This window comes from Mesocricetus auratus, unplaced genomic scaffold, assembly GCF_017639785.1.
Source record: "Mesocricetus auratus isolate SY011 unplaced genomic scaffold, BCM_Maur_2.0 Super-Scaffold_100676, whole genome shotgun sequence".
Lineage (NCBI taxonomy): Eukaryota > Metazoa > Chordata > Mammalia > Rodentia > Cricetidae > Mesocricetus > Mesocricetus auratus.
Genome location: NW_024429266.1, coordinates 101,806,761 through 101,878,849, shown reverse-complemented (window position 1 = coordinate 101,878,849; position 72,089 = coordinate 101,806,761). Strand labels below are relative to the sequence as shown.

The window sequence follows — 72,089 nt, the reverse complement described above, 5'->3', positions numbered from 1 at the left end:
TGTCAAATTCAATGGAGAGCTTTATGGAGGCAAGAAGCAAAAGCCATAGAGATTCAGGAATTAAAGAACGGTCATGAAGTACCCCAAGACAAGATTCTTGGGGAGGGTCCTTACGCTGACACGCAGGTTCAATCTGCATATGATGAGCACATGTTGTCTTTGTGCCGTACAGCTGCTTTAAATGCCTTGGGTAAGGTTTGTGAAACAGGAGAGATAATGCAACCCTATATCAAGGTATTACAGGGCCCAAGGGAAAGGTTCACTGAATTTTTAGAGAGATTATCCAGAGCAGTAGAAGTACAGGTAGCGAATCCAGAATCCAGGCGACTCCTTATAGAATCTTTGGCATATGAGAACACGAATCCTCAATGCAGGCAGGTAATTTGGCCATTAAAAATAAGGTCAGCACCATTGGAGGAATGGGTCCTACATACAGCGAACCTGGAATGTAAAAGTCAGGATACGGGAGCTTGGGTAGGTGAAGCTATTTCTACAGGCTTGAGGAGGCACCAGGATGCCAAATACCCTACCTGTGATGACATAGAGGCCTGGGTAGGGAAGGCAATCTCCAAGAATTTAAACAGACATAAAGGTGCAACATGCTTTAACTGTGGTAGAATAGGACACATTAGTAGGAACTGTAGACAATGCATTCCTAGAAATAATGCTTTTACCAGGAATGCATCAAACAGAAGGCCTCAGCCTCCTGGTCTCTGCAGGAGGTGTGGGAAGGGGCAACATTGGACTGATGAATGCTGGTCCACAATATATAGACAAGGTAGATCTCGAAAGCCGGGAAACAGGGATCAGGGGCTCAATCAAGCCCCCAAAAGAAAGATTATCCGGTCATTCCCAGTGACAGTGGAGGACAGCCTCTCCCAGGACAATTAGAAGATCCACTGCCCATTGTAAATTATACGGCACTGGATAATACATTAGCTCCAGAGGATGAATCAATTACATCAGGAGGAGATACAAAACATATATTTTGGCAAACTTCTATACAATATCATAGACCCAAGTTATCAGTTAAGGTAAATAATATGGTGATTAATGGCATTTTGGACATCGGAAGTGACGTCACTATCATTAATCAGAAGTCATGGCCCCCCATTGGGCTTTAAAAGAGGTTAATGTTCTGGCGTCTGCTCCTCCTGGGGGAGTTTGCTTCTTTTTGTTCTAGAACATTCAGCTGTGCTATTAATTCTCTAGTATGACTGTTCTCCAGTTTTTTCATGTGGGCACTTAGTGCTATAAACTTTCCTCTCAGCACTGCTTTCAAAGTGTCCCATAAGTTTGTGTATGTTGTGTCTTCATTCTCATTGAAATCGAGGAAGTCTTTAATTTCTTTTTTTATTTGTTCCTTTACCCAGGGATGGTGCAGTTGTGCATTGTTCAATCTCCATGAGTTTGTAGGGTTTCTGCGATTTGTGTTATTGTTGAATTCTAATGTTAATGCATGGTGGTCTGATAAGATGCAGGGGGTTATTCCAATTTTTTTGTATCTGTGGAGATTTGCTATGTTTCCTATTATGTGGTCAATTTTAGAGAAGGTTCCATGTGGTGCCGAGAAGAAGGTATATCCCTTTGTATTTGGGTGGAATGTTCTATAGATGTCTGTTAAACCCAGTTGGGTCATAACTTCTATTAGTTCTTTTGTTTCTTTGTCCTGGCCACACAACTGGGCTTTAAAAGAGGCTAATGTTCAATTCTTAGGGATTGGAACCCTATCTGAAGTTAAACAGAGTGTCAGATGGATTGACTTTATTGGGCCAGAAGGACAGAGAGGAAGGTTAAAGCCATATGTTGTAGATATTGCTATAAACCTCTGGGATCGTGATCTACTCCAGTAATGGAATACGCAGATTAACATTCCTCCTGTATCAGCTAGGAATTATAGACAAGCTCTTAGTGGTAGAAAGAATATAGTAAGGCAGTACAGAAAACAGATGCAAAATGTACAGGCTGTACAGAAGCAAGATGCTAGTGCCAAACCTACAGAGCAACCAAAAGCTCTACCCTTAAAATGGCTGACAGATGAACCTGTCTGGGTGGGTCAATGGCCTATGACATCTGAGAAGTTAGAGGCTTTGGAGAAGTTAGTTCAGGAACAGCTAGATGCTGGACATATTGAGGAATCAACTAGTGCATGGAATTCACCTGTTTTTGTTGTCAAGAAGAAGTCTGGTAAGTGGAGAATGGTTACTGATCTTAGAGCCATCAACAAGGTAATTCAGCCTATGGGGTGTCTACAACCTGGGATGCCGTTACCTTCTCTAATTCCTAAGGATTGGCCAATTATAGTTATAGACTTAAAAGATTGCTTCTTCACCATACCATTACAAGAAAACGACAGAGAAAAGTTTGCCTTCATGGTACCTACTTATAATAATTCCTGTCCAGTACAGAGATTCCAGTGGAAAGTACTACCTCAAGGTATGTTAAACAGTCCAACTTTGTTTCAATATTTTGTGAATAAACCTCTAGAAATAATTTGTAAAAAATTTCCACATTCGTTAATATATCATTATATGGATGACATATTATTGTCTGATTCAAATAAGGATACTTTGGAAAAGATGTTTGAAGCAGTAAAGGAAATTTTGCCTCGCTGGGGATTCCAAATTGCCCCAGAAAAAATACAAAGAGGAGATTCTATTAACTATTTAGGTTATAAAATAGATGCTCAGAAAATTAGACCGCAGAAAGTACAGATCAGAAGAGATCATTACCGGACTCTTAATGATCTTCAAAAACTATTAGGAGAAATCTCTCAATTACAGACAATTATCGGTGTAGAAGGGCATGATTTAAAACACCTGAAAATGGCTTTAAAAGGAGATAAAGACCTAAACAGCCCATGAGTACTATCAACTGAGGCTGAAAAAGAATTAGAATGGGTAGAAAAGAGAATATTAGAAGCACATGTGGACTGTGTGGATCCAAATCTGGACTGTATTCTGGTTATTTTACCATCTAGAGAATACCCCTCAGGAATATTAATGCAGAGGGAAGACATCATTCTAGAATGGGTATTTCTGCCACATAAACAGAATAAAAAATTGAAAACATATATAGAAAAGATCTCTTATTTGATATTAAAAGGTAAATTAAGGCTTCGTCAACTGACTGGGAAAGACCCAGCTGAAATTATTGTACCTTTAACGAATGAGGAAATTTCCTCCTTATGGAAGGATAATGAGCATTGGCAAATAGCTTGCAGTGACTTTTTGGGAAGTATTAGTAATAACTATCCCAAAACAGAGAGAATCAAATTCATAAAGAAAACAATTTGGATTCTTCCACGTATCGTGAGGCAAACACCTATTTCTGGAGTTCTTACCTTCTACACAGATGCAAACAAATCAGGTAAGGCAGGGTATAAATCAGGAAATATAAGTAAAGTAGTTCAAAGCCCTTACAACTCCGTACAAAAGGCAGAGTTATATGCCATTCTCATGGTACTTAAAGACTTTACAGAGCCTCTCAATATAGTCACGGATTCTCAGTATGCAGAAAGAGTTGTCTTGCACATTGAGACTGCAGAATTTGTTCCTGATAATACAGAATTAACCTCATTGTTTTTACAATTGCAGGAAATCATCAGAAACAGGACTCATCCTATATATATAACACACATCAGATCCCATACAGGTCTGCCAGGTCCTCTGGCACAAGGCAATGATGAAATTGATCGTTTATTAGTAGGTAATGTGTTGGAAGCTTCAGAATTTCATAAGAAACACCATGTTAACAGCAAAGGTTTAAAGAAGGATTTTTCTATCACCTGGCAACAAGCCAAAGAAATAGTAAGAAATTGTCCCAGTTGCTCATTCTACAATCAAACTCCATTACCAGCAGGTTGTAATCCTAAAGGTATTCACAGAAATGAACTTTTGCAAATGGATGTATTTCACTTCCCAGAATTTGGCAGTTTGAAATATGTACACCATACCATAGACACGTTCTCAGGCTTCCAATGGGCTACTGCCCTCAGCTCTGAAAAAGCTGATTCTGTTATTACACACCTCTTAGAGGTGATGGCTGTTATGGGTATACCTAAAACAATAAAAACTGACAATGCTCCAGCATATGTCTCCAGTAAATTGGAACAATTCTTCAAATATTATAATATAAAACATGTAACTGGTATACCTTACAATCCCACAGGACAAGCAGTAATTGAATGATTGAACGATCTAACCGAACCTTAAAAGAGATGCTTCATAAACAGCCAGGGAAAACAAAGACACCTAAACACAGGTTACACAATGCTTTACTAACGTTGAATTTTCTTAATGCTGATGAAAAAGGACAAACTGCAGCAGAAAGACACTGGACTACAGAGAAGACTTCTGAACTGAACCAACCGGTGTATTTTAAGGATGTTATGACCTCAGTCTGGAAACCAGGATATGTGTTATGTTGGGGAAGGGGTTATGCTTTTGTTTCCACAGGAGAAGAAAAGGTTTGGGTTCCATCAAAATTAATTAAAATTCGATCAGAACAGAAGACATTTCGGGAGGAGGAAGATAACAGCTCATCTACAAATTCATATTCCACCATAGGTAAAGTGACCTCCTAAAAGGAAAGAGAAGTGTTTTGTTTTTTGTCTTCACAGGTAAACTCAGCAAAGAATATTGGACATATGGATTCCTGAAGAAGAATGAATAGCTACCCTGAGGACCATCAAACAAACAGTAACTCACTGTGTGGTATCAACGTCTAAATCTCTCTATATTGTTTTTCATTGTACCCTTTTATCTTTATTTCTTCACATACCTCAGTCCCCATTCATTTAACTGAAGCTGGCTTTGGAGTTGGATTGGCTCTCCTACTCTAAACTTAAGCATATTATTTAAATACAATTCAGAATTTCTGTATTATATCAAAGAGCCATGATATAAGACAGAAGAAAATAAAAATAGGGACTGTTATCTGTGGATTTCTTTTTATGAAAAGTCTAATTTCCTTCAGGTTTACCATCTTCCCTATTGTCACCTCTTCCAGGATGCATACATATAAAAGTTAAAATATTTCTTTGTTAACATTAATGTTTGAGTTTTCCAGAGAACAAGAGATTTCCTGACAGCAATCTTCAACTGCTTCAGAAAGAGAATGAGGATCCACTTCCTTGACTTCACCTGATTCGATTGGAGGCATCTGAACTGCCCCACATCATTGACTCCACCTGACGAGCACTATCCTGAAACTGGTTTGAAACTACATCACTCTACACAACTCGGGACCAAGAAACTGAAACAGCACATCTTCTACAATCTGGCCAGAGCTTCAGATGAGAGCTTCAATCAACACTAGAACCCCAGTCAGGAACTTCAATCAAGCATCTCCTGCCATACAGAGACTGTCTGATCTACAGAGATTTTGTTATACTAACATTTTTCTTCTCACAGGTCCCCATGAGATTATCATTGTCCCATCTCAGCAGGATGTAGTTTTGAGAATTCCATGTCCCCTCTCCCTACTATTGATATTATAAGATAGTTTACACCTGTTAGTGTTAGTTTTCAATTATTTTAGAGTGGGGATTTGAAGGAGGTGTTCAGATTTGGGTGTTTCTTTCAGATAAGTTTAGGTTTAGATAGAATAGATGTTTGATACATTTTGTTCGTGGACACAAGTTAGTTGTCCTTTTTAGACTAAAAGGGGAATTGTAGGAGGAAGTCTGTATGCCACCATTAACCATGTGACTTACTAGAGGTGCATACAGATGAGGTAATAAAAGGGCGGTTTACCACACCGCTCACCACACCCACTTTAGGCATGACTAAAGACGTATACGGCCGGAGGTAAAGACGTATACGTATGTAGGCGGTGAACTACGTCACTAGCCAGGCCCACTTTTGGGCATGGCTAGGGGGTGTTACGGGGGAAGGCATAAAAGACAGCACACAGGAAGTCTCAGTCTCTTTTCCCGGAGTTCGGCTTCCGGTTCGGCAGTGGAAAACTACTTGGCTCATCTGGGTTACTTGTTTGGTATCTTGTGAGTAATTTCTACAATAAATACTTAGTTTTACTTTCAGTAATTGTGTCGATTATCATTACAGCGTCCTTTGGAGCAACAATACTGCATCTTAAATGTTGTAAATGGTCCCTTATCATAAGAATGAAGGTCATAAATTTTGACCATTTCTGAGTTGACATCTGCAGCAAAAATTAACCCTTCTGGATCAAAGGAACAGACTAGTTTGCCCTGTAGATGCATGAGGCCCTGGCAGTTAAGAGACTGGAGATCCCACAGTTGAATGGTCTTATCAAGAGACCCAGAAATTAAAGTGTCATCCACAGTTGAGAAGGACAAGGCCACCAACCTTTTGCCACATCCAGGAAAATATCTGATATATTTGTTGTCATGAAATGACAAGTAATGGTTAGTATCGTCTGTTTTGTTTGAGCTGTAAATGACTGTGTTTGTTACATGAATGTATCTGATGAGGTCCACACCATATTTCTTACTGTATAGAGTTCTCTTTGGTTTGCCATCCTGGCAGCAATAGAGCACGATGGAGTCATTCTCACTGGAGATGACCATCTCTCCATTGGGGCTGAAGTCAAAGCAGTTGATTTTGTTTGAGTTCTTGCATAACACCTTGGTGACTGGAAGCTCCTCAGCATGCTATCGGTCAGCTTCCTGAATTCTAACTTTAAACCATGGTGATTTGATTGGATAAGGGGCTTATTCTTTTTTTTGGTGTCTGTTGAGGTTTGTTAAGTTGCTGAGTATGTACTCGATTTTAGTGAAGATTCCATGTAGCACTGAGAAGAATGTATATTCTTTTGTATTTGGATGGATTGTCCTACAGATGTCTGTTAATTCCAATTGGGTCATAACTTCTGTTGGTTTCTTTTTTTTTAAGTTTCTGTCTTGTGTCCTGTCTAGTGGTGAGAGTGTGGTGCTGAAGTCTCTCCCACTATAACTACGTGAGGTTTTATATGTTATTTGAGCTTTAGTAATGTTTATATAACAAATGTGGGTGCCTTTTTGTTTTGGCGAATAGATGTTCAGAATTGAGACTTTACTCTGATGGACTTTTCTTATGATGAATACAAAATGATCTTCTTCATCTCTTTTGATTAATTTTACTTTGAAGTATAATTTGTTAGATAATTAGGATTGCTACACCAGCTTGTTTGTTTGGTACATTTGATTGGAAAATATTTTCCTAGCCCTTTACTCTGAGGTAATTATGTCTGTCTTTGATGTTGAGATGTGTATTTTTTGTATGCAACAGAAGGATGGATTCTGACTTTGTATCCATTCTGTTAGCCTGTGTCTTTTCATAGGCAAGTTGACATTGAGGGATATTAATGACCATTGATTACTCATTTTTCTTTGTATTGGATTTATTGTTGTTGTTGGTAGTGTGTGTGTATTCCCCCACTTTTTTCCTTTTGGTGTTTGGTAATGTGGGATTACCTATTGCACTGTTTTTGTGCAATAGATAGGTAATCCCATCTTTGGTATAAGTGTTTCTAGAACATCTATCCAGCACCTTGTGGCTTTCAGAGGTCCCATTGAGAAGTAAGGTATAATTCTGAGAGGTCTGTCTTTATATGTTACTTGAACTTTTTCCTTTTCTGCTATTAATATTTTTCTTTGTTCTGTAAGTTTGGTGTTTTGATTATTATGTGAAGAGGGGACTTCTTTTTTTGGTTCAGTCCATTTGCTGTTCTGTAGGCTTCTTGTATTTTCATAGGCATATCCTTCTTTAGGTTGGGGAATTTTTCTTCTATGCTTTTGTTGAATATGTTTTCTTTACCCTTGAGCTGTATTTCTTCACCTTCTTCTATGCCTATTGTTCTTATGTTTGGCCTTTTCATGGTGTTCCATATTTCCTGGATATTTTGTGTTAGGAATTTGTTGCACTTGAGTTTTTCCTTGGTCATTTCCTCTAGTTAATATTTAACAACTGAGATTCTCTCTTCCATCTCTTGTATTCTATTGGTTATACCTACATCTTAGTTCCTAATCATTTACCCAGCTTTTCTATTCCATCATGCCCCATTCTGTGTTTTCTTTATTGTTTCTATTTCAGCTTTCAAGCCTTGAACTGTTTGAATTTTTTCCTTCACATGTTTGGTTGTTTTTTCTTGGCTTTCTTTGCATTCTGTATGGGATTTGTTTATTTCTTGAATTTTTTTGATCAGTCTTTTCCTCCATTTACTTCATTTTTATTTGTTTTTTTCTTCCATTTCTTTAAAGGATTTTCTCATTTCCTCTTTAAGGGTCTCTAACATCTTCCTAAAATAGCTTTTAACATCCTTCTCTTCTGCTTCATCTGCATTGGAATTTTCAGGTCTTGCTGATGTATTGATTGTATTTTGATACTCTCATCTTCCCTTCCCCTCTTTGAGTGGGTGCAGATCGGGTCTCATTCTTTCCTCTAGCCTCCCAGGGGGTGTATGTGGGTTGGTACTTCAGTGTGGGTAGCTCTGGATGGTCTGGCTTCTCCTGGTGTTCTCTTCACTCAGGTGGAGGGCATGGGGGGCCAAAAGTCAATGGGAAGGTGGAGGGAAAAATGTGGAGAGGGGCCAAGACTGAGGTTTGGGCTGACTCTGAATTGTCTGTTCTGCTGCAGCAGGTCCACTACAGCAGATCTGACCCAGGAAGTTCCAAGGGGGAATAATAAATCATTTTTCACTACTCTATTTATTACTAGTATTTTACACTCATTGTGGAACACTTGTAGCAACACTCTAGCATCACACTAGGAAATCATTGCTCAATAATTTTAATAGCATTATCCCTTTCATGGGAGCACATGTATATTTCTAGCACTTCTCAAAATACTCAGTCACATTTTTATTATATAATACTACTTTTGTAGGGAGCTATCATTGAAAACATTTGGAAAGTAAAATGAAGATCTCCCATTTGATAAAAGCAGAATATTCAATAAGAAGACAATACTATAAATGAGATCTAGGAATATAAGAGAGGGAAATTCCTAATTGCATAAAAAGGGAGGAATGATGTTTAGCACATAATTCCTCAGGATATATGAATATTAATTACAAGTGGAAGACAAATGTGAATTTTATAGTTATATTTATACTGGACCACAAAACTTCTGTCATAATGTGGCATTCTCCAATCATTATATTTTTTGTGAGTAGACAGTATAAGCAGGGAAAAACCCAGCAACAAACATACGTCCTTCATGGTACATGTGTAATTGATTCTGATTAGGTCCTTAATGCTTTCCTGGGATCACAAAATAAATGGAATCTGGAGAATGCAAGAGGTAAAATTGAAGGGGAAATCATATTAATAGAAAGTCTGTGGACCTATGACTTTGGTGAAATTGGATCTCACATTGTCTGGATTGCATACCCACAGCTTATGAGTGTGAATATGTGTTTTTAGTTCCACTGCAGTAGTCACTGTAGTCACCCCTATTTTTTGACTAAAATTTTCCTGCCACTTAAGATTGTTTTTAATGTTTTGCTTCTATAGGCTCTTTCTGATACCCTTAATTTAAAATAAAATAGAAGCTGAAAATTATGATTATTACATCTTCACTGATTTCATCCATGATCAAATAGAATAAGTACCAAGGCATAAAGTCTTCTTAGTGAATTTGGTCACAAATTTAAACCAAGACACTGCTCATGTTAGAGACATTTAGGTTTATGCAAACAGATTTTGCCAGAGGATGCCATGATATATAAAGTTGGAAAGGGCCAGAAAAGATCCATGTGAGGCATGGCCAATTCACATTAGCAGGACACCATGCTCTATAGAGGACTATTAATGATGTCAGTTTTACTTTCGTGATTCTGTAGGAGTCAAAAAATATTCCTTTTTTTTAAATTCATGCCTGTCTGTGTAACCAATATTATGTTCTTGCTTTAGTCTACGCACAGTGCAATTTATGGCAAGATCTGTGATCTTATTAAATTAATCAATTCCAAGAGAAAAAGTTTATTTTAATACATAAATCAGACTCATTTTGCATCTGAATTTTGATCTTTAATATTCTTCATTTACATATGCTTCATCATTCCATCAATATACAGCAATACCAAAAACTATATCCATTGCATTGGGTCTATCCACTACCTATGTGTTAGAGAACATTTCAGAAATGTCACCTCTTAGAAGAATCTCTGCATTCACATCTCCAATCAATGAGTTAATCAAAAGAAAGGTTGTGCTTCCAAAAGCATAGAGATAAGCTATGGCAGTAATTCTACTGTGTGTGTGTGTGACACTGTATCTATTACAGTATAAATATGTCAATAATGAAAGTTCTGCATAACATAGAATGTTAATCATTGTGTAAATATGGCTTTCACTTATTTGGGATAGATCAGTGCTGGTTCATCAGTTTTGACTTGCTCTTTTTAGGGTAATGTGCTATTATAGGATGGAAATTAAAGAACATAGGAAACTGTACCTGCCCCTGGCCTTGGAACTACAGCAGAGATGCCTGGTGGTCAGACATGGGTGTGACCCAGCATGAAGTTATAAGCAAGGGAGAACTCCCCCAATTACTCTTATCTGACATGTAGAAACAAGGCAGAAAAATGACCTCCTCCCACATCCTTCTCATCAACACCTGAGATAGGTGGAGTTGCTGATCCTGGGGTCATAAGAGTGGGAGGATTGTCCCAGCCCCTCACCAGCTGCAGCACTCAATAGGGTGACCCTTGTACTTCTCCTGGGCAACACAATAGACTTGGCACTAATGGTGTAGGTGTGGAAGAGACAACCCTGAGCACATAAAATTAGGAGAACATCTCCACCTCTTCCTCATAGCTGCAAGAGGTGAATTAGCTGGTCCACTGCTTGAGAGCTCACCCAGGGAGAACCATCAGGCAGACCAATTCTGCAGCTGCCTAGGCCCAGAACCAGGGTTATGACTTGTCCCACCCCAGCATCCACCCGATTTATGATCTGCTGGAGCACATGAAGGGACTTGACCCACAGACCTTACCTGCAGGATATCCCCAACACAGGAAAACAGCAGGATATTCAAGAAGAGTCCTAGTGAGGGCCAAGCATCAACAGGGTATTAGAAATCAGATGCCTCAAACCAGACCACTGACTCTTGGCAATGAATACTTACAAGTAAAGAACTGCAGGCAACGAATTACTGCTCAACTCACTGTGTAACAATGTAGCTTCCATGATGAGATTTCCCCCCTGTAGAGTGTTGCCTTCCCTGCCATCCACCTGGGCCCTGCCACAGTTGCAGTTCCCAAATAACACACAAGACACTATATTAATTATGAAGCTGTTGGCTGTTTGCTTGTTTCTTACTGGCTAGCTCTGACTTAAGTATTTAACCCATAATTGTTAATCTAAGTATTTCTCTTACTGGAGAAAAGGGTCCAGACCTCTTATTCTGGCAGCCTACATGGTGTCTGCCTTTGTCTCTCTTTTCCAGAATCCACCTTGACTCCTAGTCCTACCTATCTTGCTTCCTTATTGGCCAACAGCACTTTATTGACATATTTGCGGACTTCCCCATCACCCCCCTTTTTTTCTCTTAAATTTTATTTTATTTTGAGGAGTGTAGGGGCAGAGGGAGATGAAAAAGGATGAGTAAATGAATGGGAACAAGATACATGATGTAAATGACGCATAGAATACATGAAAAGAAAGTAAAAAAGTAAACCATTTCTTTTCTCACTAGATATCCACTAGTCTCATATTAGTAGTGAATATTTGAAATGCACACATTCTAAATAAAAAATTGCTGTGAGTGGAAATTAGAGAAAGTATGTTATATGAAAATTTAGAATTATTTTAGGTTTTATCTGAAAATAAATACTTACATATCAACATAATTTTATATTTATTCCATGTTAACTGACTTCTTATGTTGTTTTAAATAATACAAGCAATAAAATGAGTATGTTATACCATTCCTTGAAAATACAACATGTTCTAATATCAATCATTTAATATAGATGGTTAGAGTATACATTCTTCTGAAAAACTTATTTATTAACTATTACCCTGCATGTAGCTTCCTGCACCTAATTGAATATTATTTTAGCTATTAAATTGTTTCTTTATGCAAAACTAATCAACAATCTAAGCCATGTTAGCTGGTAATTCCTACTTGGAAACTCATTGTTTCACAAGTAATTAAGTGATAATAAGATCATGTTTTTGGGCCTCTCATTAGTTGGATTATGTATGATAAATAATAGCTCAGGCCATTACTAAGAGAAATAAAGATGTGCTGGAGTGGCAATGTAAAACTTCCTAAAGTAGTAAGTAGCAGTCGATTACAACAGGGAATTCATTCTTCATCTGTTTCAGCATATAAACTATCTAGTGAATCCTAGAGGTTTTTTTTGATTTTTTAATTTATTTTTAAGTTTAAATTTAGATTAGAAACAAGGTTGCTTCACAAGTCAGTTCCAGGTCCCTCTCCCTTTCCCTCCCCTCCTCCGGTGCCCTCCTCCCAATCTCCCATTATCCCCTCATTTCCCCAGGGAGGGTGAGGCCCTCCATGGGGGTGTCCATAGTCTGTCATTTCATACAGGGCAGGGCCTAGACCCTCCCCCAAGAGTTCAGGGTGAGAGTGCATCTCACATTGTTGGATGGGAGTCCAAAGTCCGTGTGCACACTTGGGATGAGTACTGATCTACTGCCCAAGGCTCAATAGATTAAGTAGGCCTCCTCAAATCCTAGAGTTTTAAAACTCCATGTTCAAGAACTATGGTAGATGATATGTTTCATGTAAGAGGACACCATCTTTTGATTCTTTCATGCAGTCATACTGGAAAAATGTCTAAGTATATAAATATGTGGGTACATTTTTTTAACATTTAAAAAAAATTTAAATAGCTTGTTTTACATGTCAATCCCAGTTCCCTCTCCCTTCCCTCCTCCCGCACCCCCCATCCCCCCATCCTCCCACCCTATTTCCAGTTCCTTCCGCATAGGGGATATCTAGAGCCTATCATTTCATTCAGGGTAGGGTCCAGGCACTTCCCTAAGAGTCCAGGCAGAGAGAGCAACCCTCTTTGTGTTGTGGACACACGATGTCTGTTAGTATTCGAGGGATAAACACTGATCCACTGCTCAGGACCCCATAGGTAGCCCAGGCCTTCTCACTGACTCTCACATTCAGGGGATCTGGATCGGTCCCATGCTGGCCTCCCAGCTGTCGGTCTGGGGTCCAAGAGCTCTCCCCTGTTTGGATCAGCTGTTTCTGCTGGTTTTGCCAGCCCATTCTTTGCCAATTTGCTCTTCACTCCTCTCTCTGTGTCTCTGGGTTCCTTGGGTTCTGTTCAGTATTTAACTGTGGGTGTTTGCCTCTGCTTCCATCAGTCACTGGATGAAGGCTCCAGGATGGTTATAGACATCAAGTTCAGTATCAGGAATGGGCATTCGAGGTGGTCTCTACACTATTGCTTAGCTTGCCAATTGGTGTCATCCGTTTAGATCAGTAGAGGTCACAATGGTGCCTCATCTGTCTTCTAACCTATGATTCCCTCTTCCCCTTATCCTACCCCACCAGTCAACCTTCCTGTTCCTCCACGTCCTACTTTCTCTTCCACTTCTCCCCCTCTATTTCCCAGGTCCCCCTCCCCCCACCCCTCGCCGTGTTCTATGTGGGTACATTTTAAGAACAATATGCCCTCCTTTCATAATTCATAAGGAGGCATCTAATTCCTTAAATACATTTGTTTGCCTATTTATTGTTCTTGCATACCAGTTTGAAGTCTGAAATTGGTTCTTTAATATCATCTCTAAAAGCACTATGTATGCCCAAATCGGACTTCGTTTATCAGTCCATGTAAGATGACAAATTGAATAGGCCTTGGATATCACATGGTTGTTGTACATATGAACTCATATGTAGAAGATTTCAAAGAGATCAAGAGTGTAAACATTTTTACCAGTGACTGTGTCCTTAGTAGATGGATTGAGGCAGGTTTATTGTAATTTTATTTTTATTTTAATTTAATTGAAAGACTTAAATGTATGTAATGGCAAATGAATTATGAAAGTCATCAAGATCAAAATAAAAATAAGATATAATAAGCTAGCTATTATCATAACTGACAAGACAGGATATGGCTGAAGATGCATAAGCGGCACAACATTTTATGCTGGTAAACAACCATTTCTAATCTGATTTAAGACTTTTTCTACATGCAACAACACATGCCTGCTAATGATATCTGGGAAGGAGTATAAAACATAAACCTATTCTTACTAACCAGATAAGATAGAGAGCTCTATAAATTCATTTCTGTATATCCATAGACTAGGGCTGTTCTCAGACTTCATCATATAAATTTGTGTACTGATAGTGGCTAACATAGAAGTTAAAAGCTCAACACAGTGCAGAGAATAACTGTCAGGGCAATTTTTAACCATAAATGAGACATCTGTATCACCCTACAGGAAATTCACAGAGAGGACCAGGACAGAGCAGAAGAAGAAATGATGAGTCATGTTTCAGGGAGTACCTGACCAAAATAGGGTCTTCTGGGCATAACATGACTGCTGTACTCATAATCTCATACCAGATATGTTTACCTATGTAAACCCAGGTAAGATCAATCAAATCTCCAGTACACAATGGAGTTGAGAAAGACTCCTGAGCTCCCAACCTTTGCCGAGAAGATGTGGGATGTGTGTAGATGAATTATCATGTAAGAAGAATCATATTTCTTCAAGAATTGTGTCCATGCAGTGTTTTGCCCCACATTCATCAAAATTGGCCAGTAAGAATCTGGCACTTTTTGTTATTTAGAAAATAAAGCATAAAATACTGGGGCCCTGGGGAGGTTGAGGCTGAATCTGTTAAGATAAATATGTTAAAAATATCTTGGAGTGAATTCTACAGAAATTAATTATCATATATGTTAATAGTGAAACTCAGTAGAAACATGTAGAAATGTCCAAAAATTTCCTCAAAAAATGTACTATAACATTAAAAACTTGAAGAAAGCATTCATCTGGAAGAAATTTAAGGATAAATATAAACCATGAAGTTATCTGTATGTGTAATAAGATGTATAATATAAGAAATTATGAAAAATAAAAAATAAATTATGAATCTTCAGGAAAACAGAAATATTAGATTCTATCCTGAGGTTCATGACTTCACTAGCCCAGAGAAATTGCCTAGGATTCCAATAACAAGCATGCTTTTCCTTCTTGAGTGAATTTTATGTCCATCATGAAATGCAGGCAATTGTCCAAGTTCATGTGCATTGCAAGTGGTTACTTCTGTTTGGGGCTTCCTTATCATAGCAGCACAATATTTTCTGGAACCATGGAAGCTGGAATTCAGGAGAGAGGCTTTTAGATCCTGTCAAGTTCAAAAGAACTTAGTCTTTAATCCTAGGTTATACATGTATGATGTCTTCTGTGGTAGGGTCTCGCCCTCAAACTCCAAGAGTCAAGTAATGCTACAACTATAATTTGTATTGTTTTCCGAGTTCAGAGTTACTTGGGCTACACTGACAAACCATTTTCAAGGAAGATTCTCATGTTCAGTACTAAGTCATTTGTTAGGCCATGGTTGTTGTTGCATGCACTGTCATCCCAAATGGAATGCTTGTTTTAGTGTGTGTGTGTGTATGTGTGTGTGTGTGTGTGTGTATGTGTGTGTGTGTACATACTTTTAAATGTACTGTAAAATGCTAGGTAATTATAAAATATGACGAGTCTTGCTTAGTTTACTAAACTGATTACTGACATAGCTCACTTGACTCTTGGGGTTTCAGGGTACAACTGTACCATTAAGACACCATCCACTTAGGAACTAGGAATCAGGACTCAGATCCTTTAATCTTACCGGACCTGAAAGACTCTTTCCTGAATTCTGACTTGTATAGTTCCAGCTCATTGTCTCTCATCCCTCCTCCTTCTTTATTGACCTACATCCTTTCTCACCAGTTTAAGTCCACTGCTTGTTATTCTTTTTCCCACTTCATGTCACATGATTTCTGCTATTCAACCCCACAACTAGGATCTCTTTCCCACTCTTGGATTCTGTGCTTAGTCCATGTTGTATAAGCATATCTGTAGATTAACACCAATGTTAGGGAAATGACACTCAAATAAACCAATGGGTCCATTCTAAATGGATCTTCAACTTTATTTTTGCTTCATATATTTAAAGGACACTGTTGTAGAACATAGGATAAATAAATATAAGATGTTTAAGAGGGAATCTCATATTATAACTCATTTAGAAACATGTTCAAATTTTACTTTAGGTATTGATAGAAAACCCCTTTTTTCTTTTTTATTAATTTATTATTTTACATTCCAATTCCAGTTCCCCCTCCCTCCTCTCTCCCACTCCCTTTACTTCCCCCACCTCCCATCTATTCCTCAGAGAAGGTAAGGCCTCCTCTAGGAAAGTCTGCTAAGTCTGTTCCATCATCTTGTTAAGGCAGGACCAAGGCACCTCTCCACCCCACACAACCTATGTCTAGGCTGGGCAAGGTATCTGCATATAGAATGGCTTCCACTATGTCAGCTTGTGCATAGTGTTAGATCTTGGACTCACTGCCAGTGGCCTCATATATTGTCCCAGTCACAGCACTGCCACCTATATTAAGGGAGTCTAGCCCAGCCTTATGCAGGTTTCCCATTTGTCAGTGATCTATCATTAGATCTGGTCAGTTGATTCTGTGGGTTTCTCCATCATGGTCTTGACCTTTGTTCATATTATTGCTCCTCCTTCACCTTGATTGTACTCCAGGGGCTTGGCCCATTGGTTAATTGTGGATTTCTGCATCTGCTTCCATCTGTTTCTGGAAGAGGTTTGTAGCTTCTCTGTGGCTTTATGTCTGGTATCCACTTATGAGTGAGTACATACTGTATTTGTCTTTCTGGTTTTTTGGTTACCTTACTCAGGATGTTTCTTTTTCTAGTTCTGTCTATTTGCCTGAAAATTTTAGGATTTTATTGTATCTTAATGCTGAGTAATACTCCATTATGTACATACACATTTTCTTTATCCATTTTTTTCAGTTGAAGGGTGTCTAGGTTGCTTCCAAGATCTGTCTATTACAAATAATGCTGCTATGAACAATGTTGAGCAAATGTCCTTGTGATATGACTATTCTTCCTTTGGGCATATGCCCAACAGTGTTATTACAGGGTCTTAAGGTAGGTTGATCCCAAATTTTCTGAGAAATCAACATACTGATTTCCACAGTGACTGTACAAGTTTGCACTCCCCTGGGCAATGGAGGAGTGTTCCTCTTTCACTACATCCTCTCCAGTATAAGCCATTCTGATCGGTATAAGATGGAATATTGGAGTGGTTTTGATTTGCATTTCACTGATGATTAAGGATGTTGAGCATTTCCTCAGGTGCCTCTCTGCCATTTGAGATTGTTCTGTTGAGAAATCTCTGTTTAGACCTGTACCCCGTTTTTCAATTGGATTAATTTGTAGTCACTTTCTAGTTTTTTGAATTCTTCATGTATTTTGGAGATAAGCCCTCCATCAGATGTGGAGTTGATAAAGATCTTTTTCCATTCTGTAGGGAGCCATTTTGTCCTATTGACCATGTTCTTTGCTTTACAGAAGTTTCTCAGTTTCAGGAGATCCCATTTATTAATAGTTGCTCTCATTGTCTGTACTACTGGTGTTTTATTTAGGAAGTGGTCTCCTGTGCCTATGTGTTCAAATATATTTCCCACTTTCTCATCTAAGAGGCTCAGTGTGTATGGATTTATATTGAGGTCTTTGATCTATTTGAATTTGAGTTTCGTGCATGGTGACAGATATGGATCTATCTGCATTTTTCTATACATTGACAGCCAGTTATACCAGCATCATTTGTTGAATATATTTTATTTTTCTACTTTATATGTTTATCTTATTTTTCAAAAATTAGGTGTTACAAGGTTTGTGGATTAATGTCAGGGTCTTCAATTTGATTCCATTGGTCTACCTGTCTGTTTTTGTGCCAACACCAAACTGTTTTCATTACTATAGCTGAATAGTAGATCATGATTCTCCCAGATGATCCTTTATTGTACAGGATTGTTTTGGCTATCCTGGGTTTTTTGTTTTTCTATATGAAGTTGAATATTCTTTCAAGGTCTGTGAAGAATTGTGCTGGGATTTAGATGAGGATCACATTGAAATTGTAGATTACTTTCGGCAGGATTGCCATTTTTACTACGTTGATCCTACCAATCCAAGGGCATGGGAGATATTTCCAATTTCTGATATCTTCTTTAGTTTCTTTCTTTAAACACTTGAGTTTTGAGACCCTTCCTGCCACTGAATGCCCCAGAGGGAACTGGAGGCAGAACAAAACATTCAGCATCAGCCACCATTCCTGTCTTGCCCCTCCACCTTCAGGTAGAGAGGGAGAGAGAGAGATAGAGACAGGGGGGACCTGGGAGTAGAACAAAGCATCCAGAACTGGCCACCATTCCTGTATTGCTCTTGCACCCTCAGAGAAAAAGGAGAGGGTAGAGACTTGAACCCATACCCACCAGAAGAGGGAGAGACCCCACCTGTACCCACTGGAAGAAGAGATGGGAAGATGACAGTATAAGAACACATACATCAACAGAAAGACTTATACAACACCATGAATGTCTAGGATTCTACACCAGCAAGATCTGAACACCCCAGTGCAGATGAAACAGAAGAGAATGACCTTAAAAACAACTTCATGAAAATGATAGAGATGCTCAAAGAGGATATGAGAAAATTCCTTAAAGAAATGTAAGAAAAAAACCCCAAAATACAAGAAATCAACAAATCTCTTAAAGAAAGCCAGGAAAGCCAAGAAAAAACAATCAAATAGATGGAGGAAACTATTCAAACAGTTCAAGATCTGAAAACTGAAATTGAGGTAATAAAGAAAACACAAATTGTAGGAATTCTGGAAATAGAAAAGCTGGGTAAATGATTAGGAACTGCAGATGCAAGCATAACCAACAGAAACAAGGAGATGGAAGAAAGAATCTCAGGCACTGAAATAAACTAGAGGAAATAGATTCATTGACCAAAGAAAAATCTTAAATCCAACAAATCCTTAACACAAAATATTCAGGAAGTATGGGACACCATGAAAAGACCAAATCTAAGAATAATAGGTGTAGGGGAAGGTGAAGAAGCCCAACTCAAAGGTGTAGAACACATATTCAACAGAATCATAGAAGAAAACTTTCCCAACCTGAAGAAGGACATGCCCATGCAAATACAAGAAGATTACCAAACACCCAGTAGACTGGACCAAAAAATACCCTCATCACATAATAATCAAAACACCAAACATACAGAATAAAGAAAGAATATTGAGAGCAGTGAAGGAAAAAGACCAAGTGACATACAAAGTCAAACCTATCAGAATTGCACCTGACTTCTCCATGGAAATTCCCCATCAAAATACTGGCACAATTCTTCACAGACATGAAAGAACAATAATCAAATTAATACGGAAAAACCAAAGACCCAGGATAGCCAAAACACCCCTGTACAATAAAGGAACTTCTGGAGGCATCATCATCTCTGACTTCAGGATCTATTATATAGCTATAATCTTGAAAACAGCTTGGTTTGGCATAAAAATAGATGGGTAGACTAATAGAATTGAATTGAAATCCCTTATATTAACTCACACACCTACGAACATCTGATTTTTTCCCTTTTATTTAAATTAGAAATATGCATGCTTCAAATGTCGATCCTAGCTCCCTCTTCTCCCTCCAAGCCCCACCCTCACCCTTCACCCCCAGCCCAATCCCCACATATTTCCCCAGGGAGGATGAGGCCCTCCTCATGGGGACCTCCAGAGTCTGTCATTTCATCCAGGGCAGGACCTAGGCCCTTCCCCGTGTGTTAAGGCTGAGAGAACATCCCTCCATATGGAAAGGTCTCCCATAGTTCATTTGTATGCCATGGTGAACACTAATCTACTACCCAAGGCCCCAGAGATTTCTGAGGCCTCCTCACTGACACTACATTCATGGAGTTTGGATCAGTTCCCTGTTGGCCTCTTAGCCATTAGTTTGGGGTTCAAGAGCTCCCCCTTGTCCTGTCAGCTGTCTTTGTGGGTTTCACCAGCACGGTCTTGTCTCCTTTGCTCATCACTCCTTCATCTCTGTCACTGGGTTTCTGTGGGTCAGTTCAGTGTTTAGCTGTATCTGTCTCTGCTTCCATCAGTCACTGGATGAAGGTTCTAGGATTTCATATAAGGAAGTCGTCAAGCTTATAATTAGGTAGGGGCTATCAATGTAGTCTCTCCACTATTACTTAGTTTTCCAGTTGGTGTTATCCTTGTAGATCTCTGGAAATCTCATTGGTGTCAGCTCTCTTCTCAAAGCTATAATGACTCCAACTATTATGGTATCTCTCATCCTGGTCTCCTCTATTCTTATCCCGACTCAACCTTCCTGCTTCCCTATGTCTTCTTCTATCTTCCTCTTATCCCCCTCTTTTTCCTGATTCCCTATCCTCTCCACCGATGTTCCAAATCTGCTCAGGAGATCTTGCCTCTTTCCAATTCTCTGGGGTATAATGCATATCTCTTGGGAACCTCCCTGTTTCCCAGACCCACTGGCCCTGGGATTGTAGGCTGATACTCCTCTGATACGTGTCTAAAATCCATATATGAGTGAGTACATACCATGTTTATCTTTTTTGTGACTGGGTTACCTCACTCAGGATGGTTTCTTCTAGTGCTATCCTTTTGCCTTCAAATTTCAAGATTCCATTCGTTTTTCCACTGAGTAGTAAGTACTCCATTGTGTAAATGTACCACATTTTCTCTATCCACTTTTCAGTTGTGGGGCATCCAGGCTAATTCCAGGTTCTAGCTATTACAAATAATGCTGCTATAAACATAGTGGAACAGACATCCTTGTTGTATGAATGGGCATCTTTTGGGTATATGCCTAAGAGTGGAATTGCTTGGTTGTGTGGTAGACTGATTCCCATTTTCCTGAGGAATCTCCATACTGATTTCCAAAGTGGCTGCACAAGTTTGCACTCCCACCAGCAATGGATGAGTGTTCCCCTTTTTCCACATCCTCTCCAACATAAGCTGTTTTTGATTTTAGACATTCTGACAGGAGTAAGATGATATCTCAGGGTTGTTTTGATTTGTATTTCCCTAATGGCTAAGGATGTTGAGCACTTTCTCAAGTGTCTCTCAGACATTTGAGTCTCCTATATTGAGAATTCTCTATTTAGTTCAGTCCCCCACTTTTTAATTGGGTCCTTAGTTGTTTTGGAGACTTGCTTCTTGAGTTCTTTGTAAATTTTGGAGATTAGCCCTCTGTCAGATGTGGGGTTAGTGAATATCTTTTCCCATTCTGTGGGTTGCCTTTTTGTCTTGCTGACTGTGTCCTTTGCCTTCCACAGGAGGTCCCATTTATTAATTGTCGATCTCAGTGTTTGTGTTACTGGTATTATGTTCAGGAAGTGGTCTCCTGTACCAATTTGTTCAAGGGTACCTCCCACTTTCTCATCTAACTGGTTCAGTGTGGCTGGATTTATGTTGAGGTCTTTGATCCATTTGGACTTAAGTTTTGTTCATGGTGCCAGGCATGGATCTATCTGCAGTCTTCTACATGCCAATATCCAGTTATGCCAGCACCATTTGTTGAAGATGCTATCTTTTTTCCATTGTATAATTTTAGCTTCTTTGTTGAAAATCAGTTGTTCATAAATTTGTGGATTAGTCTCAGAGTGTTCAATTCGATTCCATTGGTCTACCTGCCTATTTTTGTGCCAATACCAAGCTGTTTTCAGGACTACAGCTCTATAATAGAGCTTGAAGTTAGGGATGGTGATGCCTCCAGATGTTGCTTTATTGAGTAAGGTTATTTTGGCTATCCTGGGTCTCTCGTTTTTTCATATAAAGTTGAGAATTGTTCTTTCAAGGTCTGTGAAGAATTGTGCTGGAATTTTGATGGGGATTGTATTGAGTCTGTAGATTGCTTTTGGCAGGATTGCCATTTTACTACATTGATCCTACCAATCCCAGAGCATGAGAAATCTTTTCATTTTCTGGTGTCTTCTTTACTTTCTTTCTTTAAAGACTCAAAGTTCTTATGATACAGGTCTTTCACTTTTTTGGTTAGCATTACCCCAAGGTATTGATTCTTTGTATTGTTTTCCTGGTTTCTGCTTTATTGATTTCTGCCCTCAATTTGATTATATCCTGGGGTCTATTCCTCCTGGGATAGTTTGCTTCTTTGTGTTCTAGAGATTTCAGCTGTGCTGTTAATTTTCCAGTGTAACTACTCTCCAGGTTCCTCATGTGGGCACTTAGTGCTATGAATTTTCCTCTTACCATTGCTTTCAGAGTGTCCCATAAGTTTGGATATGTTGTGTCTTCATTCTCACTGAATTCTAGGAAGTCTTTAATTTCTTTTTTTATTTCCTCTTTGAGCCAGAAGTGGTGCAATAGTGCATTATTCAATTTCCATGAGTTTGTAGGGTTCCTGTAGTTTGTGTTGTTGTTGAACTCTAACTTTAAAGCATGGTGGTCTGATAAGATACTTGGAGTTATTCCAATTTTTTTGTACCTGTTGAGGTTTGCTATGTTGCCAAGTATGTGGTCAATTTTTGAGAAGGTTCCATGTGGTGTTGAGAAGAAAGTATAGTCTTTTGTGTTTGAATGGAATGTTCTATAGATGTCTGGTAAACCCAGTTGGGTCATAACTTCTATTAGTTCCTTTGTTTCTTTGTTAAGTTTCTGTCTTGTAGTCCTATCTAGGTGTTGAAGTCTCCCACTATAAGTGTGTGAATTTTTTTGTGTGGTTTGAATTTCAGTAATGTTTCTTTTACGAATGTGGATGCCTTTGTATTTGTGGCATAGATGTTCAGAATAGAGGCTTCATCTTGATGAATTTTTCCTGTGATGAATATGAAATGACCTCCTCCATCTCTTGATTGATTTAAGTTTAAAGTCTAGTTAGTTAGATATTAGGATTGCTACCCCTGTTTGTTTCTTGGGACCATTTGATTGGAAGATCTTTTCCCAACCCTTAACTCTGAGATAATGTCTGTCTTTGAGGCTGAGGTGTATTTCTTGTATGCAGCAGAAGGCTGGCTTCTGTCTTCAAATTCATTCTGTCAGTCTGTGCCTTTTTATGGTCTAGTTAAGACCATTAGTATTGAGGGATATGAATGATCTTTTGTTGTTTGTTCTCTTTTGATTTGGAATGGTTGTTCTTGGTTGATTTGTATGTGAATTTCCACCCCCTTTCTCTTTTGGGTGTTGTTAAAGTGGGATTATCTAATTCCTATGTTTTTCTGGTTGTAGTAACTTCCTTGGACTGGAGTTTTCCTTCCAGAACTTTCTGTAGGGCTGGGATAGTGGATATGTATTGCTTAAATCTGGGTTTGTCAAGGAATATTTTGTTTATCTTCATCTATGGTGATTGAAAGCTTTGCTGGGTATAGTAGTCTGGGTTGGCATACTTGGTCTCTTAGTGCTGGTAGAATATCTATCCAGGATCTTCTGGCTTTCCATGGAGAAGTCATGTGTGATTCTGATAGGTTTGCCTTTATATATCATTTGACCTTAGATGTTCTAAGTATTCTTTCTTTATTCTGTATGTTTGGGGTCTTGATTATTATGTGGCAAGGGGACTTTTTTGTGATCCTCTCTATTTGGTGTTCTGTAAGCTTCTTGTCCTTCATTGGCATGTCTTTCTTAAGGTTGGGAAAGGTTTCTTCTATGATTTTGTTGAATATGTTTTCTGTCCCTTTGAGTTGGGTTTCTTCACCTTCTTCTATACCTATTATTCTTAGGTTTGGTCTTTTCATGGTGTTCCATATTTCTAGGATGCTTTGTGTTAGGGATTTGTTGGCCTTAAGATTTTCTTTGATTGATGAATCTATTTCTCCTAGTGTGTCTTCAACACCTGAGATACTCTCTTCCATCTCTTGTATTCAGTTGGTTATGCTTGCAACTGTAGTACCTGACCGTTTCCCCAGTTTTTCTATTTCCAGCATTCCTTCAGACTGTTTTTTAAATTGTCTCCATGTCAGCTTTCATCCAACCCTTGCACTGTTTGAATTGTTTCTTGTAATTTTTGCTTTGCGTTTTCCTCCTTTTCTTGCATTTGTTGTTTTTTTTTAGTTTGTTTTTTCTTCTATTTCTTGCATTTTTTTGGTTAGTTTATTCTTCCATTTCTTTAAGGGATTTTCTCACATCCTCTTTGAGGGGTTCTATCACTTTTATGAAGGTGTTTTTAAGGTCATTCCCTTCTGCTTCATCCGCATTGGGGTGATCAGGTCTTACTGGTGTAGAATCTCTAGACTCTGGTGGTGTTGTATTTGTTTTTCTGTTGATGACTATGTTCTTATATTGCCTTTTCCCCATCACTTCTTCCAGTGGGTGTTGAAAGAGTCTCTTCCTCTCCTGATGTGTAGGCGACCAGGATTCCCTTTTGGTGGGTGTAAACAAATCCAGTATTCTCTGGCCTCTGCTGTCTGTTCTCTGCCCTCTGCCCTGAGTGTGGGCAGAAGTGGACCAGTTCTCTTTCAGGCTCCTGGTCGCTTTGCCATCCATCAGGGGAGAGGGAGTCAACCTGGCTGCAATCCTCAAGTCAGGGGATCATCTGCCCTCTGCCTTGGGTTTGGGCAGAAGTGGACCAGCTCTCTCTGCAGGCTTCTGGTCACTTGGTCATCTGTCCAGAGGGGGGAGGAGTCAACCTGGCTGCTGTCCCTAAGCCAGGGGATCTGAGAGGGGGCAAGTGGGAGGAAATTAGGTTTAAGATGGAGACCCGGTGCTCACCTCAGCCCTCTGCCCTGAGTGTGGGTGTGTGACGCCCATGCAGCTTGGGATTGAGAATTTGTAGAGGGTGTCATGATTGATGACAGAGACCAGTTGGTGGTGAAAGAAGGCTTCTTTATTCTTAGCCTGGCTGGTTATATACCCTGACACCAGAGGCGGGGGTGGGGGATCAGGAAGAGGTGGTTAGTCATCAGAAAGGTCAGGGTCAGTGTGTTCCCGTGGGGAGCCCTTCCATAAACATCAGGAACTTATTGCTCTGGTAAACATGTTTTTCTTTGTGATTAAGGACACCAGATTGTTTTTAGTAAACATGTTTTCTATCAGTTACAGCTGTGTGCTCCCAGGCTGATGGGAATGTGGGCCTCTGGCCAAGGTCTCTTGTTCCCACATGGACGGAAGTGGACCAGCTCTCTCTCAGACTCATGGTCACTTGGCCATCCATGGGGGGAGGGTGTCCATCTGGCTCTAGTCCCTAAGCCAGAGGATCTGAGAGAGGGCAAGGGGAAGGAAATCGTGTCTAAGATGGGGACCCAGTGCTCACCTCAGCCTTCTGCCCTGAGTGTGGGCGGAAATGCACCAGCTCTCTCTCAGGCTCCTGGACACTTGGTCTTCCATTGGGGGTGGGGGGTCGACCTGGTTGCAGCACCCAAGCCAGGGGATCTGAGAGAGGGCAAGTGGGAGGAAATCGGGTCTAAGATGGGAACCTGGTGCTCACCTCAGCTCTCTGCCCTGAGTGTGGGTGGAAGTCCAAACATCTGATTTTTGAAAAAGAAGAAAGCATCTTTCTGAAATGGCGCTGGGATAACCCAATGCTGACATGTAGAAGATTGCAGATAGATCCATATGTATCACCACGCACAAAAGTTAAGTCCAAATGGATCAAAGACCTCAACATAAATCCCGCCACACTGAAATTCTTAGAAGAGAAAGTGGGAGGTACCCTTGAATGAATTGGTACAGGAGACTGCTTTCAGAACATAATACCAGTAGCACACTGAGATTGACAATTAGTAAATGTGACCTCCTGAAACTGAGAAGCTTCTGTAAGGAAAAGGACACAGTCAATAAGACAAAACAGCAGCCCACAGAATGGGGGAAAGGTATTCACCAACACCACATCTGACAGAGGGCTGATCTCCAAAATTATAAGGAACTCAAGAAGCTGGTCTCTAAAACACCAAATAATCCAATAAAAAGTGGGATACAGAACTAATCAGTGAATTCTCAATAGAGGAGTCTAAAATGGCTGATAGACACCTAAGAAAGTGCTCCACATCCCTAGCCATCAGGGAAATGCAACTCAAAACAACTCTGAGATACCATCTTATTCCTGTCAGAATGGCTAAAATAAAAAAAACACCAAGGACAGTTTATGCTGGAGAGGATGTGGAGAAAGGGGAACACTCCTCCACTGCTGGTGGGAGTGCCAACTTATACAGCCACTTTGGAAATCAGTATGGAGATTACTCAGCTAAATGGGAATCAATCTACCTCAAGATCCAGCAATTCCACTCTTGGGCATACACCCAAAGAACGTGCATTCATACAATAAGGACATATGTTCAGCTATGTTCATAGCAGCATTGTTTGTAATAGCCAGAACCTGGAAGCAACCTAGATGCTCCTCAACTGAAGAATGAATGGAGAAAACGTGGTACACTCACACAATGGAGTACTACTCAGCAGAAAAAACAATGGAATCTTGAAATTTTCAGGCAAAAGAATGGCACTAGAAGAAACCATCCTAAGTGAGGTAGTCCAGTTACAAAAGACAAACATGGTAGGCATTCACTCATATATGTATTTTAGACATGAAACAGGGTATTGACAACCTACAATTCCACATCCAGAGAGGCTGGGAAACAGCGAGGTCCCTAAGAGAGACATGCATTGTACCCTGGAGAAGGGGAATTATCCAGGATGTCTTGAAAAGATTGAGAGCATGGGGTAAGGGAAGAGGGACCTGGGAGAAAGAGAGGTTGAGAAGAGGATTGGAGATGAGGAAATGGGGGAGCAGGAATGTTGAGTTAGGTGGATGAATAGAGTAGAGCAGGATGAGAGATACTATGATAGAAGGAGCCATAATATGTTTGAGGAGAGATCTGACTCTAGGGAGATTTCCTGAGATCTACAAGGATGGCACCAACTGGCAATCTAAGCAATAGTGGAGAGGCTATCTTAAATGCCCTTCCCTGATAATGAGATTGATAACTACTTTATATGCCATCCTAGAGCCTTCATCCAGTGGCTAATGGAAGCAGAGACAGATACCCATAGCTAAACACTGAACCGCATTCCTGGAACCCAGTTGCAGAGATGGAGGAGTGATGAGCAAAGGCGTCAAGACCAGGCTGGTCAAACCCACAGAAACAGCTTGCCTGTACATGGGGGATCTCATGGACCCCAAACTGATGGATAGGAGGTCAGCATGGAACTCATCCAGACCCCCTGAATGTGGGTTTCAGTAAGGACACCTTCACAATTTATTGGGCCTCTGGTAGTATCTCAATATTTATTCCTGGTGTATGACCTTTGGGAGCAGATTCCACATGGAGGGATGCTCTTTTAGCCTGGACACATGGGAGAGGGCCTAGGCCCTGCCCTGGACAATATGACAGACTTTGGGGATCCCCTATGGAGGGCCTCAGCCTCCCTGTGGAGTGGAGGGGGCATGGGGTGGGGAGACGGTTGGGGGTGGGGGAAGAGTAGAGGGAGAGGGAGCTGGGATTGATATGTGAAACAGGCTTGTTTCTAATTTAATCAAAAAAGAAATATTTGAGACTTAGTCCAGTTGAATTTAAGTTGCATAGAGTCAGCTTACACACACACACACACACAAAGTTAAATTTAAATCACATGTGCAGAGACAAGCAGATATATCAAACAGGACTGGATAAAAGTAAAAAGGGAGAACCAGAGTGTAATCTCTTAATGCATGTTGTAGCAAACAGACAGGAGATTTAAAGAGACAGAATAGTCTTAACAACTGCCAGTGACAAGAAAGCAGATCTGCCATAGAAGAAATTAGAGACAAAAAATGGAAGGCAAAAAGTAATTATGTCTGGCAGGCCTGGCTAAATTGTCCCTCTGCCTTGGCATAGAGAAGGCAGACCCATGCCTGGATCACATGGTCAAGATGGCTGCTTCCACAAGGACATTTCCAAGCTAGACCACATGGCCAAGATGGTGGCTGCCATAAGCATGTTCCTATCTTCTGGCAGAAGTGTTTATTTTTCTCCATGAGTGAGGCAGAAAGATGTGTGAAACCAACAGGACACTAGAGTCCAAGTGGCACAACATCCAAAAAGGACCACCATAGGTCTTAGAAACAGATACACCAGTCTATGGACAGTGCTAGGGTACAAAACCTGAGAGACAGGATCTGAGAAACAAATGCACCAGTCAATACAAAACCTGAAAACCTCATTTGTGGGGAAAAATGAAAAATAAAAATCTCTTGGAACATCCAAAGAAAACATTGCTCTAGGCAAGGTCGCTGTGAGCCGCTGGCCTCTGTACAAAGAAGAAACATGGTAAAAGGGCAGCAGAGATGCAGAAGAAAACGTAGAAATACAGTAACTCCTTTCATTTGCTTGTACACTGGCAGTGACCGGAAAGGTCCTGTGAGATGTAAGCTCCCAATTTGATGAGTATTTTCCATGGGTGAGGCCAAAGATGGCTCAGTGCGATCTCAGAACTCACCAGCCTGAGAGTTTGGCCAAGGCCAAGGCCTGCAAAAGGACTCAGCATTCTGAAAAATGGTAAACAGTGACTGCTGTTGGCTTAAAGATGAAACACATGGCTCATTGAGTGTGTTGCTGGGCCTCATCGTTGGGAAACGTCACAGCGAACTGGTAGATGAAAAGTGAGTTGTCAGTTCAAGAGCAGGATCCCTGTGTCTCCAGCATCTGCCAGCAGGTGAGGGGAGAAACTATGGGGAGAGCTTCCCTGGTTTTCACAGCACCAAATGTTGTTCTTTTGCTTAAATTAAAGTTAGTGTGCTAGATGGAGCATGAACACAAGAGATACATTATCTATGAAGTTTATTAAAGGGTGGGAAGAGGAGACCGACAGGGGGAGAAGAGAGAGAGAGAAAGGGGAGAGAGCAAGATAGAGAGATGAAGAGGGTAAGAGGAAGGGGGTCAGAGAAGAGCAGAGAGAAAAGAGAGCATAAGTGGGCAGGGGTCTGTCTTTTAAAGGGGTCCTTTACAAACCATGGACTGGCCAGAGTACTGCCTGAGTTCATTCTGCCAGGTGACAGGGTCAGGCCAACATAATTCCTGAATCCTTTCACATGCAAGGACACCTGTTCAACTGTGTACATAGCAGCCTTATTTATAATAGCCAGAAACTGGAAGCAACCTAGATGGCCCTCAATTGAAGAATGGATAAGGAAAATGTTGTACATTACACAATAGAGTACTACTCAGTGGAGAAAAAAAACCAATGGAATCTTGAAAATTGCAGGCAAATGAATGGAACTAGAAGAAACCATCCTTATTGAAGTAATCCTGTCACAGAAAGACAAACATGGTATGTTCTCACTCATATAAGGATATTAGACATAGAGCAAAGAATTACCAGCCTACCATCCAAACAAGAAGAGAAGCTAGGAAACAAGGAGGACCTTCAGAGAGACAGACAGGGTTCCCTGGAGAAGGGGAAAGGGATGAAATCTCCTGAGCAAATTGGGAGTATGGGGGTAGGGACGAGGGAGTTAGGAGATAGAGAAGGGAAGAAGAGGCGGGGGAAGAGGACATGAAGGAGCAGGAAGGTTGAGTGGGGGAAAATAGAGGAGAGAAAGAAAAGAGATAACTTAATAGAGGGAGCCATCATAGGTTTAAAGAGAAATCTAGCACTAGTGATATTTCCAGAGATCTACAAGGATGACCCCAACTAACAATCTAAGCAATAGTGGGGAGGCTACCTCAAATACCCTTTCCTCTAATGAGATTGATGACTACCTTATATACCATCCTAGAGCCTTCATCCAGTTGCTGATGGAAGGGGAAGCAGATATCCACAGATAAACACTGAACTGAACTCCTGGAATCCAGTAGCAGAGAGGGAGGATTGATGAGCAAAGGGTTAAGACCAGGCTGGTGAAACCCACAGAAACAGCTGACCTGAGCAAGTGGGAATTCATGAACCCCAGACTGATGGCTGGGAAGCCAGCATAGGACCAAACCAGGCCCCCCTGAATGTGGGTGTCAGATAGGAGCACTGGGCAGTCTAAGGGGCCTCTAGCAGTGGAACCAGGATGTATCCCTAGTGCACGAATGGACTTCACGTGCCATTTCCCATGGAGGAATATTCTCTTAGTCTACATACACAGGGGTTGGCCTAGGCCCCGCCCCAAATGACTTGACATATTTTGATGATCCCTCATGGAAGGCTTCATCCTCCCTGGGGAGTGGATAGGGAATGGGATGGTGGAGTTTGTGGGGGGCATGGGAGGATGGGAGGGAGAGAGAACTGACATTGATATGTAAAATAAGATTGTTTCTAATTTAAATACTATTCATAAGAAAGTCTTTAAGTTTTTGTCAAACATGTCTTTTCCTTTGTTTGGGTAGAATTACCCCAAGACATTTTATGTTATTTGTTGCTTTTGTAAAGGGTGATGTTTCTCTGATTTCCTTCTCAGCCTGCTGATAATCTGTACATACTGCTACATTACTGAAGATGCTTATTAGTTGTAAGTAATTCTCTGGTAGAATTTTTGCAGTCATTTATATAAACTATCATATTATCATCAGTGAATAGGGCAGGTTTGACTTCTTTTCCAATTTGTATCCCTTTGATCTTTTATTGTCTTATTGCTATAGCTAGAACTTAAATGCTATGTTGAATAGATATGGAGAGACTGGACAGCCTTGTCTTGTTCCTGATTTCAGTTGGATTTCTTTGAGTTTCTCTCCATTTAGTTTGATGGTGGTGGTGGTTTAGCTAATATTGCCTTTATTATGTTTAGATATGTTCCTTGTATCCCTATGCTCTCCAATACCTTTATCATGAAGGGGTGTTGAATTTTGTTCAAGGTTTTTCCAGCATCTAGTAAGATGTTTTTTCTTTCAGTTTGTATATATTGTGGATTGCATTGACGAATTTTCATATGTTGAAACATCCCTGCATCTCAGATGAATCCTCTGTGGTCATGGTGGATGATTTTTTTGATGTGGTCTTGAATTGGATTTACCAGTATTTTTATTGAGCATTTTTGAATATATGTTCATGAAGGAAGTTGTTCTGTAAGTATCTTTCTTAGTTGTCTCTTTGTGTGGTTTGGGTATCAGGTACCTGTAGCCTTATAAGAAGAGTTTGGCAATGTCCCTTTAGTTTCTATTGCGTGTAAGAATTTGAGGAGTATTGGTATTAGCTCTTCTTTGAATTTCTGGTAGAATTCCGCACTGAAATCATCTGGGCCTTGACTTTTCTGGTTGGGAGACTATTGAAAACTTTCTTTTTTCTTAGGGGTTATTGGTATATTTAAGTTTTTAAAATCTGTTCTTGATTTAATTTTGGTATGTAGTATTTAATCTAGAAAATTGTTCATCTCTTTGAAGTTTTACAATTTTGTAGAGTACAGGTTTTTGAAGTATGGCCTGACCATTCTCTGGATTTCCTCAGTGTCTGTTGTTTTGTCCCCCTTTTTGTTTCTGACTTTTGCTAACTTGGAAGTTCTCTGTCTTTTGGTTAGTTTGGATCAAGGTTTGTCTGTTTTGTTGAATTTCTCAAAGAACCTACTCTTTTTTCTCATTGTTTCTTTGCATTGTTTTGTTTATGTCTATTTTATTGATTTCAGCCCTCAATTTGACTATTTCTTGCCATCTATTCTTTCTGAATGAGTTTTCTTCTTTTGGTTCTTGTGCTTTCAGTTGGTCTATTAACTCATTAGTGTGGCATTTAGTGCTTTGATCTTTCCTATCAGCTCTGCTTTCAATATGTCCCATAAGTTCGGGTATGTTGTACAGTAATTTTCATTAAATTTTAGGAAGCCTTTCATTTCTTTTTTTTATTTTCTGATGCATTTTTTACTCTTTTTTTATATTACTTTTTTATTTTAATTTTAAATAGCTTGTTTTACATGTCAATCCCAGTTCCCTCTCCCTCCCCTCCTCCCGCACTCCCCTTCCACCCTCCCTCCCACCCTATTGCCAAATCCTTCCACATAGGGGATGTCTAGAGTCTATCATTTTACTCTTGGTAGGGTCAAGGCACTCCCCTAAGAGTCCAGGCTGAGAGAGCATCTCTCTTTGTGCTATAGGCACATGAAGACAGCTTGTATACCAGGAATAGACACTGATCCACAGCTCAGAGCCCCATAGGTTGTCCAGGCCTTCTCACTGACACTCACATTTGGGGGGTCCAGATCAGTCCCATTCTGGCCTCCCCACTGTCGGTCTGGGGTCCAAGAGCACTCCCCTGTCCAGATCCGCTGTCTCTGCTGGTTTTGCCAGCCCATTCTTTGCCAATTTGCTCATCATTCCTCTCTCTCTGTCACTGGGTTCCTTGGGTTCAGTTCAGTGCTTAGTTGTATGTTTGCCTCTGCTTCCATCAGTCCCAGGATGAAGGCTCCCGGATAGTTATAGACATCAAGTTCATTATCAGGAATGGGCATTCGAGGTGGTCCTTCCACTATTGCTTAGCTTGCCAATTGATGTTATACCTTTAGATCACTCGAGGTCACTCTGGTGCCTGATCTGTCTTCGATCCTATGATTCCCTCTTCCCCCTATTCTACCCCCACCCCCTCAACTTCCTGTTCCCCCATGACCAACTCCCTTCCTCTTTACCCCCTCTATTCTTCCCAAGTCCCACTACCCCCCCTTGCCCTGTTCCCCATCCATTCAGAGGATCTTGTCTCCATCCTCTTCTCTTGGGTACTATGCATATATGCATATCTTTTAGGTTCTTTCCTGTTTCCCAGACTCTCTATCTGTGGAAGCGCAGACTGGCACTATCCTGATCCATATCTAAAATCCATATATGAGTGAGTACATACCATGTTTGTCTTTTTGCGACTGGGTTACCTCACTCAGGATGGTTTCTTCCAGTGCTATCCATTTCCCTGCGAATTTCAAGATTCCATTGTTTTTTTCTGCTGAGTAATACTCCATTGTGTAAATGTACCACATTTTCTCTATCCACTCTTCAGTTGAGGGGCATCTAGGTTGCTTCCAGGTTCTGGCTATTACAAACAATGCTGCTATGAACATAGTGGAGCAGATGCCCTTGTTGTATGAACCTGCCTCATTTGGATAAATGCCTAAGAGTGGAATTGCTGGGTCTAGTGGTAGATTAATTCCCATTTTCCTGAGGAATCTCCATACTGATTTCCAAAGAGGCTGTATGAGTCGGCATTCCCACCAGCAGTGGAGGAGTGTTCCTCTCTCTCCACATCCCCTCCAGCATAAATTGTCTTCGGTGTTTTTGATTCTAGCCATTCTGACAGGAGTAAGATGGTATCTCAGAGTTGTTTTGATTTGCATTTCCCTGATGGCTAAGGATGTTGAGCACTTTCTTAAGTGTCTCTTGGCCATTTTAGCCTCCTCTACTGAGAATTCTCTATTTAGCTCTGTACCCCACCTTTCAAGTGGATCCTTTGGTGTTTTGGAGACTTGTTTCTTGAGTTCTTTGTAAATTTTGGAGATTAGCCCTCTGTCAGATGTAGGGTTAGTGAATATCTTTTCCCATTCTGTGGCCTGCCTTTTTGTCTTTTTGATTGTGTCCTTTGCCTTACAGAAGCTTTTTAGTTTCAGAAGGTCCCATTTGTTAATTGTCGATCTGAGTGTTTGCGCCACTGGTGTTATGTTTAGGAAGTGGTCTCCTGTACCAACTCGTTGAAGAGTATCTCCCACTTTCTCTTCTAAAAGTTTCAGTGTGGCTGGATGTATGTTGAGATCTTTGATCCATTTGGACTTAAGTTTTGTACAAGGCGATAAACATGGATCTATCTGCAGTCTTCTGCATACCAGTACCCAGTTATGCCAGCACCATTTGTTGAAGATGCTTTCTTTTTTCCACTGTACAGTTTTAGCTTCTTTGTCAAAAATCAGGTGTTCATAGGTGTGTGGGTTAAAATTAGGGCTTTCGATTCGGTTCCATTGGTCTACCTGCCTATTTTTGTGCCAATACCAAGCTGTTTTCAGGACTATAGCTCTATAATAGAGCTTGAAGTCAGGTATGGTGATGCCTCCTGAAGTTCCTTTATTGTATAGGGATGTTTTGGCTATCCTGGGCCTTTTGTTTTTCCATATAAAGTTGCTTAATGTTCTTTCCAGGTCCTTGAAGAATTGTGATGGAATTTTGATAGGGATTGCATTGAATCTATAGACTGCTTTTGGCAAGATTGCCATTTTTATTATGTTGATCCTACCAATCCAAGAGCATGGGAGATCTTTCCATTTTCTGGTATCTTCTTTGATTTCTTTCTTCAAAGACACAAAGTTCTTGATATACAGGTCTTTCACTTCCTTGGTTAACATTATCCCCAGATATTTGATGCTGTTTTTGGCTATTGTAAAAGGTGATGTTTCTCTGATTTCTTTCTCAGTCACTTCATCATCTGTATATAATAGGGCCACTGATTTTTTTGAGTTTACCTTGTATCCTGCCACATTGCTGAAGGTGTTTATCAGCTCTAGGAGTAACCTTGCGGAGTTTTTTGGGTCACTTATGTAAACTATCATATCATCTGCAAATAATGAAAGTTTGACTTCTTCTTTTCCTATTTGTATCCCCTTTATCTCCTTTTGTTGTCTTATTGCTGTAGCTAGAACTTCAAGTACAATATTGAAGAGATATGGAGAGAGTGGACAGCCTTGTCTTGTTCCTGATTTTAGAGGAATTGCTTTGAGTTTCTCTCCATTTAGTTTGATGTTAGCTGTTGGTTTACTGTATATTGCTTTTATTATGTTCAGGTACGTTCCTGTTATCCCTGATCTCTCTAGGACCTTTATCATGAAGGTGTGCTGGATTTTGTCAAAAGCTTTTTCAGCATCTAGTGAGATGATCATGTGGTTTTTCTTTCGCAGATTGCTAATATGGTGGATTACATTGATAGATTTTCTAATGTTGAACCATCCCTGCATTCCTGGAATGAAGCCTACTTGATCATGGTGGATGATTTTTCTGATGTGTTCTTGAATCCGGTTTGCAAGTATTTTATTGAGTATTTTTGCATCGATGTTCATGAGGGAAATTGGTCTATAGTTCTCTTTCTTAGTTGTGTCTTTGTGTGGCTTGGGTATCAAGGTAATTGTAGCCTCGTAGAAAGAGTTTGGCAGTGAGCCTCCTGCTTCTATAGTGTGGAATACTTTGAGGAGTATTGGAATGAGCTCTTCTTTGAATTTCTGGTAGAATTCTGCACTGAAGCCATCTGGGCCTGGGCTTTTTTTGTTTGGGAGACTTTTGATGACTGCTTCTATTTCATTAGGGGTTATAGATCTGTTTAGATTATTTATCTGTTCTTGATTTAGTTTTGGCAAGTGATATCTATCCAGGAAATTGTCCATTTCCTTTAAATTTTCAAATTTTGTGGAGTACAGATTTTCAAAGTATGCCCTGATGATTCTCTTGATTTCCTCAGAGTCCGTTGTTATGTCCCCTTTCTCATCCCTGATTTTGTTAATTAGCATGTTCTCTCTCTGTCTTTTGGTTAGTTTGGACAGAGGTTTGTCTATTTTGTTGATTTTCTCAAAGAACCAACTCTTTGTTTCATTGATTCTTCTCAATGTTTTCCTGGTTTCTACTTGATTGATTTCAGCCCTCAATTTGATTATTTCCTGGTGTCTGCTCCTCCTGGGGAGTTTGCTTCTTTTGTTCTAGAACATTCAGCTGTGCTATTAATTCTCTAGTATGACTGTTCTCCAGTTTTTTCATGTGGGCACTTAGTGCTATAAACTTTCCTCTCAGCACTGCTTTCAAAGTGTCCCATAAGTTTGTGTATGTTGTGTCTTCATTCTCATTGAAATCGAGGAAGTCTTTAATTTCTTTTTTTATTTGTTCCTTTACCCAGGGATGGTGCCATTGTGCATTGTTCAATCTCCATGAGTTTGTAGGGTTTCTGCGATTTGTGTTATTGTTGAATTCTAATGTTAATGCATGGTGGTCTGATAAGATGCAGGGGGTTATTCCAATTTTTTTGTATCTGTGGAGATTTGCTATGTTTCCTATTATGTGGTCAATTTTAGAGAAGGTTCCATGTGTTGCTGAGAAGAAGGTATATCCCTTTGTATTTGGGTGGAATGTTCTATAGATGTCTGTTAAACCCAGTTGGGTCATAACTTCTATTAGTTCTTTTGTTTCTTTGTTAAGTTTCTGTCTGGAGGTCCTATCTAGCGGTGAGAGCGGAGTGTTGAAGTCTCCTACTATTAGTGTGTGAGATTTTATGTGCATTTTGAGCTTTAGTAATGTTTCTTTCACGAATGTAGGTGCCTTTGTATTTGGGGCGTAGATATTTAAAATCGAGACTTCGTCTTGAGGTATTTTTCCTTTGATGAATATGAAGTGCCCTTCTTCATCTCTTTTGATTGATTTTAATTTGAAGCCTAATTTGTTAGATATTAGGATTGCTACGCCCGCTTGTTTCTTGGGGCCGTTTGATTGGAAGATCTTTTCCCAGCCCTTTACTCTGAGATAACGTCTGTCTTTGGTGTTGAGATGTGTTTCTTGTATGCAGCAGAAGGAAGGGTTCTGTCTTCGTATCCATTCTGCTAGTCTGTGTCTTTTTATAGGTAAGTTGAGACCATTGACATTGAGGGATATTAATGACCATTGATTGGTGATCCTTGTTTGCTCTTGATTTATTGTTAGTGAAGTTATTTTGTGTAGTTTCTCCTCCCTTTTTCTTTTAGTGTTTTGTAAAGTATGATTCTATATTGCCTGTGTCTTTGTGAATGCAGTTATCTTCCTTGGCTCTAGGTTTTCCTTCTAGCATTTTCTGTAGAGCTGGATTCATGGATACGTATTGTTTAAATCTGGCTTTGTCATGGAATATTTTGTTTTCTCCATCTATGGTAATTGAGAGCTTTGCTGGATATAGTAGTCTGGGCTGGCATCCTTGTTCCCTTAGCGTTTGTAGGACATCTGACCAGGATCTTCTGGCTTTCATCGTTTCCATTGAGAAGTCAGGTGTAATTCGGATAGGTCTGCCTTTATTTGTTACTTGGCCTTTTTCTTTAGCTGCTCTTAATATTTTCTCTTTGCTCTGTAGGTTTGATGTTTTGATTATTATATGGCGAGGTGACTTCTTTTTCTGGTCAAGCCTATTTGGTGTTCTGTAAGATTCTTGTACTTTCATAGGCATATCTTTCTTTAGGTTAGGGAAGTTTTCTTCTATGATTTTGTTGAATATGTTTTCTGTACCTTTAAGTTGAAGTTCTTCACCTTCTTCTATACCTATTATTCTGAGGTTTGGCTTCTTCACGGTGTCCCATATTTCCTGAATATTTTGTGTTAAGGATTTGTTGGTTTTGAGATTTTCTTTGGTTGACGACTCTATATCCTCTAATGAGTCTTCAACACCTGAGATTCTCCCTTCTATCTCTTGTATTCTATTGGTGATGCTTGCATCTGTAATTCCAGACCGTTTACCGAGCTTTTCTATTTCCAGCATCCCTTCATTCTGTGTTCTTTATCGTTTCTATTTCAGCTTTCAATCCTTCAACTGTTTGAGCTGTTTCCTTAATTTTCTTGGTTGTTTTTTCTTGGTGCTCTTTAGATTCTTTGAGAGATTTGTTTATTTCTTGAATTTTTTCCCCCATTTCATGGATTTTTTGTTTGTTTTTTCTTCTATTTCTTTAAGGGATTTCCTAGTTTCTTCTTTGAGGCTCTCCATCATCTTCAGGAAATAATTTTTAAGGTCTGTCTCCTCTTCTTCATCTATGTAGTGCTTTTCAGGTCTTGCTGGTGTTGGATCCCTGGATTCTGGTGGGGTCATGTTGGTGTTTCTATTGCTGAGTGATCTCTTATTCTGTCTTCTTCCCATCTCTTCTTCCAGTGGGTGCTGGTGGGGGCTTTCTGTTTCCACTGGTCTCCTTCCTTACTGCAGCTGAAGCTGAAGCTGGCCTCGCTGGGGTTGTGGTCTTGGAGGGGCTGATCTCTTTCCTGAAGCTGGGCTCGCTGGGTTGGGGTCTTGGAGGGGCTGATCTCTTTCCTGTGTGGGCGGCTCTTCTGAAGCTGGGCTCGCTGGGTTGGAGTCTTGGAGGGGCTGATCTCTTTCCTGTGTGGGCGGCTCTTCTGAAGCTGGGCTCGCTGGGTTGGGGTCTTGGAGTGGCTGATCTCTTTCCTGTGTGGGCGGCTCTTCTGGAAGCCGGGAGCGGCCCCGAAGATGGAGGGGATGGGTGATGGGCGGGTGGTCCCAGCCGGGGACCCAATCTCACCTGAAGCTGTGCTCGCTGGGTTGGGGTCTTGGAGGGGCTCAGCCTTTCATTTCTTAATTTCTTCCTTGACCCAGTGGTGGTTCAGTTGATCATTGTTCAATTTCCAAGGGCTTCTGCGCTTTCTGAAATTAATGCTGCTTTTGAATTCTAACTTTAAGCTGTGGTGGTCTGATAGGATATAGGGGTTTATTCCAATTTTTTTCTATATCTCTTGAAGTTTGCTTTGTTATTGAATATGTGGTCTATTTTTGAGAAGTTTCCATGAGGTGCTCAAAAGAAAGTATATTCTTTTGTATTTGGGTGGAATGTTTTATAGATATTTGTTAAGCCCATTTAAATCATAGCGTCTGTCAGATCCCTTATTTCTCTGTTAAACTTCTGTCTCACAGAACTCTCTACTGGTGAGAGTAGGGCTCTGAAGTCTTCCATTATTAGTGTATGTGGTTTGATGTGTGATTTAAGCTTTATTAACTTTTCTTTTACAAAAGTAGGAGCCCTTGTGTTTGTGGCATAGGAATTCAGGATTGAGACTTACTCTTAATGGATTTTTTCCTTTCATGAATATGAAATTCTTTCTTTATCCTTTTTGATTGATTTTAGTTTGAAGTCTAATTTGTTTGATATTAGGATAGCTACACCAACTTTTTTCTTAGGTCTGTTTGATAGGAATTTTTTTCCAACCCTTTACTCTGAGGTAACATGTATCTGTGGCTTTGAGGTGTGTTTCTTGTATGCAGCAGAAGGATGGATTTTGTTTTTGTATCCCACAGTCTCCTGTGTCTTTTTATAGGTGAATTGAGACCATTTATATTAATGGATATTATTGACCAGTGATTGCTATTTCCTGTTATTTTTGTCTTCTTTTTTGGTGATAACATTGTGTGTTCAGTTCCATTCTTTGGGTTTTGCTTCTGTTAACTCATCTATCTTCCGAGTTCTTGTGGACACAGGTGATTTCATTGGTTTGGTGTTTTCCTTCTAGTAGTTTCTGTAGGGCTAAGTTTGTGGACGGGTATTGTTTAAATTTGGTTTTACCATGGAATATCTTGTTTTTCATCTATGGTAATCAAAAGCTTTGCATATACACTCATGCATGAACACACAGAGATGCACAAGTAAAAAATATAAATCCTAAAAAGAAGCCTTAGATTCTTATCATGGGATGAATGAAAAGTTATAGTTTATGTAGAAAGCACTAGTTTTCACAGGATAGGTGCAAAATGCCTATTTGACTACTTATGACTTTTTTCTTCAGAATAGATACATTTAAATATTCACTACTAACATGGGATTGGAGCATTCATGATGACAATGGAAGTGATTTTGATCTACAACAGTGATGTTCTTATGGCCCTGTAAGAAGTAGATTAATATGAAGAGAAACCACTGTTGTTAATAATTTTTCCATTTAAAGAGACTCTCCACTCATATATTCCTTTTTATTGACTCCTTCCATTTTGGGTAGGCAATACCCATGTGCTGTAACTCCTTTATGATTTGGAGAAGAAAGCCGTTGTCTATGTATTGATTCACATTTTGGTTGTAAAGCTTTCATGGTAAGCAAATTAACATGAAAATGCAGCCATACCTACACTCCAGCACAATGAATTATCCATGCCCTAAAATTGTCTTCAGTGCTAGGAAATAATCCCTGCTTTTGGCACATATTTTTCAGTAATTTTATGATAGGAATGCAGATATTCTCAGCAATTATTATATTCTTTTGAGAAATGGGGTGATGTCTCTGATACTCTCATGCCATCAAAAGAAAAAGAGTGGTGACAAAGCCTGTAAGGAGGATACTTAGAGTACACTGATTTTGTGTTCCAGCATGGATAAAATAGAGAACAATCGCATCGAAGATCAAAGCTAAGATATAATCAGGAACCTGATTTCTGAAATAAGGTTGTTAGTGATCTGATGTGACAAGTTCCACTGCAGTATGAGACACAAACACTCTGGAGTGGAGGATGTACATGATATTGATAAGTAGGCATGCATGTATTATAGACAGAATTCTATTTGTATTCTCAGACCAATAGGAAAATAAAAAGTAATCATTAGATCAATAGTATTATTTGGGGACTATGGTACCTCTTTAATCTAACTTAACAATTGCAGGGATGGGACTTTCCTTGCCTTTTCATTTTTCCCCAAACATGACTTGCTCTGATGTAATATGTTTGCATCTTCCTCAAGGGCTCTCACATGAACTCTTTCTTGGTAAACCCTTGTGGCCAAATACACAGAAGGAGAACCCAATCTGAGGATACTGAACTCTTGGAGGAAATGCTTGTGATTATGACTAGAGAAGAAAATATGCCACTTAATGCAGTAACTTGTTTTTCACAGAATATAGAGCCTCAGATGCATGGCCTGAAGGAGAAAGAACCCCAGAACTCTCAAATGGCAGTGGAAATCATCTTTGGAAATGTCTCATGCTGATTAGAGTGACAGATTCAGTCATCAACAACATTGTCTTCAGACATACACACAAACACTGAAGTGTGTATATACAGACCGCACACTGGGTGTCCCACAGCCCTAAGATTTACATTCTGCAGATACATCTAGTAATATGCTGATATCTTGGATCTTTATCTCCTGGTTTCTGAATATGCCAACTCTCATATGTACAACAATAATGTCTTCTTGCCTAACAGAAAAAAAATACCGATTTCAAAATAATGGGTCTATGGTAACTGGTGCATTTCCCCCTATTTATACTGTATTTCCAGAAAAAACAAAAAGAGATCGGAAAAACCCTATATTAGATGACAAATATTCGGCAACGTAAGTGCATTGTATTGACTCATTCTTTTTAAGCCTATGTGTCCTAGGATATGTGTGACTTTGAACATCATCATTTCATGTATTTCCCTTAAAGTTGTGCCCTGTTTATCCTTTCCAGATCCTGTCTTTAACTTTGTTTCTCATTGACTAATTTTGTCCTGTGTGGTGGGAAGAGATAGACTTGGTTTCTGTGGTTTATATGACAATTGCAACCTGTGGATGAATCTTCTGCTTCTGTTAATTCCTCAGACTCTGAGCACACACAGTACTTGTTCTGCAGTGAAAGGGTTGTTGACAGCAGTTTGGCACAGCACTTCAGGGTACTGTGGAATGTGAAATGTGCCTCTGTTAGAGGAGGTAATGCCTTTGAGAGCAGTGGTTTTGGATTCCTTCCTCAGGTTCTGTAAGGATCGGCTCTGCCCATGTCAGCTCCCTCTGACCTACTATTTTCTCTCTTTAACGTTTCTCAGAGTATTGAAAATAAATGTGCCCCATGTTTTTTGATTCTCAGATTTTTTAAACCATTCACCTTTTTGATCCATATGTTTACTGTATGCCTTTGCTTGATTTATGTATGCATTCACATAGACATATTGTATTTGATAATGAGCACTGAGGGCTTTTCCTTAGACATTCTCAAATCTTCATGCATAGATCTGGACAGTGCTTAGTAAGTTTAGTTAACTTGGTATATTCATAGAGAAGGAAATAAGTTATACTTGCCATCATACATCTAGGTCTATCACTGTAGGAATTACATGAAATAAACATCTGAAATGGAAAAAGGAAGCATGTACTCAACTCTGAGGGAATAGAAGTATGATATCAAGGTCCATTTCATTATCAGTTGATGGAAAATTACTGAAACAGTGGGGTGCATTCTGGTGGATGTGTCATGGCAACATTTTGGTGGCTCCTTGGTATGGTGATGAACCATCAGGTCAAGACTGGAAAAGGGAAATAGTTCAGATGTAAAACATCATTAGACAATGAGCATATCTTTTCACATTTTGTCTGACATTGAAATAGAAAACATGACCAAAGGAATCTAAAATTTCACAACTGGGTGAAACATTTCCAATGCATTTGTAAATTGCACTGACCAGTATGGGTTGGTAACATTTTAAAAGATGCTTTTGGATTCTCTTTGTCTTGTACTTATTAGTAAAAATTTAAAGACCCTGGTATCATTTTTATTTTCTATGTAGTTACTGTAGTTATTGTTATGTTAACTCCTTTTATATAGGAATTTTCTCCATTTACTTGATAGTATGAATGGATGAGAATGTATATTACATAGTAGAGTACATTCCAAGCAAACTCAAGCATGAGTTTTATTCTCTAGCACCTTGTAAAGTGTGTTCTGATTTATATGCTTATAATCATAACCCATGTGTGGTAAATTTATGCACACCATCTCTTGGAGTCCTCTTCAGACAGATGGTCATTTTGAGGTCATCATAAATCAAATGAATCTTTGCACAAAGGAAAAACAGAGATTGAAACTCAGAAGTGATTTCCCTTGTTTGCTTCAGTGGCAATGGGCTTTTTCTTGTAACTTCTAGGAGTTTCCTTTCTGTTTTTAATGAGAGCAATAGTTGTGCAACAAAATGTGTGTTGTCTTTTAATTTTCATCTTTCCTTTCCCCTGCAATAACATATGCAACAGAATTGGAAGTTAAAGTGTGTAACAATTCTGGTGTTAGAACGAATTGTTATACTCAATCTTGTTTTAATGTGACTACTCCTGAGCCACATTCTTTAGGCATCTTCATCCTAAAACATGCACATGCTGTCAGAAATAGCAAGAAGAGGAATGGCAGTGCCAGGGCTGAGAAGTTCATTGTTAGCATGGACACAAAACGTGTGCTTCACCTATTTTTACAACAGTGACACATCTGTGAGTTTATGTCTGTGCGATTTTTTATATGAGGATGAACTGTTGCACCTAAATCAGGTTACTTGTCATTGAAAATATATGCATTGAGGAAAGTGATGTTTAGATAGAGACCAACAACACACCATCTACTAAGCTCATTCTTTGTGTATGTGTGCTTCCCAGTGATCAGGGAGAGGGTAATTATGTTATGTAAGACATAGTATGATTCTGGAGTAATTTTCTACATAATTTAAAATTTTGTTATATGTATTTATTGTAGTATTTTTATTATAGTCATCATGTAATTATATGATTTGACTCCTTGCTTTCATCACCCAAAATCATTATTGTTGCACCCTTTGTGTGTATTATTTACTTTTTAAAATATTTTAAAGATTTAAAATATTTGTTTTATTTTAGAAACAATCTGATTTTACATATCAATTCTCCCATTCCCTCACCCTCCCATCCTCCCATGCTTCCCATGGATACCCCAAGCCCACCCCACCCACTCCCCAAGGATAGTGAAGCCCTCCATTGGGGGCATCTTTTGTGTATTTGGGCTACAATATTGTCTCTCCATAGGGAGTTGACAACCTTATCTTATTCCTGATTTTAGAGGAATTACCTTGAGTTTCTCTCCATTTAGTTTAATGTTGGCTGTCAGTTTCCTGTATATTGCCTTTATTATGTTTAGGTATGCTCCTGTTGCCCCTGATCTTTTCAAGACCTTTGTCAATAAAGGGTGTTGAGTTTTGTCAAATTCTTTTAAAGCATCTAATGAGATGACCATGTGGTTTTTCTTTTTCATATTGTTTATATGGTAGATTACATTGGTGGATTTTTGTATGTTGAACCATCCTGCATCCTTGGAGTTAAGCCTACTTGAGCATGGTGTATAATTTTTCTGATGTGTTTTTGGATTCGATTTGCCAGTATTTTATTGAGTATTTTTGCATCAATGTTCATGAGGAAGATTGGGCTGTAGTTGTCTATCTTGATTGTGTCTTTGTTTGGTTTGGGTCCCAAGGTAATTGTAGCCTCATAAAAAGGTTTTGACAATGATCCTTATGCTTCTATTGTTTGAAACAATTTGAAGAGTATTGGTATTAACTCTTCTTTGAATTTCTGATAGAATTCTGCACTGAAACAATCTGGCCCTGGAGATTTTTTGGTTGGAAGACTTTTAATGGCCCCTTCTATTTTGTTAGGGTTTATAGGTCTATTTAAATTGTTTATCTGTTCTTGAATTAATTTTGGTAAGTGATATCTAGCTAGAAAACAGTCCATTTCCTTTAAATTTCCAATTTTGTGGAGTACAGGTTTTCAAAGTATGCCTCTCTGGGTTTCCCCAGTGTTTGTTGTTATGTCCTCTTTTTCATTTCCAATTTTGTTAATTTGCATGTTCTCTCTCTCCTTTTTTGGTTAGGTTGGATAAAGGTTTGGCTATCTTGTTGTTATTCTGGAAGAACCAATTCTTTGTTTCATTGATTCTTTGTATTGTTTTCCTTGTTTCTACTTCATTGATTGCAGTTCTCATTTTATTATTTCCTGGCTTATACTCCTCCTGGGTGAGTGTGCTTCTTTTTGTTCTAGAGCTTACAAGTGTTCTGTTATTTCTCTAGTGTGGCTGTTCTCCATTTTCCTTATATGGGCACTTAGTGCTATGAACTTTCCTTTCAGATCTGCTTTCAGAGTGTCCCATAGGATTGGGTATGTTGTGCTTTCATTTTCATTGAATTCTTGGAAGTCTTTGATTTCTTTCTTTTTTCCTTTACCTAGGCATGATGCATTGAGAATTGTTCATTTTCCATGCGTTTGCGGGGTTTCTGCAGTTTGTGCTGTTGTTGAATTCTAATTTTAAGCCATGGTCGTCTGATAAGATATAGTGTGTTATTCCAATTTTTTTGTACCCGTTGAAGTTTGATATGTTGCCAAGTATGTGGTCGATTTTAGAGAAGGTTCCATGTGGTGCTGAGAAAAAAGTATATTCTTTTGTGTTTGTGTGGAATGTTCTATAGATGTCTGTTAAACCCAATCTGATTGTAACTTCTTTTGGTTCTGTTGTTTCTTTGTTAAGTTTCTGTCTGGTGGACCTGTCCAGTGGTGAGAGTGGGGTGTTAAAGTCTCCCACTCTCAATGTGTGGGGTTTAATGTATGATTTGAGTTCTAGTAATGTTTTGTTTACAAATGTGGGTGCCTTTATATTTAGGGCATAGATGTTTAGAATTGAGACATCATCCTGATGAATTTTTCCTATGATGAATATGAAATGACCTTCTTCATGTCTTTTATTAATTTTAGTTTGAAATCTAATTGGTTAGATATTAGGATAGCTGCACTCACTTGCTTCTTAGGTCCATTTGACTGGAAATCTTAGTTGACATCTGTCTTTGAAGGTGAGATGAATTCCTTGTATGCAGCAGAAGAATGGATTCTGTCCACGTATCCATTATGTTGGCCTGTGTCTTTTTATAGGTGAATTAAGACCACTAATATCAAGGAATATTAATGACCATTGATTGTTGATTCTTGTTTGTTTTTTGTTTTTGGTGTTGGTATTGTATGTGAATTTCCCCCCTTTTTCTGGCATTTGGTAAAGTGAGATTATCTCTTGCCTATGTATCTGTGAGTGTAGTTAACTTCCTTGGGTTGGAGTTTTCCTTCCAGAACTTTCTGTAGGGCTGGATTTGTGCATATGTATTGTTTTAATCTGGTTTTGTCATGTAATATCTTGTTTTCTCCATCTACAGTGATTGAGAGTTTTGCTGGGTATAGTAGTCTGGGCTGGAATCTGTGGTCTCTTAGTGTTTGTAGAACATGTGTCCCAGACCTTTTGGATTTCATAGTTTCCATGGAGAAGTCAGGTGTAATTCTGACAGGTTTGCCTTTATATGTCACTTGACCTTTTCCTTCAGTGCTCTTAATATTCTTTCTTTATTCTGTATGTTTGGTATCTTACTTATTATGTGGTGAGGAGACTTTTTTTTTGGTTCAGTCTAGTTGGTGTTCCGTAAGATTCTTGTACTTTCATAGGCATGTCCTTCTGCAGGTTGGGAAAATTTTCTTCTATGATTTTATTGAATTTGTTTTCTTCACCTTTGAGCTGGGCTTCTTTGCCTTCTTCTATACCTATTGTTCTTAGGTTTGGCATTTTCACTGTGTCCCATATTTTCTGGATATTTTGTGTTAGGGATTTGTTGGACCTGAGATTTTCTTTGGTCGATGACTTTATTTCCTCTAATGAGTCTTCAACAGCTGTGATTCTCTAATCCATATCTTGTATTCTATTGGTTATACTTACATCTTAGTTCCTAATAATTTACCCAGATTTTCTATTTCCAGCATCCCCTCTTTCTGTTTTCTTTATTTTTTCCATTGCAGCTATATCAAGTCTTGTACTGTTTGAATTGTTTCCTTCACTTGTTTGGTTGTTTTTTTCTCAGCTTTCTTTGCATTCTGTATGAGATTTGTTTATTTCTTGAATGTTTTGGGTTTGTCTTTTCCTCCATTTCCTGTATTTTTTGTTTTATCCTCCATTTCTTTAAGGGATTTTCTCATTTTTCTTTGAGGGTCTCTAATATCTTCATAAAGTTTTTTTTAAAGGTACCCCTCTTCTGTTTCATCTGCATTGTGGTGTGCAGTTCTTGATGGTGTAGAGTCCCTAGATTCTGTTGTTGTCTTATTTGTCTTTCTGTTGTTGAGTGTGTTCTTATTCTTTCATCTTCCCATTCCTTTTTTGAGTGAGTGCAGTTGGGGTCTTTCTCTCTTCTCTCACCTCCAGATGGTATAGGTAGGCCAGGACTTCAGTGTGTGCAACTCTGGATGGTCCTGCCTCTCCTGGTGCTCTCCTCATTCAATTGAAGGGCATAGATGGTCCAAGACTCAAGTGGAGGGTGGAAGGAAGAGGGCAGGGGGCAGAGGGCAGAGTGTGTATGGGGGAGGCAAGAGTGAGGTATGGCCAGACTCCAGGTGGTTTACCCTGCTAGGGCAGTTCACTCTTCCAGCTGAACAGGCACAGGAAGATCCAAGGGGGGATGGCAGGAGTTGGGCCCCAAGCAGAGCCTACACTCACTTCAAATAGACGGTGGAGGGTGGAGAGGGGGCCAATACTGAGGTGTGGTTGTTGTATCCTTTTATACCTTCTCTTTCACCAATCTTAGTTCAGTCAGTTATATGAGTTCCTTTGTTATAGTTATTACTGTTGAATATATATGCTCAACTGTGTAAGTACTACCTGTTGGATCCATTTAGTGTTGATTGTGTGTATATGGTTTGGGGGCTGAGTACTTTGGGGTTGGATAATTGGTTAAAAGCTCATCAGTAAAATGATTATTTAATCCTGTTTTCAGCAGTAATTAGTTGCCAGTGGTCCTAAATCTATGGGCAGTTCTCTATGAGAACACTTTTTCTGACAGTGCAAGTCTTATTTGTCATAGTTTTGTTCTTTTATAGGCATCTGTATTATTGGGGTATCATGTATATAACTTATCGACTGTCTTTAAGACAAATAATGTCATATTTAGGTCATCTGATTCTTAGGATCTTTCTGCCCACCTACTATAATGTTCCCTAAGGCAAGTTGCAAGAGATTTGTGGTAGATTTATCAGTTATTCTGGGCATCCCTGAGGATTGCTCATGCTTCTTTGACAACTTCTGTTATTCTTTTTTTTTCTTTTTTATTTTTTTATTTTAATTTTAAGTAGCTTGTTTTACATGTCAATCCCAGTTCCCTCTCCCTCCCCTCCTACCGCACTCCTCTTCCCCCCCCACCCTCCTACCCTATTGCCAAATCCTTCCACATAGGGGATATCTAGAGTCTGTCATTTCATTCTGGGTAGGGTCCAGGCACTCCCCTAAGAGTCCAGGCTGAGAGAGCATCCCTCTTTACGCTATAGGCACACGATGACTGTTTGTATTCCAGGGATAGACACTGAACCACAGCTCAGGGCCCCATAGGTTGTCCTGGCCTTCTCGCTGACACTCACATTTGGGGGGTCCAGATCAGTCCCATGCTGGCCTCCCCACTGTCGCTCTGGGGTCCAAGAGCTCTCCCCTGTTCAGGTCAGCTGTCTGCTGGTTTTGCCAGCCCATTTTTTGCCAATTTGCTCATCACTCCTTTCTTTCTGTCACTGGGTTCCTTGGGTTCAGTTCAGTGATTAATTGTGTGTTTGCCTCTGCTTCCATCAGTCACAGGATGAAGGCTCCAAGATGGTAATAGACATCAAGTTCATTATCAGGAATGGACATTCAAGGTGGCCTCTCCACTATTACTTAGCTTGCCAATTGGTGTTATCCCTTTAGATCACTCGAGGTCACTCTGGTGCCTGATCTGTCTTCTATCCTATGATTCCCTCTTCCCCCTATTCTACCCCCACCCACTCAACTTCCTGTTCCCCCATGACCAACTCTCTTGCTCTGCACCCCCTCTCTTCTTCCCAGCTCCCACTCCCCCCCAACCCCTCGCCATGTTCCCCATCCATTCAGAGGCTCTTGTCTCAATCCTCTTCTCTTGGGTACTATGCATATATGCATATCTTTTAGGTTCTTTCCTGTTTCCCAGACTCTCTATCAGTGGAAGTGCAGACTAGCACTATCCTGATCCATGTCTAACATCCATATATGAGTGAGTACATACCATGTTTGTCTTTTTGCGACTGGGTTACCTCACTCAGGATGGTTTCTTCCAGTGCTATCCATTTCAAGATTCCATTGTTTTTTTCTGCTGAGTAATACTCCATTGTGTAAATGTACCATTTTCTCTATCCACTCTTCAGTTGAGGGACATCTAGGTTGTTTCCAGGTTCTGGCTATTACAAATAATGCTGCTATGAACATAGTGGAGCAGATGCCCTTGTTGTATGAATTTGCCTCATTTGGATATATGCCTAAGAGTGGAATTGCTGGGTCTAGTGGTAGATTAATTCCCATTTTCCTAAGGAATCTCCATACTGGTTTCCAAAGAGGCTGTATATGTCGGCACTCCCACCAGCAGTGGAGGAGTGTTCCCCTCTCTCCACATCCTCTCCAGCATAAATTGTCTTCGGTGTTTTTGATTTTAGCCATTCTGACAGGAGTAAGATGGTATCTCAGAGTTGTTTTTATTTGCATTTCCCTGATGGCTAAGGATGTTGAGCACTTTCTTAAGTGTCTCTTGGCCATTTTAGCCTCCTCTATTGAGAAATCTCTATTTAGTTCTGTACCCCACCTTTTAATTGGATCCTTTGGTGTTTTGGAGACTGGTTTCTTGAGTTCTTTGTAAATGTTGGAGATTAGCCCTCTGTCAGATGTAGGGTTAGTGAATATCTTTTCCCATTCTGTGGCCTGCCTTTTTGTCTTTTTGACTGTGTCCTTTGCCTTACAGAAGCTTTTTAGTTTCAGAAGGTCCCATTTGTTAATTGTCGATCTCAGTGCCTGTGCCACTGGTGTTATGTTTAGGAAGTGGTCTCCTGTACCAACTCGTTGAAGAGTATCTCCCACTTTCTCTTCTAAAAGTTTCAGTGTGGCTGGATTTATGTTGAGATCTTTGATCCATTTGGACTTAAGTTTTGTACAAGGCGATAAACATGGATCTATCTGCAGTCTTCTGCATACCAGTACCCAGTTATGCCAGCACCATTTGTTGAAGATGCTTTCTTTTTTGCATTGTACAGTTTTAGCTTCTTTGTCAAAAATCAAGTGTTCATAGGTGTGTGGGTTAAAATTAGGGCTTTCAATTCGGTTCCATTGGTCTACCTGCCTATTTTTGTGCCAATACCAAGCTGTTTTCAGGACTATAGCTCTATAATAGAGCTTGAAGTCAGGTATGGTGATGCCTCCTGAAGTTCCTTTATTGTATAGGGTTGTTTTGGCTATCCTGGGCCTAAAGTTGATTAATGTTCTTTCCAGGTCCTTGAAGAATTGTGATGGAATTTTGATAGAGATTGCATTGAATCTGTAGACTGCTTTTGGCAAGATTGCCATTTTTATTATGTTGATCCTATCAATCCAAGAGCATGGGAGATCTTTCCATTTTCTGGTATCTTCTTTGATTTCTTTCTTTAAGGACACAAAGTTCTTGATATACAGGTCTTTCACTTCCTTGGTTAACATTATCCCCAGATATTTGATGCTGTTTTTGGCTACTGTAAAGGGTGATGTTTCTCTGATTTCTTTCTCAGTCACTTCATCATCTGTATATAATAGGGCCACTGATTTTTTTCAGTTAAACTTTTATCCTGCCACTTTGCTAAAGGTGATTATCAGCTCTAGGAGTATCCTTGTGGAGTTTTTTGGGTCACTTATGTAAACTATCATATCATCTGCAAATAGTGAAAGTTTGACTTCTTCTTTTCCTATTTGTATCCCCTTTATCTCCTTTTGTTGTCTTATTGCTGTAGCTAGAACTTCAAGTACAATATTGAAGAGATATGGAGAGAGTGGACAGCCTTGTCTTGTTCCTGATTTTAGAGGAATTGCTTTGAGTTTCTCTCCATTTAGTTTGATGTTAGCTGTTGGTTTACTGTATATTGCTTTTATTATGTTCAGGTACGTTCCTGTTATCCCTGATCTCTCTAGGACCTTTATCATGAAGGGGTGCTGGATTTTGTCAAAGGCTTTTTCAACATCTAGTGAGATGATCATGTGGTTTTTCGTTCGCAGTTTGTTAATATGGTGGATTACATTGATAGATTTTCTAATGTTGAACCATCCCTGCATTCCTGGGATGAAGCCTACTTGATCATGGTGGATGATTTTTCTGATGTGTTCTTGAATCCGGTTTGCGAGTATTTTATTGAGTATTTTTGCATCGATGTTCATGAGGGAAATTGGTCTATAGTTTTCTTTCTTAGTTGTGTCTTTGTGTGGCTTGGGTATCAAGGTAATTGTAGCCTTGTAGAAAGAGTTTGGCAGTGAGCCTCCTGCTTCTATTGTTTGGAATACTTTGAGGAGAATTGGAATGAGCTCTTCTTTGAATTTCTGGTAGAATTCTGCACTGAAGCCATCTGGGCCTGAGTTTTTTTTTGTTTGGGAACTTTTGATGACTGCTTCTATTTCATTAGGGGTTATAGATCTGTTTAGATAGTTTATTTGTTCTTGATTTAGTTTTGACAAGTGATATCTATCCAGGAAATTGTCCATTTCCTTTAAATTTTCAAATTTTGTGGAGTACAGATTTTCAAAGTATGCCTTGATGATTCTCTGGATTTCCTCAGAGTCCGTTGTTATGTCCCCCTTTTCATCCTTGATTTTGTTAATTAGCATTCTCTCTCTCTGTCTTTTGGTTAGTTTGGACAGGGTTTGTCTATTTTGTTGATTTTTTCAAAGAACCAACTCTTTGTTTCATTGATTCTTCTCAGTGTTTTCCTGGTTTCTACTTGATTGATTTCAGCCCTCAATTTGATTATTTCCTGGCGTCTGCTCCTCCTGAGGGAGTTTGCTTCTTTTTGTTCTAGAACATTCAGCTGTGCTATTAATTCTCTAGTATGACTGTTCTCCAGTTTTTTCATGTGGGCACTTAGTGCTATAAACTTTCCTCTCAGCACTGCTTTCAAAGTGTCTCATAAGTTTGTGTATGTTGTGTCTTCATTCTCATTGAAATCGAGGAAGTCTTTAATTTCTTTTTTTATTTGTTCCTTTACCCAGGATGGTGCAATTGTGCATTGTTCAATCTCCATATGTTTGTAGGGTTTCTGCGATTTGTGTTATTGTTGAATTCTACTGTTAATGCATGGTGGTCTGATAAGATGCAGGGGGTTATTCCAATTTTTTGTATCTGTGGAGACTTGCTATGTTTCCTATTATTTGGTCAATTTTAGAGAAGGTTCCATGTGTTGCTGAGAAGAAGGTATATCCCTTTGTATTTGGGTGGAATGTTCTATAGATGTCTGTTAAACCCAGTTGTGTCATAACTTCTATTAGTTCTTTTGTTTGTTTGTTAAGTTTCTGTCTGGAGGTCCTGTCTATCGCTGAGAGCAGGGTGTTGAAGTCTCCTACTATTAGTGTGTGAGATTTTATGTGCATTTTGAGCTTTAGTAATGTTTCTTTCACGAATGTAGGTGCCTTTGTATTTGGGGCGTAGATGTTTAAAATTGAGACTTCGTCTTGATGTACTTTTCCTTTGATGAATATGAAGTGTCCTTCTTCATCTCTTTTGATTGGTTTTAGTTTGAAGTCTAATTTGTTAGAAATTAGGATTCCTACACCAAGTTATTTCTTGGGACCGTTTGATTGGAAGATCTTTTCCAACCCTTTACTCTGACATAACGTCTGTCTTTGATGTTGAGATGTGTTTCTTGTATGCAGCAGAAGGAAGGGTTCTGTCTTCGTATCCATTCTGCTAGTCTGTGTCTTTTTATAGGCAAGTTGAGGACGTTGACATTGAGGGATATTAATGACCATTGATTGATGATCCTTGTTTGTGCTTGATTTATTGTTAGTGAAGTTATTTTGTGTAGTTTCTCCTCCCTTTTTCTTTTGGTGTTTTGTAAAGTGGGATTATATATTGCCTGTGTCTTTGTGAATGTAGTTATCTTCCTTGGATCTAGGTTTTCCTCTAGCATTTTCTGTAGAGCTGGTTTCATGGATACGTATTGTTTAAATCGGGCTTTGTCATGGAATATTCTGTTTTCTCCATCTATAGTAATTGAGAGCTTTGCTGGATATAGTAGTCTGGGCTGGCATCCTTGCTCCCTTAGCGTTTGTAGGACATCTGTCCAGGATCTTCTGGCTTTCATCGTTTCCATTGAGAAGTCAGGTGTAATTCGGATAGGTCTGCCTTTGCATGTTACTTGGCCTTTTTCTTTAGCTGCTCTTAATATTTTCTCTTTACTCTGTAGGTTTGATGTTTTGTTTATTATTTGGCGAGGTGACTTCTTTTTCTGGTCGAGCCTATTTGGTGTTCTGTAAGATTCTTGTACTTTCATAGGCATATCTTTCTTTAGGTTAGGGAAGTTTTCTTCTATGATTTTGTTGAATATGTTTTCTGTACCTTTGAGTTGTAGTTCTTCGTCTTCTTCTATACCTATTATTCTCAGGTTTTTCTTCTTCACGGTGTCCCATATTTCCTGGATATTTTGTGTTAAGGATTTGTTGGTTTTGAGATTTTCTTTGGTTGACGACTCTATATCCTCTAATGAGTCTTCAACACCTGAGATTTTCTCTTCTATCTCTTGTATTCTATTGGTGATACTTGCATCTGTAGTTCCTGATTGTTTACCCAGCTTTTCTATTTCCCGCATCCCTTCATTCTGTGTTTTCTTTATCGTTTCTCTTTCAGCTTTCAATCCTTCAACTGTTTGAGTTGTTTCCTTAATTTTTTTGGTTGTTTTTTCTTGGTGCTCTGTAGATTCTTTGAGAGATTTGTTTATTTCTTGAATTTTCCCCCCATTTCATGGATTTTTTGTTTGTTTTTTCTTCTATTTCTTTAAGGGATTTCCTCGTTTCTTCTTTGAGGGTCTACATCTTCTTCACAAAATAATTTTTAAGGTCTGTCTCCTCTTCTTCATCTATGTAGTGCTTTTCGGGTCTTGTTGGTGTTGGATCCCTAGATTCTGGTGGGGACATGTTGGTGTTTCTATTGCTGAGTGATCTCTTATTCTGTCTTCTTCCCATCTCTTCTTCCAGTGGGTGCTGCTGGGGTCTTTCCATCTCCACTGGTCTCCTTCCTTCCTGAAGCTGAAGCTGGGGATCCTGACACGGAGTTTGGGGCCTGTAAGGGCTGATGTCTTTCCTGAAGCTGGACTCGCTGGGGTTGGGGTCTTGGAAGGGCTGACGTCTTTGCTGTGTGGGTGAGTCTCCTGAAGCTGTACTCGCTGGGGTTGGGGTCTTGGAAGGGCTGGTATCTTTCCTGTGTGTGCGGGTTTTCTGGATGCCAGGAGCGGCCCCGGAAGATGAAGGGGATGGGTGTTGGGCAGGGGGTCCTCCCGGAGACCCAATCTCACCTGAAGCTGGACTTGCTGGGGTGGGGTCTTGGAAGGCAACTTCTGTTATTCTTTATTATCTTCTGTTGCAATGAGAAATTTCTTTTGTGAGTTGTGATATCTACTCTTCTCTGTGGGTATAAGGAAAAGATATGTAGAGTGCAGTTAGGAACAGGTCAGGTTTAAAAAGCTTATTTGTACTTTTAAAAGGCTTAGGCCCTAAATAAGAGGATCCTAGTGCACCATTCTGTACTGAGAAATGCAGTCTCTGTTTTCTTTTCACATAAATTTAAGTGAATTAATCTACTTGCCAGTAGACACTTCAGCACAAACAATTTCATTTTATTAAGCAACTAAATGTGTCTTGACATGAACAAACATTTTGTGTCCCAAACTACAGAACAAATTGAAAAATTAACAATGTGAAGCCTTGGTTTTCAACATTGCATGTTGAAAATTTCAATGTTTGCTTCCTTGAATGTGTACCGTTAACTTTCGAAAGTATGTCATCTTCTTTTTTACAAGTCATTATTGTAAAGATAATGGGATGCCTGATAATATAAAGTGATTACAAAACAAGTGAAGAAAGAACATGAGTTCAGACCCACAGATCCCACATCATAGTGGGCATGGTAGTCCACAGTTTCATTGGAAGTGCTCTTTCACGGTGATGAGAAGACAAGACAGGAAATTTTCCAGAAGTTTTGCTGTTGTTTGTAGTGGTGACAACTGAAACACATAATCTGAAGTGGGCTGAAAAACAAAGTCAGAGAACTTATAATCTGCACTTCATGCACAAGCACTGAAATGTTTTCCCCACTAGAGATGTGCATGCAAGCCCATCATAGACAGAACCGCTGATACACAGCATATGCACATGCATTCTATGATAAATCTATGATTGTAAAAAGCTAACTATTACTACAGATAGATTTAATTCAATGTTGGAGGTTCATTCACAGTAAATTGTCTCAGGGACCTGATGGCTTACTAGGGAAACAATTGCATTTCATAAATTTGGAGAATGTCATATTACACAATTTTAATTAAGACCATTCATTAGAGAATGTGAAATTATGTGCTTTTAAAAGCCCATCCTTTCAAACTATAGGAACTAGTGCATTTAAATTTGTAGATCTGATTGTTATGGATTCCACCTGAATACTATAACACTTCTATGCAGGGTGATGGAGCAGAACTACCAGCTTGTTTTGGCCATTGTTATTTGCCATCGAGGAAATCAACAGGAATTCCCATCTTTTACCAAACACCTCTCTGGGTATTGAAGTTTATAATCTCCCATTTTCTGAAATGAATGTTTTAGAAGGTGTGCTTTATTGGCTCACTGGTTTGTACACCTTCATCCCTAATTACATCTGTAGGATGGAGAGAAAATCAGCTGCTTTACTTACAGGAATGAGATGGAAAACATCTGAACTCATTGGGACATTGCTACATCTTTACAAATTTCCTCAGGTGAGTGAGAGTGGTGTGAGTGACGAGCAGGCAGATCTTATTTCACACATTTTAACTGCATGCAAAAAAAGTGAGAGATTTTAATTACTCAATCTAAAACAATTATAAAATGATATGTACATTTTAATCTTAAGTGAAGGCAATGATGCTTTTCTGTAACTTTTTGGAAACTTCCAAGGAGTGATCTATGACTTTAAAAACATTTGAGGAGATTTTTCCTCCCTGTCCCTTCAATCTGCTGCTCAAGACTAAGATTGTTCTTCATGGCAATGCTTGTTCCATTCCTAAAAATACTGTATTCCTTACAGCTTACTTTTGGGCCTTTTGATCCTGTTCTGACAGAAGGGAGCCAGTTTCGATCTGTGTATCAGGTGGCCCCCAAGGACACATCTCTGCCACGTGGCGTTGCTTCTTTGATGCATCATTTCAGCTGGAACTGGGTGGGACTGCTCACCACAAGTGACCACAGAGGGGCTCAGATTCTATCAGACTTGAGACGGGAGCTGGACATGAATGGAGTCTGCATAGCTTTTGTGGAAACAGTGACAGTTAAGGGAGAATCATCATATTTTTATTCTGTTCATACTGTGACACAGATTCAGCAATCATCAGCAAATGTGATTGTAATTTATGGAGACTGTACTTCTTTATTAACAGTAATAATAAATAAATATGGAAAGTTCATATCTAGGAAGATTTGGGTCATGAACTCAAAATGGGGTGGTAACACGTTGTATGGATATACCATGTTAGATTCATTCCATGGGAGTCTCATTTTTCCCAACATCATGGGGAGATTTTGGGTTTCACAAAATTTATGCAGGAAGTCACCCCTATAAAATACCCAGAAGACATTTATCTTCATGCATTTTGGAACTTTCTTTTCAATTGCTCACTTTTGCCATCTAATTGCCAAATCTTTGAAAACTGTCTGCCCAATGCCTCTTTGGAATTGTTGCCAGGGAACACTTTTGACATGGCCACGAGTGAAGAGAGTTACAATGTGTACAATGCTGTGTATGCAGTGGCCCACAGCCTCCACGAGATGACTCTCAATCAAGTAGAAGTTCAACCAGAGGCAAATAAAGATAGGACTATGTTGTTCCCCTGGCAGGTAATATCCCTTTGCTGTAATGTCAGGAACATGACACCACATGCTACAAGTACATTCAATCTAGTTATTATAGATCCAATTTTTCTTTAATTAAACTAGAGTTGATATATATTTTGTACATAAGATATTATTGCACACCCATGCCAGTGAGTAGGGGTGTCACTGTTCAAATTGAAGTTTTCATTTAAGAGAATAATGCTCCTTTTGTTAGAAACAGCATCAGTATCTTCTCTGGTTAATTCATGTGAAAATATAGACTTAATTTTAAATTTCTCACTAATGTCATATATTCCTGTACATCAATTATTGTTATGTTCTCCTAAGCATTCCAGATTGTCCAATAAACTCAAGGAAATCATGTTGCCCACTGAAGATTCAAAGAAATTCAGAAATTTCAAGGAGGTAGCTAGTTTGTATAGAAGTTGAGGTTTGTTTACTGTATAATTTTTCATTATTTGGTAATTCTTGGGTTAATTCATTCTATAGCAAAATGACATTTAGGAACTCAATAGTACTTACTTCCTCCTTGGTTTTCCTTTGTTTGATGTTATAGATGCTTCCTGTAAAACACTATTGACAACATACATTACAGTCAAGAAACAACTTCATATTTTTAGTTCTGTTATATGTCTCTGACATTAATTTCATGACCGGATTTCACATCTCTTTTAGCTGCACTATTTTCTGAAGAAGATTCAAGTAAAACATCCTGTTGGAGACCTTGTGGTTCTGGACTGGAAAAAGAAGTCAGATGCAGAGTATGATATTAACAACATTTGGAATTTCCCAACAGGTCTTTCACTACATGTGAAAGTGGGTACGTTTTCTCCAAGAGCTCCACAGGGGCAACACTTGTCAGTATCTGAATCTATGATTCAGTGGCCCACAGGATTTTCAGAGGTGGGTGTGGGTCTTATTTAAAATCTTCTAGTGTATGTTGATAACAAAACGATATTTCTGTGTCTGATGACTCTTACTTGCTAATTGGGCCCCCATTTCTGATTGCTTATTCTGGTGAATGTTATGTTTCTAATTGACCATCTATTTTGACATTTAAAAGCAAGATATGAGTTAGTAATTTGTGACATCATTGTCAAAAACAGCTGAAAGGATGCTTATTTTGATTTTCAGTGTCTTAGTTTATTATTCACTATTTGACCTAACAGAGTTACCTGGGAAAAGGAATGCCATTTTAGGAAATATTTCCAAAATTATGGCCTGAAGGCAAACTTCTCAGGCATTATCCTGGTAAAGGAGTGTGTGGGAAGAGCCATCACAATGAAAGTGGTTGCAGGTGGGTTTTGGTTGTTTAAGAAACAAATATGAGAAAGCCATGATTAGCAAACTAGTAAACAGAAACACTACATTTTCTCCATTTTAATTCCTATTTCTACTTTCTGTTTTTAATCTCCTTATTCCACTGAGGATAAATGGTAGGGTAAAAGTGAAAGATGATATAAGCCTTTCAGTTCACAATTTGCCAGTGACATGTTGTTTCATCACAATAATAAAAATTGTAAATAAGAGAACTAGATTAGAGTGTTACTTTTGGTTTTATTTTTATTACTTATTTTTAATAAAAAATCTTATTTTTACATACTATCCCAGTTCTCTCTTCCTCCTGATCTCTCCTTCTTCTCACCATCCTCCCTTCCCAACCCCCATCCACACCTATGCCCTGTATGAGGCCCTATGCCCTGTATCCCTTCATAGGGAATGGGCTCTAAAGAGCCAGTTCATGCACTGTGAATAAATACTGGTTCCACTGGTAGCAGCCAAAAATACTTTCCAAGCCCCCCATCTGACATTCACATTCAGTGGGCCTAGTTTGTCTTATGCAGGTTCCCCAGTTGTCAGACTGGAGTCTGTGAGATCCCCCTTGCTCAGGTCAGTTGCTTCTGTGGGTTTTCCCAACGTGGTCTTGACCCCTTTTCTCATCATTCCTCCATCTCTGCAACTGAATTCCAGGAGTTCAACTCAATGTCTAGCTGTGAATCTCTGCTTCTGCTTCCATCAGCTACTGGATGAAGGCTCTGTAATGGCATTTAAGGTAGTCATCAATCTCAATATAGGGAAGGGCATTTAAGGTAGCCTCTACACTATTGCTTAGATTCTTAGTTGGGATCATCCTTGTGGATCCCTTGAGATTTTCCTAGTGACAGAGTTTTTGTTAAGCTCATAACAGCTCCCTATATCAAAATAACTCTTTCCTTGCTCTCCTTTTCTGTTCTTCCCCAACTCGACCTTCCTGATCCCTCATGTTTTCCTCCTTCTCCCCTTCTATCCTGTCTCTCTCCTACTTCCCTCCCCCACCCCCATACTCCCAATTTACTCAGGAGATCTTGTCCCTTTCCCCTTCTGAGGGGTCCATGTATGTCTCTCTTAGGGTCCTCCTTGTTTCCTAGCTGCTCTGTGTTTGTGGATTGAAGCCTGGTTATCGTTTTCTCTCTATATAATATCCACTTATGAGTGAGGACACACCATGCTAGTCTTTTCATGTATGGGTTACCTCATTCAGGATGGTCTTTGGTTGTTCCATTCATTTGCCTGAGAATTTCAAGATACTGGTCTTTTTTTTTTTGGCTTTCGAGACAGGGTTTCCCTGTATTGTTTTGGAGGCTGTTCTGGAACTCACTCTGTAGACCAGGCTGGCCTTGAATTCACAGAGATCCACCTGCCTCTGCTTCCGGAGTGCTGGGATTAAAGGCATGCACCACCAATGCCCTGCTGATATTGGTCTTTTTAAACCACTGAATAGTACCCTCTTGTGGACACACACTACATTTTCTTTATCCAGTCTTTGGTTGAGAGGTATCTATATTGCTCAGAGCGTCTGGCTATTACAAATAATGCTGCTATGAACATAGTTGAACAGATGTTATTCCATGTTTTTACTTTTATGCATAGGCAAACACAACAGTAAAGTCAGAGTGTGTCTGTTTTTTACTCGCAAGTCTTTTGGAATATGTAGCTGACAAAATCAGCATGAGAGAAGGTTGTTGCTTTTTAACATCATAACTTGAGTGTAAAGTCCATCATGGCAAGAAAACATGGCAGCACTGATTAGAGGAAACCAGACAGATTTTATCCAAGATCAGCAATGAGACTGATGGTGCTGCTGACTACCTACCCTTTTTTTGCATTTACTTTCAATTACCTGAAATGATAGCATCCTTTTTGTGAAGGTCATTGAAATTCAGCTAACAGAATGTAGGAATATCTCAGAAATGCCCAAGAATTTGTTTTGATGGTTATATTAGTTTTTGCCACAATGTCAAAAGAGACCCCAGTCATAACAGAAGAAAAACATCCTCATTTCTGCAGCCAGAATGAGGAGGCCAACTGAATCAGTCTCAAACACCAAAGTGCCCTCAACAGACTTTCCTCCAGCAACTTAACTTAACCCTTTATGGTTTTACCTTCAGAAATGACCACAGATCCTAAAGAATTTTACAGTCCTAGGAAGTAGTCCAGGAAAGAATGATCTTTGTATGTTATGTCACATGGAAACTTGGAGTGCCGTGGTAAATGCCTATATTTATAAATATAAAATTTAATGAACAAAAGTTATATATTCTAAAACACAAAACTTACTTGGGCTGTGAACAAGAGGTATGTATTTTGTATCCTATATTAAATTTTCTTCAGATTCTCCAGTCTGTATGCACTGAGAGCTGCAGTCCTGGATTCAGGAAAACCATCATCCAGGGCAAGCTTTCTTGTTGTTTTGACTGCACTCCTTGCCCAGAGAATGAGGTTTCCAATGAGACAGGTAAATGCCACATGATTTTGAGGACTTTCTGTCCTTCCATAGTATTCTGAAAATCTAAGATATAGGAAAATGTTTCAAGTTGGTCATTATCTTACTAAAAGTTTACAACTTAAATCTTTATTTTTTCCATGAAAAAACATACATGCTTGTTTCCTTTTGTTGATCAATTGAAGGCATTATTGCCTCAATAAAGTATTTTCTTCACAGTAGACATGCGTGCTGGGGTCCAATATCAGCTAGGGCCCATGTTCTGAGACTGGGAAGGAGCATCAGTGCAAGGTAAACTTCTGACCACCAAGTGGATTGCACTTAAGTGTCCCAGAATAGCTCAGGCCATCTCTATTTATACTTAAATAGAAATTTTCTTGCCAGGGATGCATGGACAGCTTTTTATTGGCTTCTTTTTTGACTTTAAGAAATATATCACAATCTAAGGAATACATTGTGCTCATTATGAAAGTCCCCATTGTTCCCCTTATGCTTCCCCAATATACCTTTCCACCCCATACTTACCTTATTCTAGACAAAGAGTTCAGCATTTTTGCAGGCTTAACTAAATATCAAGCCAGACACATTCTACTCTCCCAGCACTTACATCAGCTGGCAGATCCTTGTGATTAAAAAATGGTAGACATGGTCAGTATGCTTTAGGACAACAATATTCAAACCCAGACAATTCTTTCAGATCCACAAGATAAATTCTTTACAGCTCCATTTTCTGCAAAAGGGCCCCATTCCCTAATCTCTTTATAAAAGGCAACTTTGACAAAACACTCTTTTCCCATCTCATTATACCATGCTTCTCACATCAATATTAGCTCCTGTGTATGGTAAAGATGAATCTATTCATCCCACATTTGCATTGCATTTTTTCCTTTGGAGCATACCATATCTTACCATTGATTCTATGCTTGGTGTCCAGGGAACTTACTCTCAACAGCTGGCACTATGTGTATTCCTGAGGATTTCCCCCTATTCTGTATATACATGCTTTCTTTTCCTTTCTGGAACTGTGAGCTATCATTAATGTTCCAAGTGTTGTTTTCTCATATGTACCTAACTCTGTCTATTGAATCAGAAAAGTTCCCAGGACTAAGATTTATAGTTGGTAATCCTTGATGAAAAATTTGAGAAATATTTGCCCCCTGTAAAATTCTGGGGAAAATTGTTCAAGAAAGAACAATATTTCCAGGGAAAATTATAGCTATTGCATGTATGACTGACAAAACTAAAAACCACCCAAAAATCACCAATATAATAATGAGAGAGAAAAGAGCTGCAAGCTGCACAAATTGTGCAAATTCCTATGCTGTCCCATGGACTGCTGTAACTCACCAAGGGAGAGTCTATTTTCATAAGTGACTTGCCCTGAAGAAACATGATGGACAGGTAGTCATGTGCTGATCTAAGACTAGACTGCATGGCTTCCAACAGATGAATGTTCCATTTCATGAAGGAATTTGATTGATAACATTCAGAGTACCAAGTTTTCATATATTCAAATCAAATTTCAATCACAGTTATGACTCATCAAAAATTGAATCTTTTCAGGCTTACAGTCATGGTACCCTCACAGTCTTCATTCATGCAGGAGATCAGGAATGTTTGTTTCACTTTTGCAGTAGCACCTTTTGCTGTGCTGTAATAAGTAGGTTTCTAAATTATCTTAATAACAAGATTTTTGAAACACTCTGTATGCATGCCAATCAATATGTTACATGGTGAACATAAGTCATTGTGAACAGTTTGAAATATAAAGACAGTAAGATACTTATTGGATGCAATGGAAAAAATCATATTTATTATAGTATTTCATTGGGAATTAATGACTTAATAATCAACATTTGCTCATTTATTAAATAAGTTGAGGCAACTATATGAAATTCTAGTATGGTTGTAGGATGACTGATGATGTTATCTGAGGTTAAAGTATGTGATAGTACTCTAACTATCAATTTCCAAATACCAATAGTGCATGCTTATTCTCATCAGAGGTGTTATTTTGAATAAAATGATAAATGTGGACCAAGATCTTATGGTGGCTATTTGAAATGAGAAAATCTGTCATTGGACCACCCATTCAATATTTCTTGAGTGAATATTCCATGATCTGGGGCACACCTCTGTTATAACACCAAAGGACACCTAAGTGAAAGATAATTATTTCTATGCAATCTTGGTTAAAATTGAGAAACCTTATGATAGAATAAGTTGAGCAAACATATGAAAGTCACAATGTAACTTTAATCAGAATATTTCAGAGTAAGCACTGATAAACTCCTCAGTGAACAGGAAAGGATACCTGAGAGGATTTGCTATCATTTTTTTATTCATGTGAAATAATAGGGTGCTTGATGATTTTTTCAGTATTTTGCATGGCATGATTTTTACACTTAATAATTACTTAGGGTTAAAATACCACATTTCTGAAATGAAATGAATGCCTTTCCCATTTTACCTATGAATTTCCATGATTTGACAACTAAAAAAATGTAGACTTAAGTTTTTCTGTGGAACATATTGGAACTGCACTTAGCAACTACCTAACTGTTACTTGGTTATAGTGGCTTTGCAAAGATTTAAAGTCAATAAAATTCATGTGTGTGTTTGATGTGCATGTAGAAGTATGATGTCACATAGCACATTAAAAAATGACATGGTTGCACAGTAAATTCTATGCTCTAAAGGGATGTTCAAGTTTGGAGGCATTGAAGGGAATGAAGAACTGATTTAATTATATAAAAATCTCACTTTAAAAAGAATTTAAAAGAAAAGGCAGCCACACATATGTTGAATATTTCAGAATTAGAGTGTGTATATATTAAATTCAGCAGAATGTTCTAAACATTTATCACAACATGAAGTTTTAATCATGTAGGAAGTAGATTTTGTTTCTTAAATGCCAATAACCGTTAATGAACAAGTCGGCATTCTTCATATGATGCACTTGTTAGAAGCTAAAATAACTCTTCAACAAAAATGAAGTCAACCTGGAGCATAATGTGGCAACAGGAGAATGTGACATTAGCAAGAAAAAACATCTTGAGATCATGTCAACTATTGTGACAGGAGAGTGTAAGAAAATATAAGCAAGATACACATGTACAGAGATGCATGTAGGTCAGTGTGCTGCAGGCATCCTTTTGTTTCTGGACACAGGAAGAGGGAACGCTATCCCCTGGAACAGAAGTTACAGATGACTGTGACCCACCACATGGGTGCTAAGAATCAGACAATTTCTGTGGAAGACCAGCAAGTATTATTAAGCTATGGGCCAGCTCTCCAACCCTCCATATATTTTATGTAAAAGGAAACTGAAAATGACTGTTGAAAAAGAAATCCTAAAAGAAGTATTGAAAATTTTATCTTGCATGATGTCTGACATTAAATGCTATCAGGAGAATATATTTTGTTGCTTCCAAGTGCAATTCACAAGCATTTATTCAGAGAGTCTTTAAAACATGTTCTAGCAAAAACAAATAAAATCTAAGTTGAAGTACTAAGTAGATATTTTACTGAAAATTGTTTTCAAAAACTTTAGTAATTTAACAGTAAAGGGATTGTCTCAATATGTGAAAAGGCTTAATGCCCATCACAGCAACCAGGATTTGATTCCAGAATCCAGGACTAGGGCTGAGAATCAAGTCCTCATTATCTTTTGCTGACATCTAAGCATATATTCTGGCATATGTGAGACTTCCCTGATACAAAATGCAAAAGGGGGATGGGAGAAAGGTAAGAAAAGGTTTGCAAAAATATTTAATGATATATAATCAACATCCTTGTGTGTGTGTTATGATTGTAACAACCATCATTAGAAAAGAAAATTAAAGTACAATACTAGACTTAAAATTGATTTTCCCTGATCAACTGGAAATTAAGAAAGATTTTTGAGACACATGTAAGGACTGAATTAGTTTTGGCAGTGTAATTTGGTATTCTGATGATTAAAATGCAAATTTTAACATTATTACAAAATATAAACACTTCAGTAAGAACAGAGGAAATCTTTAGAACAGTTTAATATAGAGCTAAAAGAAATGGACTCATAAGATGTGGTGTTCTGGGCATTATTTTTATCAACTTGTCAAAAGCTAGATTATTTAACAATTAAGACAATTCTTCTGATGACAGCCTGTAGGGAAGTTTCTTAGACATATTCTTAGTTAGTGATTGCTGTTGGATGAAGGAACACACTGTGTTCTCATCTCAGATTCACATGATAATGTTATTCTGAGCTGTATAGCAAAACAGGTTGAGCAGGACACTAGAGGCTGGTCAGGAAACATCTCACCACCATGAACTCAGCCCCAGTTCTTTACTACTTATGCTAATCTGAGCTGTAATGGGAAGAATTTCCTTTATCACCCAAGTTACTGTTTTTCTTGAAGATTTTTTTGAAAGAAGTAGAAACTCTAAATTGTGGGATGATCCACCTCAGTGAACTCATTTATAAATAATAAGGAGTATGGTTATGGTAACAACACAATGAAATGTTACTCTGAAATGTGTTAAGATAAAGAGAAAATCTGAGCATGCATTCATGATCAACTCCATTTGTACCAGGTATGGATCAATGTGTAAATTGTCCACTAACTCATTATGCAAATGCAGTGAAGAGACACTGCCTCCAGAAAATTGTGACCTTTCTGGCTTATGATGATCCCTTGGGGATCGAACTCACACTCATGTCATTGGGATTCTCTGCACTCACAGTTGTTGTTATTGGAGTCTTTGTAAACCACAGAGACATAATCCTATTGTCAGGGCCAATAATAGATCTCTCAGTTACATCCTGCTCATAACTCTCATACTCTGTTTCCTATGTCCTTTGATCTTCCTTGGCCTTCCCAACACAGCAACCTGTATCCTGCAACAGAACTTATTTGGACTTCTCTTTACTGTGGTTCTCTCCACTATGTTGGCCAAAACCATCACTGTAGTTATAGCCTTCCATGTTACTGCTCCAGGGAGAAGGACAAGATGGCTACTAATATTGCAGACCCCTAATTTCATCATTCCAATTTGTACCCTGATTCAAGTTCTTCTCTCTGGAATATGGCTGGGAACATCTCCTCTATTTATTGACATGGATGCTCATTCTGAACATGGACACATCATCATTCTCTGCAACAAGGGCTCAGCCATTGCCTTCTACTGCAGTCTGGCATACCAGGGAGCCATGGCCTTTAGTAGCAACCTCATGGCTTTCTTGTGTAGGAACCTGCCTGACATGTTTAATGAAGCGAAATTCCTGTCATTTAGCATGCTTGTTTTCTGCAGTGTGTGGGTCACTTTCCTCCCTGTCTACCATAGCACCAAGGGGAAGGTCATGGTGTCTATGGAAGTCTTCTCTATCTTGGTTTCCAGTGCAGGCATTCTATGCCTAATCTTTGCCCCTAAGTGCTACATCATTTTGTTAAGGCCAGAGAGGAACTCAGTCCATCACATCAGGGACAAAAGAGATGGCTGGAGCAAAAATTTACTCAAAACTTAGTCCACATGGTTCTTGAATTAAACCAAGTTGTACTAGTTCTTTACAATTCTATCAGTCACGTTTGAGATTCTACCATGTGTTCTAAATATGGATTTGTAGGGACACCTTCTTCCCACCAAACTTACCATTCTGAGCATGATTCCCCGGAACCACATGGTGGAATGAAAGAATCCATTTTCTGAGCCTAAACTAGTATATGTCCATTGCCCCAAATAAGTAAATATGTTTAATAAATCTTTTGAAAACTTCATAGGTTTAGATGTGATTGTATGAGTTCTCATTGTTTTCACTAACTGCTCTGGGCCCCAACTCCCAACATCCCCCTTCTTTTGTTGCCCTGGGCATGCCCTGCTAGAAAGGACCGCCCCGAGTCTGGCCACACCTCAGTCTTCAGTCCTCTCTGGCACCCTCGCTGAGCTTGAGTCTTCAGTCCCTTTCAGCCTCCACCCTGTGCTTCAGAGTGTCTCGGACCCACCTGCACCCATCATGAGACCCATCAGAGTACTAGACCTGCTTGAATGCACTGGAAGAGAGCCTTAGACTCAAACCCACCAGGGGAGGAAGAGACCCCATGATCTCCCACTGAAAGAAGGAACGGAATATAAAACCACAGTCAATAACAATAAAATAAGTATGATTCCACCAGGGTATAGAGACTACACCAGCAAGACATGAACATTCCAATACAGATTAAAAAGAAAAGAATGACTTTCAAAGCGACCTTATGCAAATGATAGAGGGCCTTAAAGAGGATATGAGAAAAATCTCTTAATGAAAGGGAAGAAAAGACAAACCAAAAATGCAATAAATCAACAAATCTCTTAAAGAAACCAAGGAAAGCCAAGACAAAAATAAAACAGATGAAGGAAACAATTTAAACAGTTTAAGACCTGAAAACTGAAATGGAGAAAATAAAAAAAAACACAAACTGAGGAAATGCTGGAAATAGAAAAGCTGAATAAACAATCAGGAAGTGAAGATGCAAGCATAACAAACAGAACACAAGAGATGGAAGGCAGAATCTCAGACACTGAAGATAACGTAGAAATAGATTCATCGACAAAAGAAAGTCTTAAATCCAACAATTCCTTAACACAAAATTTCCAGGAAACATGGGGCACCGTGAAAAGACCAAACCAATGAATAATAGGTATAGAAGAAGTCAAAGAAGCCGAGTTCAATCGTACAGAAAACATATTCAACAAAATCATAGAAGAATACTTTCCCAAACTGAAGAAGGAGATGACTATGAAAGTACAAGAAGCTTGTTGAACATCAAATATCCTGAGCCAAAAAAACTACTCTCACCACATAATAATCAAAACACCAAACATACAGAATAAAGAAAGAAAATTAAGAGCAGCAAAGGAAAAAGGCCAAGTAACACATAAAGGCAAACCTATCAGAATTACACCTGACTTCTCCATGGAAACTCTGAAAGCCAGAAGGTTCTGGATGAATGTTCTGCAAACACTAAGAGACCACTAGCCCAGACTACAACTTCTAGAAAAACTCTCAATATCTATAGATGGAGAAAACAAGATGTTCCATGACAAAACCAATACATATCCACAAATCCAGCCCTAGAGAAAGTTCTAGAAGGAAAACTCTAACCCAAGGAAATTAACTACATTCACAATAATACGGGCAATAGATAATCTTACTTTACCAGAAGTCAGAAATAGGGGAAAAACTCACACACAATACCACCACCAAAACCGGATCCAAAGCAAAGAATAATCAACAATCGATGGTCATTAATGTCCCTGAATATCAATGGTCTTAACTCACCTATAAAATAACACTGGCTAACAGAATGGATATGAAGACAGAATCCACCCTTCTGCTGCATGCAAGAAACACACCTCAATTTCAAAGACAGATGTTACTGCAAGGTTAAGGGTTGGGAAAAGATTTTCCAATCAAATGAATGAATGTAAGAAGCAAACAGGTGTATCTATCCTAATATCTAACAAAATAAATTTCTAACTAAAATTAATCAAAAGAGATGAAGAAAGTCATTTCATATTCATCATAGGAAAAATCCATCAGGATGAAGTCTCAATTCTGAACATATATGATCTAAATTCAAAGGCACCAACATTTATAAAAGAAACATTTCTAGAATTCAAATCACACATTAAACCCCACACATTTATAGTGGGAGACTTCAACAACCCATTCTCACCACTGGACAGGTCCACCAGACAGAAACTTAACAAAGAAACAATGGAACTAACAGAAGTTATCACCAAATTGGGTTTAACAGACATCTATAGAACATTCCACCAAAAGAAGAATATACCTTCTTCTCAGCACCACATGGACATTTCTCTAAAATCAACCATACAATTGGCAATAAAGCAAACCTCAACAGATACAAAAATTGGAATTACCCCCTGTATCTTGTTGGACCACCATCATTTAAAATTACAATTCAACATCAGCACAAATTGCAGAAATCCCACAAACTCATGGAAATTGAACAATGCTCAATTATATCACCCCTGGGTAAAGGAAGAAATAAGAAAACAAACCAAAGGCTTCCTAGAATTCAATGAAAATGAAGGCAGAACATACCCAAACCTATGGGAAACTTTGAAAGCAGTTCTAAGAGGAAAGTTCATAGCACTGAAGAAACTGAAGAATTGCCACACTAGAGAATTAACACAATGCCTGAAAGCTCTAGAACAAAAAAATCAATCTCATGCAGGAGGCGTAGACAACAGGAAATAATCAAATTGAGAGCTGAAATCAATAGAGTAGAAACAAAGAAAGCAATACAAAGAATCAATAAAACAAAGAGTTGGTTCTTTGAGAAAATCAACAAGATAGACAAACTTTTATACAGTCTAACCAAAAAACAGAGAGAGAACATGCCAATTAACAAAATAATAAATGAAAAGGGGGCCATAACAACAGACACTGGGGAAATCCAAAGAATCATCAGGTCATACTTTGAAAACCTGTACTATAGTAAATTGGAAAATTTAAAGGAAATTGATGAATTTCTGGATAGATATCACTTACAAAATTAAATCAAGAATAGATAAACTATTTAAATAGATCTATAACTCCTAAAGAAATAGAAGCAGTCATAAAAAGTCTTCCAACCAGGGCCAGATGACTTCTGTGCATAATCATACCAAAAATTCAAGGAGGAGCGCTAATACCAATACTCTTCAAATTGTTCCACACAATAGAAGGACCACTGCCAAACTCTTTTTACAAGGTTACACTTACATTACTACCCAAACCACACAAAGATACCACCAAGATAGGGAGTTACAGACCAATCTCCGTCATTAATATTGATGGCAAAATACTCAATAAAATACTGGCAAATCGAATCCAAGAGCACATCAGAAACATTATACACCATGCTCAAGTAGGGTTCATGCCAGGGACGCAGCGATGGTTCAACATACAAAAATCCCTCAATGTAATCCACCATGTAAACAATCTGAAAAACAAAAATCATATGATCATCTCTCTAGATGCTGAGAAAGCCTTTGACAAAATCCAACAGCCCTTCATGATAAAGGTCTTGGAGATACAGGGATAACAGGCACATATCTAAAGATAATAAAAGCAACATACAGCAAACTTACAGTCAACATTAAGCTAAATGGAGAGAAACTGAATTTGATTCCTCTAAAGTCAGGAACAAGACATGGGCATCCACTCTCTCCATATCTCTTCAATATTTACTTGAATTTCTAGTTAGAGCAATAAGACAACAAAAGGAGATCAAAGGAATACAAATTGGAAAGAAAGAAGTCAAACTATCACTATTTGCAGATGATATGGTAGTCTATGTAAGTGACCCACAGAATTCTACCAGGGAACTCCTACAAATGATAAACACCTTCGGCAAAGTGGCAGGATACAAAATTAACTAAAAAAACAGTAGCTCTACTATATATGCCGGGAAGAGTACTTGGCTTGAGTGAAGTGGTCAGTTGCAATCACCTATGAATTCAGCTCCCAGAATAATAAAAACAATAACATTTAGAACAAGGTCAGGTAACAGCCCACCTAACCACCTACTGTGCCAAGGCCAAGCTCCCTGCTTCCACTACTCTAAGAATCCTTGTGAGCAAATTAAATTTTGCAGCTTGATCAGAAAGCTGTCATGCTGTCCATTTCTTGTGTCTCTTGTCCATTCATTCCATGTTCCTGTGGGTTCAACCCCTGTTGTGCTCTGTTGGCCAGGGAAATTGGTGCCCAACGAGATGCTCGAAGACCCTAAGGACCCTAGGAATTCCATTGCACCAAGAGGCAGGCCTGCTCACATTCACTGGGCCACCTCACCTGAGGGGGGAAAGCACTGGCTGGCAAGAGATCACCAAGGCTCTACTTGGCTGTGAGTCAGATTCAGAGGTGTAGCACAGGGGCACAAGGTAGGCTTACACCATGGGACAAGCATTTAGTAAGCAAGATTTGTTCATTAAAGGATTGAAGGAGTCTCTCAAGACACAGGGAACTATGGTTAAAATCAAGGATCTTAGATCTTTTTACTTTTTTACATTTGTGGGAGACATTTGTCCCTGGCTAAAGGCTTTATAAAGGTCAGGCAAGGACCTGAGAAGTTATTTCAAAATTTTGTCTCTAGGCTAATGCAGGCCTCATCCAGAATAATACAGGAGTTGAACTTTTAATTGTAAACAATTAACTCATGAGAATTCTAATATGTCAGACTGCACTAAGACCATATAAAAAAGGAAGTGACACAGATAAGTTTATTAAGAACTGTTCATATATCAGCCAACAAGAACTTCAGTTAAGGATATGTTACTCCTACAGAGAAAAACAAGACATAGGGAGGAAGAGAAGCACAGAGCCTTCTAGAGGTCACTTTGGATGCAGTCAAAAGGATACATGATCAGATAATGTTTTAACAGGGGAGAAAGTAGGGGACCAGGTTGGTACCTGAGATGCAGGAGAAGAAAGCAGCCACAGATGTCCTACAACAGGCCAGCCCATTCCCAGATGGCAAAGGAAAGGAAGGCAAGGCCAAAACCTAGGAAGCTCGTAGCCTTGGGAACTGCTGCCATGGCTGACGCCCAGCCAAATGTAATAAAAATGCTATTAATACAGCCATCAGAAACTGTTTTAAGACCTTCTAGAGAAAGAAAGACAACATGGATTAATTTGGATTTGTTCATATTTTGGATGCACATAATTCAAGGATTGTGTATAGCTACTGTGTTCACAAGAGATTTCAATTAAAGAAGTTTCATTTCAGCTAACTTATGATAACCTAGGCAAAAGGAGAGATGAGAGATGTGTACATGTTCTATGTATATGGTGTGGCCCCACCAGTATGTATGAACTGTGATTGTGAATGCCTGAATGTTGACAAAAGGAACTGCTTGAATTGCCTTGGATATGATTAAAAGGATACTTAAATTACTTCAGATATGGCTAAAAAGCTACCTAAATTGCTTTAGATATAGCCCAAAGCAGCATCCAGTAAGTCAGTGTCTTAACAGAAAAGGTTGGCAATTTTGGCCCTCAGAACCAGTTGGTGAAAACATAGCAGAAGCCTTCAGCATGGCCTAAGAACAAAGGGAAATTTTATGGATGATTCTATAGAGTTTAGCAGAGGAGAGGATACAGAGATACTCCTAAATCTTTATGGTTAAAAAACAAATCTAGAAAATGGGAGTTAATGCATGATTTAAAAAAGGTTTTTTGAGAAGTCTCAGGGAACTGCCACCCTGTTAGATCCCACCTACAAAGGTGTCAGTGTAGATGCAAATTAGGCCAGTCAGCTAAGATGTCAATGAGAGAGCTAAGATGTCAGCTAGGGAGAGCTTTACAAGTTGGATTAGGAAAGACTACTCACAAACCTTAAGTAGTTTTCAAGAGTTATTTGGGGCATTTGTTTCAGCTTAAAGACCTTAAGTCTCAAAAATTAGAAATTAAAAAGGATAGTTTGAAATCTTTTGAGTGATTTTTCTGAAGTTGTTGGGCAATATGTAATGGTTACATACTTTTTAAAGGACATCTACTGGTGATTTAAAACCTTTAAGCGAGATCCTAAAAGGAGATAGTGATCCTAAGTCACCTAGACAGGTAACTAAAGATGGCTTACAAGTTCTACTACTAGTAAAAAGTGTAATCCAGCATCAGCAGACATATTATATTAACAGGGCAAAACCATGTGAAGCTTATGCCACCTCCACAAACAAAGTGTTACATCCTTATTGTAAAGCAGTAGTGGATAGAATATAGAAATTCCATATGGGATCTAGGAAATATTTTGACAAAGAATGGAGTATGATACAAGTTCCTTATACAAAGCAACAAGTTGATTGGTTGCTTCAGAACAGTGATTCATGGACAATTGCTTTTGCTCAGTTTTCAGGGAGAATTTATAATCAGTTTACAGCTCATAGGTTGTTACAGTTTGAGCTAATACATCCTTTTATATTCTCCAAAATAGCAAAGAATAGTCCTCAGAAGATCCGCCCACACAGGAAAGACATCAGCCCTTCCAAGACGCCAACCCCAGCGAGTCTGGCTTCAGG

The 72,089-nt window shown here is 39.0% G+C and overlaps 2 pseudogenes; one reads left to right on the top strand and one right to left on the bottom strand.

Annotated features, from left to right (window-relative positions):
• Window positions 1-9,184, bottom strand: part of LOC101822881 — an 11,374-nt pseudogene extending 2,190 nt beyond the window's left edge.
• Window positions 9,185-40,699: 31,515 nt separating this feature from the next.
• On the top strand, window positions 40,700-65,553 carry LOC101823419 (annotated as a pseudogene).
• Window positions 65,554-72,089: the final 6,536 nt, after the last annotated feature.